Source organism: Dromaius novaehollandiae, chromosome 5 (assembly GCF_036370855.1).
Source record: "Dromaius novaehollandiae isolate bDroNov1 chromosome 5, bDroNov1.hap1, whole genome shotgun sequence".
Lineage (NCBI taxonomy): Eukaryota > Metazoa > Chordata > Aves > Casuariiformes > Dromaiidae > Dromaius > Dromaius novaehollandiae.
In genome coordinates, this window is record NC_088102.1 from 12,473,848 (window position 1) to 12,534,577 (window position 60,730).

The 60,730-nt window shown below is 47.1% G+C and overlaps 1 protein-coding gene across 1 annotated transcript; it reads right to left on the reverse strand.

The window, feature by feature from the left end:
- Positions 1 to 1,941: 1,941 nt before the first annotated feature.
- EXOC3L4 (exocyst complex component 3 like 4) lies at positions 1,942 to 33,993 on the reverse strand. Its single transcript, XM_026111424.2, has 12 exons — positions 33,800 to 33,993; positions 31,292 to 31,691; positions 26,563 to 27,214; positions 23,774 to 23,891; positions 22,096 to 22,221; positions 20,685 to 20,785; positions 18,636 to 18,731; positions 14,470 to 14,584; positions 11,617 to 11,739; positions 10,750 to 10,902; positions 9,382 to 9,503; positions 1,942 to 7,451 (listed from the first exon to the last, which is right to left on the reverse strand). Exons 2-12 carry the CDS (start codon positions 31,644 to 31,646, stop codon positions 7,289 to 7,291), a joined length of 2,124 nt encoding a protein of 707 aa, XP_025967209.1. The 5' UTR covers positions 31,647 to 31,691; positions 33,800 to 33,993; the 3' UTR covers positions 1,942 to 7,288.
- Positions 33,994 to 60,730: the final 26,737 nt, after the last annotated feature.

The following is a 60,730-nucleotide window of genomic DNA, read 5'->3' on the forward strand; positions in this document are numbered from 1 at the left end:
TCCTAACCAGAGCTTGCTGGGATAGCTTTCTATCATGGACAAACCTAGCCTAGTCCTTCAGGGGCTGTTATTTCTTTCCACATGTTTCATTTAATATAGTGCACACGTCATTCCAGGGAATGGTCTTTGTTTCAGAGGATGACTAACCATCTGCTTAGCAAGAGCTCACAACGGGTGGATTCAGCCTTGAGATCGCCAAGGGAAAAACTCATTATGGGCGTTTGCTAGTGCTTTTAAGGGCTCAAGGCCTGTTCCTTTAAAGGGCTCTCAAGATGAAAGCATATGTGATGCATTCTAGCACTATAATCAGGGACGTTAGAAGAAGATGATAGTCCATGTGTGCAAGTGACATGCTTTTTCAGATAAAAGCCATTGAACATCTTGTCCTTGCCACTCCTAATGAATTCCCGATGATTAATTCCATTTTGCCTGTTACCTGCTCAATGAGATTCTGTTCCTACTGCAATTTCTTCAGGAAATATTTTTCCCAAGTTTCACATAAAGTTCTGGAAAGTTGTGAGCTCCCTCATCCAGCATTTTGTCCCTTGCTCAAGATGCCAGACTTTTATGATTACTTTGATTTTCTTTAATTTCCATTCTGGGATTACCTATACCACCCCATTTGAAATGTGCATGAGAAAGGGAGAGAAACTCTCCAGTCTTGGGTTTGCCCCTGGTGCTCTGTGTTGCTGTGGGCACAGCTCCTTGTTATCTGTCATTATCTGCAAGGAAAGCAGTGCCCAGGGGCTGGCTGGTTGTGGCTCCATGGTTCTTAGCATCAGTATGGCACTAGCAAACCACAGCTTTAGCATCACCTCTTGTCAGTGTTAGTAGCCCAGTGGCTCATGTCACGAACTCGCTGCATCTCCAGTGTTTTCAGGGTCCTGCAGAGCTGCTGGAGAGATCCAGCAGGTCCTCTGGGCTGTCCTCTACTGCCAAGCAGGACCAATGATGCCAACAGATCACTAGCAGATGTTTGTTTGGCCTGTTGCTAAAAACCACTAATTCTAGAAATACCACACTGTCCTCAGTGCTTCAGCCTCTTCATCACTAGGAGTGTTTTTGCTATATCTAATCTGAATCTCTCCTGCTGCAGCAGATGCTCATTTCTTCTTTTCTTATCTCTACAGAAAATGGAGGGTATTTTATTCCTTTCCTTTTGCAGCAACTTTTTAATGGATTTGAAGATCATTGTGTCTGTCCTCTGCACCTTTCCTGGAAATATTTTTTTAGTCTATAGACTGAAAAAAGTTGAAGACCACTGTCCTGCACTGACCAGTGTTAAGCAATCCTATTGCTCTTTGTAGATTGTTTGCTAGGTCATTCTTGTTTTCTGGGCTTTCTCTGGGTTATCTGCATGTCTTCTAACTGCAGCACAGCAGCTGAGGCCTTTCCAGCGTTTGAGTGCAGCAGAAGGATTGCTTGGCATGTCTTCTAAACACTAAAAACTCCCCTTTGCACATTCTAGCCTGATTTGCTTCTATAATTGTGCAACACCGTTCACACAAAGGCAGTTTCTTGTCATCTAATGTGAGTCTCTCCCCAGTCCTGGGAACCGAGGCATAATCCTTCATCCTGTAATGAAGCTCATGGCAGCTTGCCCACCCCAAGCTCCTTACAGAAGTCAGGCTAAAGACCCACTTATGCTGCCAGAGACAATTTCATGCTGAAATGTGGCATGTTTATTCCAAACATAAACTGAGCCCAGTCAGACATCTAGGGACTGAGGTGCTCATCGTGGGTCTGTCACTAACCTTCGCTGCACCATTTGGCAAGTAATGTAACGTCTGTATCAGCCTGTGCATCTAAGCAAAATCTCACACAGGTATTTTGAGAATCGACATGTAGCTAGTATCAAGATGGCAAAAATAGTACAACAGCTTTTTCCCGGAGGTTTCTCTACTTTACATGTTACTCCTTTTTTGGGATAATGCATTGGCATGACTTTATATGAATTTATATAAATTTCCAGTATCAGAGCATATGTACAGTGGTCATTTGACAGAGATTAATACAGAAAATCAAAGTTTGTACTTGCTCAGTTTCCTCAGAGAAGTAGTTACAGTTATATGGCAGTGGGACTAGAGGAAGTTATTCTGGTAGTTCTCTAAAAGATGATCTTAAACCACTTTTGCCACAGATGATAGATTACACTGGTTTTTTTTTTCTGTTTTCCCCATACTTTCTTATAATTGCTAAGGTAAATAGCTCAAATCTAATAAATGCTATTGGTAATCTGATTGATTTCTTGCAAAGCTTTTATGGGAGAGGTGGGCCAGTCCTCATGCTGTTTATTGTCATGATCAACAGTCTTATGTCAAAATTTTGATAAGGGATGGACGTGCACAGTGATGCTGAGCAGAGCAGCTCTGTGTTTGCCTTGTACATGTCCTTTAGTTAGACCAATGCACTGGGAACGAAACCGACTGCCTTTGAGGCAGCAAATGTACACCTGACAAGGTTTCCAGGAAAAAATTGCAAAACACAGAAGATAAACGTTCACACCAGTGCTTTGGACCACTGTATTATATAATTACCTAAGTATTTAGGCCTAAAATTAATACATCCTTACTTTTCATCCACCTCTGTGAAAATAATGTCCTCACATCTGTTTTCTTCCTAGCTGTGTTTGCTGGGTGGTGTTAGACACATTTCCCTGCTTCCAAAGTGGATGTAATATTGCAATCCATTTCTCATAGAACATCCTCAATATTTTAAACCAATTTACAGTTCTTTGCTGAAATCTAACCACACTGCAGGGAGGTAAACATAGCTGCTGCTGTGTTAAAAGGCCTTGTCTGGAATATTGCTACTGACTGGTTAGGATTTTCAGTTCAGGGACAGCTTCTTTTATTTTCACTGTGTTGTCTTGGTTTTTATTCCTTTCCTGCTTGGAATAAGTCTACTTTCCTTGTCTTAAAGCAGCAGTTATTTCCTTTCCTTGCAGAATATTTAGCAATTTAGTGTAAGAGTCAAATTCAGTGCCTGAAACCTAAATTCTGCTAAATCAGTATCTGCACACTGGTCAGGGTGTCTCTGCTGGTGACGGGGCATGGACTGAAACAGGGAGTGATGGCCGGGGGTCCCGTGTGTGGGCACCGGCACTGCCCGGGAGAGGAGCTGGGGCTGAGGCTGCCCATTGCAGCCCGCACCTCTGCAGGGGGACGGGTCGCAGAGGGCTGGCGAGCCTGGGGACAGCCCATCTCGTGCTCTTCCAACTCCTCATGGTGAGCAACGGAGCGGCGCTTGGTTTCCGGGAGGAGATGACGTCACTGAACTAAATTGCTTAAATAATGGCACCCAGAGATCTGACCTGGATGGAAAAACCACAGCCTGTGAGCCACCCTGGCTGCAGGCTCTATTTCCTTGGACAGGGAGTACTGCAAGTACTGCTTTTCACCCCAAATCAGAAACAAACCATATTGTGAAACAGCAAAGACCTCTGAAACAAGAATATCTGTCACCACCCACACAGTGTTGTGAACTGTGCAAGATCTCCCACCAAAATGCAGAGTGTTTACCTCTGAGAAGCTAAACCTGGCCAGAATTTTGCTCTTCCTTTTGCTTTGATACTTTTGAGAAAACCTTATTTACTGGAGGATGTACCTGCATCTACAAACCCTCTTATGCAGTAGCTTGGGCTTGTCCAGAATAAGCATGAGCTGTGTCTCCTGAATGGCAGAATAAAAGTGTGTGCTCCAGTAGGCATAGGATTAATGGTGGAAAACACAGAGAAACAATAAACAGAGGAAGTTACTATAACAACTTAGCTCTTTGGCACTTTCCTACAACAGCAACATATTTCACAATAAAAGCCCTAAGAGGCCTTCTTTTTACTCTATTGGAATGTGAAATATGGCCCTAATAAAAACTCCATGTTTCACAAAACGTGGTGGCAGAGTGGTTTGGTGAGTGCAGCCCTCTTGCTCCGATGTCCCCGCAGAGCTGCCCTCGCAGCCCAGGCCAAGCCCCATCTCACCAGGGAGCAACATGATTCCCACTGCCCTGAGTCACCAGCTCTGCTCAGGTAGGCGTCAGTGACAGGACATGGACCGAGCAGTAGTTTTGACCAAATGGGGTGAGCGTTACACTGGTTTGCTCAAGAGCAAATAGTGGGGAGAGCAGAGGCCTCACAGAGGTCAGAAACTCCCCTGAGAAACCAAGTAGGTCTAGGACTGCTCCTGCCAGCTTGCTCCTGAGCAGACCTCAGGGCATTCATAGACTCCGCTGTCATGGAGGTCTCTCAGATCTCCTCCCCAAGCCTCAGGCTGCTGCGATTTGGCAGTGCCCCTGCATGGGCTTGCCCCTGAGCTCAGAGGCAGGCTGTGATCCAGGATGCCAGGACGCAGCATCCAGAGCTCAGATTGGCTCCCAAGAGAGGCTCTGATAAAAATCAACCACTGACAGGTTTCATTTCCGTGCTGTTTCTTGAGCCTGAGCACAAAATGCAAGTCATCGTTTCCAGCTTCCCTCTGCAATTTCAGGATTACACATGATTTTATTAGGAAATGAAAGCTGAACTCCTTATCTAATGACAGGGCCTAGGAGCTGGAGCCTGAAAAAAACCAACAGTTCTGGGGAGAGACCTACATTAAAACTGTAAGGTTGACAACCTAGGATACCTTTAATGCATTTGAGAAAATAATTTCCATGCTGAAGATGCCTTGCATGAGGCGCTTGGATCAGAGATGCATACAGGACAAAGGAAAGACTCTGACACACCAAAACTCCTGCTGACTGGGCTGGCTGCTCTGAATCCTGTGTGTCTTTGAAAATGCATCCTTAGATGTCTCAGATTGAGGATGCCAAAATTGAACTCCCTTTCTTGTCTCCCCCAGCTAGTTGATGCTTTTGATGCTAGATATAAATCTCTCAGCCCTGATGCACTTCCCTCTGTCAGGTTGGGAGATGTAGCTCCCACACAAGGGGGTGCGGTGATTCAGACCAGTAAAGACAACACGAGTTTGGCCTCCCTGCCTGCCTTCAGATCCCCAGGCAAGGAGGGGAAGCTCAAAGTGTTGCTGAGCCTTCATGCACCTCCATGGAAGAAGCCTGGAGCTGGAGCTTTTCTAGCTTGATCTAGACAATCTGGCCAAGATCCCTCTTTGGTGGTGCTATTCCCCAGTAGATACAGGATGCCATTCCCATATAGATATGGGGAGGCTTGGGATTTTCCTTACAGACGTACTGGGGTTAGGAGTATCCTGGATGTCCTTTACAAGGGACTGTCTTTTTCGCAGGCTCTCTCCCTCATGATGCACTGGCAGCAGGAGGAACCCACCCAGGGCTCAGTCAAACCCCTGTCTCTGTAAGGAGATGCTGGCTGAGCCAGAGTTTGTCAGCTGTTTAACAGATAGCTGTTTAGCTGCCCATGAAATCAAGTTTCTCCCCGGAGCTGTGGGCAGGTGACATTCACCCACAGAAGAGCTCTGCATGCCTAATGTGAAACGCAGATGTTACATCACTTCTCCTTCTCTACAGCAGATATAGAGAGTCCCAGAGCTGAGGACATGCAAGGATTGTTGTGATCAACGAGCCTGACTTGATGAAGGATGTAAGGCAGAAAATTCCTCCCAGGATTTCCTGTCTCAGGCTCACAATTTATACTGGATCTTCAGAGTCCTCTTTAGAAAAACACCTCACCTTGATTGTAGAGATAACAAGTCTACCATATCTCTTACAAAGTTTTGTCCTGTGATGAATGTCTGTGAATTAAAGGCAGACTCTGCATTTCTTATCTATCAGAGCACCTCCTTTGGCCTGTCGTTGGTGCCTGCTGCTCACATGGGCTGAAGTATGCTCAGGTGAAAACTGGGGTAAAGGAAGCATAAGAGAATCACTGTTGATACTCTAAACTCCCACTGTCTGCAGCAGACAAATTAATGTTCAGGACTGTGGCACATCCACATTTATCATATTAATTGATAGGCCTTAAACATCTCTGTACAGGATCTTGGATTAATTCCTGCAGAGGCAACCTAAAGGATAAATTGGGTTAAATAAAATCAGCTCTGTACAGCCGTAGGTTGTTGGATGTCTCTTTGCAAAGTCTCCCATGCAGGCACTGGATGCAATGTTTTGGACCCTTCACAGCGTTAAGCCAGTGTTGTTCCGCTGCAGTCAGTGGGGTGATGCTGGCTTACATCAGGTGAGGATTGGATCCAAAGCACTATGCCTGTTTGGCTTAACGCTTACAGTTTCTTATTGCAGACAGATTGCAGCAGCTTCATCAAAGTACATTCAAATGTACAAGAACAAGGACTAAGAGAACATCAAGTAAAACGCCTACTTTCTGCTCTCCAGTTGGAAGCTTGGGGCCAAACCTGAAACCCTGTCCACAGCAGGAAGGTCTGCTCTCCCTGGCCCACTCCGCAGGTCTGCTTGATCACTGTCCACAACTCTAGTTTGTGTCATTAGAGAAGGCCTTTTCTGCTTGGAAATAGCTGCAGAGCCAAAAGATCTGGCAATTGCCACCATCACCCCTTCCACCTGCCCTTTTCCCAAGGGCAGAGAGGACCAGGAGCCTGCCTCCCCACCATGCATGGCATGTCCGATCCTGAGACATCTGTCTGCACAGAAAGGATGTGATGGCATGAGCAGGTCTTGGGTCAAACACAAGTTTTTCAAGGCAGCCTGTGAGTGAGAAAAATCTGCTGAAATGCCAGAAGGTACAAGTGCCATGGGATCCGTCTTGGAGTGGTCCATACGCTGCATATCTCCACTGTGGGGTTTGGTTACCCTCCAAGAGTTTGGTACCCTCTTCAGGCACGTAATAATCTGTGGCATCAGATCAGTGTCACTTACCTTACGTCATGCCAGCTCCACCAGCTGGTTCACAAGGGAGGAAATAAGACTTGGGCTTTACAACATCACAGCCCAAACTCTGCTCCTCTGTTGCTCAAAAATGGTAATTATGAAAAAGGGTCTTGCTCTGTTGCTGTATAATTACACAACACACAGCCTAGGCCATAATATAGCCCTGAGTGAACTTCTTTTGATTCTCTCCTATTTGCTGAGAAGAGACTCTAATTTGGACCGAAGAAGAAAGCAGTCTCCTAGTGATATAAGTGGCATATTCAGCCCAGAGAGGACGTACTGCTAGAGTTGCTGCTTGGAGGCATTTTGAGGATGTTGGTATCTTGGCATCTCTGTTGCCTTTGGTTTTTGAGCTCAGAGGCCCTTCCTCCACACCAGTTAAGCTTTTGAAGAGGAACAAGACGGATTTGGGATTATGATGTAGAGGCAGTGAAGGAAGAGATGGGACTTCGATTTCTGTTTTAGTTGTCTTTTAGAAGCAGCTGATGACTGCTGGAGCATCGATTTCGGCGAAGAGCGTGCTGCTGGTCCCACCACCAGGGCTCTCCTGCGGGCGGTATCCTTTCCGAATGATCGCCCCTCTCCTGGCTCGCCCCAGGCCTCGGAGCACGAGAACTGCCAGGATGTGCTCCTTTCTGTGAAAAGCCAAACAAGATTGTGCTTATTCATGGAGAGCAAAAGCCAAGAGATAAGTGACAACCAATGACAGGATGAGGCAATGGCAAAGCGCCTGGCAGGTCCTCGTCCCTCCCTGGCCTCCATCCTATGAGCAAGCAGAGGGAGCGAGGCATTTTGGGGGTGCCGGTGAACAAGGAGGCAAATGCTGCCTCAGACCTGCTGTTTAATGCTTTATCCAGGAGGAGTCCCTTTGCTGTGGGGGAACAGTGAGTTAGGGTGTGAGCGACGCCAGGGAAGGGGGTCTGCAGCCTCCAGGGCTGCCCAGCTAGCTCAGCTGGGGTCCTGCCTGTCCCCAAAGGGAAAACAGCACCTTCCTGCTGTCTGTGCCTGTGGGAATTTCCTCCTTCATCTGTAAATGCACACAACATCTTTTGCAGGTTTTCCTGAGAAACTGCAGACCTTTTATTTAATGATTATTTTGAGTTAAACAGTGGAAGTGCTAATATTTGGAAAGCTGACAGGCACTAATTAGATTAGAGCGAGGAAAAAGAACGTGAAAACACACCCTTTTCCAGTAATCTCTGTATATATAACTTCAGCAACATCTCTGAGAGCTCAAGGGATGCATTAACAAAGGCATGAAGAGGAAGCAATGCAGGTCTGGCAGGTTCCGCCTTGCTTTCCAAACTTAATTGTTGAAAAATGACGCTGCTCAATAATGGAAAGGCAGGAAATAGATGAAGCAAAAGGATGAACCTTTAAACATGGCTTGAAAATTATGAAAAGTACCACAAATCCCAACTCTGCAAATGGCTTTTCTGCCTGGACAGTTATTTCCAAATGGCTAATTTTGACCAGCCCTCATTTACCCCCATCCCTTCTAGAACAGGCATTGCTTCCTTCATGAGCTCAATCTGGTAATTAGGATCAAGGCATTCTTTTTGTGGAATAAATGTGCTCACCTAGAAAATTACTTAGGAATAATTCTTCTTTTTTAGGACCATGTCTTGAATTTCCCCACACAGATAAACCCAAAGCATATCTTATCCATTCAATTTAAATATACATATGAAGCATTCTGAGCCCCAGTTTTGGGAAAGGGAAATAGATTTAATGTCAATTTTAATTCCACTATCTGAGGGTCCATTTCAGTTTTCTGAGCAACCTGCTTAATTTACGGCTTACACTGATTATATAAATGTTATCCAGCAGTAAATCTGTAACCCAACGCAAATGCATTTCCTTTTTTTTTGAGATCACTCTGATGAAACAGAGTTTCTTGCGAACTGCACTGCTAATATTCCTTCTCAGTGGCCATCAGAAGAGCTGTAGAAGAAGGGGTGACTTCTGGCATGCAGCTGTTCATCCGTGCACAGAACTAGTTAATTAGCTTGTTTATTTTTTCAGTAATCTTAAGTTTTGCAGATGCTGTTTTGGAACAGTGAATGGAAAGTACAAAAGAAAGAATTTGCAATTTATTCCAGCAAAATTTAGTGCTTGTGTTGAGCCCCTTTCAGAAGCTGCAGATGAACTGTTTCAATGTCTACTGTTCTTTGATGTCTGAGCTGGGGAACAGGAGACAAAATATTTGCTCCAAAGCGGAGGCCTGCAAACTGGCAAGCTGTGCAAATACTGGTAATTTACTGAAAAGCAGCCTGGAGCTTTAAAGTGAAACAAGACTTATTTGGAGCAATAAAATGGAAAGGTTTTTGAATTAACTTGCATGTATTATAGGATCTATCAGATAGGTGGAAAAAAAAGAGAAGGAATGCAGCCACTGAGCAAGAAAAATAAGAGTATTTATTTCCCTTATTCCTGGCCCCTTGCACCGAGGAATAGCCTCTAACGTGCCAATATGTCCAGGTCAGAGAAGCTCATGAGCTTGGCCAAGGCACAGGAGTGAACTGGTGTTGTCCAGGACAGAGCTGCTGTGGCAGTTTCACATACCTGATATCTGGATAATCCTGACACAGTTCCATAACATACTCCTTGATTTTGTTTTTTTCCTTCTCCCCAACTATGTCAGCGATGTGATGTATGGCAGGAAGGAGCCAGTCGGAAGTGGACCCCTACAAACAGTTACATATATGGTGATTTCAGTGGAAAGCATGACACCTGGAAATGCCTTTTTGTCTACATTCATGGTAAAGCAGCACAGAGCTTTGTGAAAGGGTGCTGTTGTGCTGCTTACAGTGTTCTATTTATTTTTTATTGTCGTACTGTGTGCAAAGCAGGGGCAGAGTTACCAAAGAAGAGAGGGCAACCAGGAGGAAAGTAACCCCACTGCAGCTAAGTCCAAGTTGGTGGGGAAATTTTCTTCAGCATTTCCAACTTGGGCATGATTTTGCAGAGAAGTTTTCTTATGCATTCCCCCCAAAACAGCGTAACTATTGCACAAACGACCCCACTGGTAGCTGCTGCAGCAGCACTGGGGGCTGTGAGCTGTTGTCTGGGAACTGTTGCTGGAAACCCGATGGGAAAGAGCCCAAGGCATTAGTGGCCCCTAAAAGTGGAGTGCAGGGCTGTGTGCCGCACTCGCTGCTGGGAGGTTACTTGGGCAGCAGCACTCACGGGGAGCCTGGACAGGCTGCCCGCAGGGAGTCAGGAGGCTGTCGAGGAAGGTGTCTCACCCTGGACCACCCGGGCTGGATGCGGCACTCAAAGGCAGCTCATGTGCCAGCTTTGGCGAGGTAACCATCCTGGTGGGATTTCGTGCCTGAAAGCCCTAGGCACCTGGCTTTCTTCAAGGTTGAACGGGAGCTGTGCTGAATTCAACCTTGGCTCCACTGAAAACCCCAGACTGATGTTGCCTAGCCACAAAACACTCACACAGCAGCAATTTTCTCCCCATCACACAGTATGAAGACTGTACCCTGACTGATTTTCTGATTATCTCTATGAGCTGTTCCCGTGGTAGCAACGTTATAGAGGCAAGTTGCATCCAATGGCTTAAGGAAACCGGCCCATGTGCAAGTATACAGGATGGGTGTGATCCTACAGCACGTTAACTATTCCACATAAAGTGCCTGTGGGCCTGAAAGTGCATTAAAACACCAGCCAGTGCAATCAGGGAGCCATGGACTAGATGTATGCACAATGCATACACTCTGCACAGTACTGCAGAGTAGCGGCTGAGTCCACACGGTCACTTACCCTGCAGGAACCCGCTTGTTTGCTCTGTTTTAACCACTTTTCAGTTATGTGAGGCTGCACTCCACGAGAGCCATGCTCTCAGTACCCCTAGAAGCCAAAGGGCCAATGCGCCCACGGGGACATAGTACCTCTGGGAAAGGTGCACGGAGGGAGCTCGCGTACCTGATCCATGAGCATATTATTAAGGATTTTGGCTTCCTGGTTCATCCTTTCTCTCACTTGTTGCCGTGTCTCCCCTTTCATTTTCCGTCTCGGTTTGATGACCTGCGTGATGTACTCCCTCACCACATGCTTATGAATGTCACACAGAAGCTCCTGGTTAAAAAAGCAAAACCTGTAACAAATCTCATGGAAATTTACAGCAGAGAGAGAGGGCAGGGGAAGCCCTTAAGTCTTTAGCATACGGCAGGAGATGCCGAATGCTGTGTGCTGGCCAGCACAGGCTGCGCAAGGCCAGCGCCAAACAGCGCAGCACAGGGGCCATGTCCCTGCTTTCAAGGCAAAGGGCTAAGGCAAAGAGCACAGGGAAACCATGAAAAGACTCTTTTCCCAGAAATGGCCCATGATTATATGTTGGCAATTTGGGCCCCCACTAGTAAAAGCAGGTATTTGGGACTTTTTAATAGTAGGTTTTGATGGTGCTTGAAGATTTTAAATATAGAGCAATTGTTACATACCCATTTATTTCACAACTGCACAGATGTGGAAGGAGCACATAAAGGCATATAAGCATATAAGCCTGCAATTTATGGAACTACAAAGCTCAATGGTAACATTCACAGAAGCTTTTTGTTCCTCTTTAATGAAACCAGTTCCCCTATTTAAACTACAGAAAACAAGGATGTAACTTATTTTCATGTGAAAGTAGCATAATAAGTAAAATCCCCGGAGCCAACAGTCCACACTTCTGTAAATAGTTGCTGCTGCTGCAGAGGAGCGTTTCCAAGCCCGGCAGTGAAAGCACAACTTCCCCTGCGGCAGGACCTTGATTTGCTGCTCTGTGCAAGGAGCATGGGAACAGTCTCCTACCTGCCCAACAGGCTCCTTCATGTGCTGGAGGTGTTTGGAGAACTGCGACACGGCCAACGCTAGCGAGTCTGGCTTCTCAGTAGCTAAAATCCAATCTTTGGTGAGGATTTTCTTAAAGAGTGGCTGAAAAAGACCAATTCACTGATGACGCTGGTAATATTCGGACTATTGCTAATGCTGTTTAATGAGAACCAGAGAAAGCCCTAGTGCCCAGGCAAACACACAAGGTCACATGAGGCATTCCCCAAAACGATTAATGGCTGGATCCTAACAGGCCATTTGACCAGAAGGTGGGACCTAGGTGAAAAACAAGCAGCTAAATCCTAAACTGTGACCATGAAAAACACCTGCCTAACCCAGGAGATGCCCAAATTCCCTGGGAGCCTTTGATCTCTTTGACCAACGAGCTAGAGGCCATGCATCTAACTAACGTACTAGCCAAAAGTACCCATCTGCCTCCTTGCTCTGAGGGGCTTAAGCCAAGACACATGGTCCGAGCAGTAAACGCGCACCCAATCTGCACGCAGTGGTTCATCATGGTTAATGTTTTTCTTCGTAACAGCTTGAGATAGGAGAGCTTTCAAGCAGCAGCTCTCTGTTTCTGATGCCTAACAAGGGTACAGGGAGCCAGGTTTGATTTCTCTCTTTATGCGAGGGAATTCAGACCCACATCTCTGCTTTCTGCATGACTGCCCTGCTTCAGGTATGGGAAGCATCACTCCTACTGGGGCTCTTCCACAGGGCAGGAGACACTTCAGGATTAACTGGACACCCGCCCAAGGAGGAGACGTGCTGTAATCTCAGGCACAAGTGCTGTTTCATTCAAAAGCCTAGATGGTGTTCTGATACTAGCCATCTCCTTGCACATTTTAAAAATATCTCAAATCTAAATATCTTAACAGTCTTGGCCTAAATATCAAAGAGATCTTAAACCTAAATATCTTAACAAACCTGTCTTACTCTTCACTGGGAGTTAGACACAGCTACTTTTCTGCGAGATATGATAGCAGCAGGCTAGCTAACAAGGCCAGCGCTGAGCATCCTGGTTAGCAGGCTTTTACTTAAATTTTGTTGGACTAGAGGCTTACTTGGGACAGCTCTTTTCTTCTAATCTACCAGCTAGATTTCTTTAGGTAAATAAACTTGTATCCATACCATATGGATGAAGAAATAGATGTGAATGCTAACTGGGGGAAACCCAGGCATGGGTAGAGCAAGTTGTGGATTGCAGCCATGTATGAGGTCTGTAGTGTCACACTGGTTTACAACAGCTGTGGACATGAAATGTTATATGGTATTGAACACATCAAAAATTGTCCCAGTAATCCACCACCCATCCAGTCTTCTCCACCAGGAGAACAAGCTCCTATTCTCATGGGACTTGCAGGGGTCTCTCTCTTCTCCCTGCAGCTCTGAGCATCTGAGCAAGGTCTCACGCGGATTTTCTTTCTGCTCATTGCTCTGTGTGGTGGTGGGGAAGTGGCAACTGGGAACATCCCCAACCTGATGCTTCATGGTCAGTGATGAGCTGGGAGTGACTACACCTTTTCACATGTGCCTTGGGTACAAGCTGCTCTGATCGAGTGTGTCCATCAACTGCTGGGCTTCTTTTGCTTCCTGGCTCCCTAGGATTAAACTGTCTCCACGTTGAAACACACTATTATCTGGTAAAGACTTCTGCTGGTACCAGAAGGGATTCTCCTAGGGATTATGTTCAAAATATCCCTTCTCTGGCATATCCCCTTTGTACTTTTCTCAGCTTAGCTCTCAGGATTGCTGTCTATCTTGTCTGTGCTCCTTGCAGTCTTCCCAATTATTTCCCACCCATGCCCTTGCACTGTGCTCCCAGCCTTCTGAAAGACTGTTTATGAATGCTTTGCCTCTCAGTTCTCACAGTGTTGCAGCCCTCTTGCTCAATGCCTTGGCTCGACTCCTTCCATGCCTGCCCTTTAGGCTCCAGTTCAAAACACTGCAGTCAATGGAAAGTCCCCTTGGCCAAGGAGCCTGGCTTAGATCGGAGCAGGGCTCTTGTTGCGTGACTGTCTCTGATTGTGAAAGTCATGCTTGGTGGCTTAGGAAGTGAGTTAGGACTAGTTAAAAGAGGTGGACTAAAACCTTAATTTCCCCCATTTCTCTTACTATACTAGTTAGACCTCGTGGACCCCCAGCTGGCTGAGAGTGGGAAGCCCTGTCTACAGCACTTGGGAAGCACAAACTGCATCATAACACCTTGCCTTTTAGGTCTCTTACCACAAGTTTGCTCAGCCCAGATGATACCAGAGTTTTATCTTCCTCATGGTGAAAGAACCAGTCCTTTTTTTCACCATGAAAATATATTGGAAAAATCTCTCTACCAAAATACACTCTATTCTATCTGAAGAGGCTGTCATATATCTTCTGGGCAGGAGTTAATAACAGACCATGGTGGCAGATCTATGAATAAATAACAGAAATCAGAAGTCCTAAGAAATCCAAGTCTTTTGATGGAAGGAAAAAATGTCTCATCGAAGTTGATTTCCCTGGTGCTTCACTAGAGGTGAAGTTTCCCCCCACTGGTTTGGCCAAAATGCTGGAAGCCACTAAATACACTTTTCTTTTGGTTGCTGTTATACTAAAATAAACAGCTTAACTAATGTATCACTGTTTATAGTGAAAAACTCCCAGGATACTGGAAGTGTGACTTTGGATTAAGGCAGATCTGTACTGAAGTTGGCATGACACATTTTGAAGATACCATAATTTCATGCACTGTAAAATAAGGTCTAGTTGGAGAGACAAGCAAGGGCCAATAGCTCTCTGTTTCTGCAGTGGTGCTGCACATACTGCATAATAAGCTGGGCAATATCCTCTTACCTGTGTTTTTGTTCTTAATTTATTTAAAAAATTGTTTCTGAACTTCTTGGTCAAAGCTGCCAAAACATTTTGCAGTTCCTCAGTGTTGACTTTAAACACTGTTTGTAAGCCTGACCTAGACAGAGAAAGAGAAGACCATTGATTTAATGTTAGAAAATGAACCATTATCCTGCTGTAAGGAATTTAGCCAGATTGGTATCTTGGGTATTTTTTAGTATAAGCTTGCGTATCTCCTGTACTTCCTCTTGCAAGATTTCATAGGTCCACATAATGACTCTTTTTGCATAACCCTATGCGCTGAAAGTGATTCAGAACTGAGTAACTGTGCTCAAGAAAACACCTATTTCCTCATCAGATAGGGCAGGTCAACCTCGAGGAGTAATAACTCAAGCCTGTTACTTTTTTACTTGCAGTAACATTTCTAAATGTTCTCCAAACACCTGAGAAAGGTCCCCACACCAACAATGTAACAGGCAAGTAAATAAAGCCAGTGAAGGAAAAAAACTGTTAAAACCCCCATCCAAGAGGCAGATTGACTCACTCTACTCATTATCTTATCAGCAGTGACGTGAATGGTGAATTCTAGGGGTGGGAATTCACGGAGCTGCCTAGAAAAAGTGCAATTCTGGAAGGTTTCACCCTATACAGTGAGGAAGAAAAGTTCTGCAACAAGTTCTTAATAATCAGCGAAATCCTCAGCAACATGTATAGACCCTCAGGGCGTTTACAGGCTCCTGGCTCTGTTTTCACTTTATATCGTTGCTCTTCTGTAACATGCTGCACTGAGGCAGCAGCATCCAAATGCTAGAGATCCCTAAGGCCACGCTGCAAGCTGCTGTCAGGACTTTTGCCCATGCAAACCTGCGCTTTCAGCCTGGCAGGTGTGGATTTCCCGGGGACTTCAGCCCCTGTGTTATCATGCCAGTAGACTGGTTCGCTCCCCATCACGTCCCTGCCTGTGCCATCCCAGCCTGGGCTTGGCGGTGTATCTCAGTGTGTGCCCTCTCTCTGTGTGAGTGTATCTCCCCGTGGAAGAAGGCTGTGCTCCCTCGGATGTACCATATATACTGGCAGGTATCAGTGAGTCCATAAATAGTTGCTACAGAGCACTGTTACTACAGTTCCCTGCTCAGATGCTAGTTTATATGCTTAACGCTGAGACTGCCCAGATTAACTAAACTGCTCCAAAATTAGAGAGAAATGTGAAGCATAAAAATTTTGCCATAGTCTTGTTGGATTAACACCAATTGGAGCAGATGGATTAACCAAGGGATGAGAAATTAAGGTCTATTAAGTACGATCTCCAATGAACAAGTGGAGAAATCCCCCCAAAATTCTAATTTCTAGTTGAAACAAGCACACAGTTTCCCCATCCTATGCATGTATCCATGACTTCAGTTATTCTTCTATCGTGCACCCGGGAGGACTTCTGACCTTGCGAAGCTTTGTGTGGAAACCAACCCAAACCCAGGTGCCCACCTCAGAGGACACGGCAGCTGGGCCATATGGGAGCTGCTGGTTCCTGGTCCAGCTGTGTGGGGGCTCACAGTTCCAGGGGTCTTTCTCGATTTCAGTTTCACTGGAGCTAAAGTTCCTGCATAAAGGTTTGATTTTGTCAGACAGGTGCTTTCTGATAAAAGGGTTTTGTCAGGAAATTCCTGCCCTCTATTGGGAAAATGGAAAGGTCATGGTGAGAGAGCATTTTGTCAGGAAGAGGCCAGTGCAGACAAGGCTGAGCAGTGGTTTGGGCACTCCTTTCTGTTTCCGCTCTGCAGAGGAAAAGCCTGGCTCTACTCCCAGCTGAATCAGTTGACTTCAAAACACTCAAAACCAAATCTCTTGTCCCAAGCTGGGGGCTCAGATCCATAACTAGAGACATGCTAATGCTGAACACCTGAATTTTGCATCCAGTATCCTAAGATTGTGCTGCGGGGCACCTGCTGCGGGGCACCTGTGTGTGGTCTGGCTTGTCCCATCCCAGTAACTCAGCACCACAGTTGTTATATCTAACTTGATGCAGGAATAAACCCAGTGGAGCTGATCGAGCACAGGAGCACCTGCCAGCTCCATGCTTTGCATTGGCTTCTCCCTTTGCCGCCTTACAACTCCTCAGCAGGGAATTGGAGATCAGCTTCTTAAGGAGGCAGGACTCGGCGGCAGCGGGTGAGAGAACAGCATTTCTGGAGAGACCATGCCATCTAGAGACTTTCTGACGGTAGTGCTTCCTGAGGGCTGCAGCAGCAGTACCCTGCGGGAACAGGAACAGCTGCAACACGAAACCCTCTGCACCAGCCTGACCAATATACGGCATATATCCCCCCTTGTCACCAGGGGTGCCAGGCAGCAACGCAGGGGCCTAAGCTGGAGATAACATTTTCAGTCAGGGCAGAAAGGTGAGGGATGGCTGAGGGTTGCCAGAGTGCGGTCGGCCGGGGAGCGACCCCCTGCTCTCCAGCCTGGTTAGGACCGTGAGGCCGAAGGCTGGTCCATCTGGGGCTCAGTCCTGGGGATAGCTCACCGGCTGCAGATGCCCCCAGGAAGCTGCTGGCTCACCCCCGGGAGCAAGTATCTCCTGAGTGGAGATGACTACCTTTTTCAGAGGCTCAGTGATAAAACCATTTCCTGGGGCCCGGAGCAGTGTGTGTTCCCACGTGTTAGCAGTGTGCTCGCTGGCCAGGTCGGCCACTGAAGCAGCACATCTACATGGCAGGGACCGCCCCAGAAGCTGAAGCACCCCTGGGCTTGAACCTCACCTGTCTTACAGCCCAGCTACCACCTGCAACCCATGGGAAACCTCCTGCCCTGTTGTGGTCTCAGAGACACCACACAGACCTGCTGGGATTTGACAAATCCCCATCTTTTGTCACCTCTGGGATGGAGGGACTGGAGCCTTTTCTGAGGCACAGGGTAAATGGGGATACAACCTTGGCCCTGTTTTTGAAGGCCCTCTGGGGTAGGTTTTGCACAAACCATTTGTAGCTGTAGACAGGGCTGGTGCAAAGCTACCCAGATAGCCTCAGTGGGCTGTGTCCTGGTGTCCCTGCACACTGTCTTCCTAGGGCAGGCGCCATATCAATGTCCCTAGCTCCTCATGGCACTGGCACTGAAGGGCCGTGGCAGCTGTGCCAGCAGACCCTGGGCAGCCGCAGCTGTGGGGTGGGAAGCTGCAGGGTTGCCTTGTGCCACGGTACCAGGCTGACGGGCCACAGCCCTGGACACTCACCGCCTGGTACCTTCCTGCATACGGGGAGAGCTGTGCTCTCCTGGAAGTAGACACTCTAGCTAGACAGAGCTGGTGGGCATACCCATGCATCAGAGGCCTTTTGAAAGCACAGTGTTAAATAGCTAATTCTTAACATATGCAAAGCCCTAGAAATTGCTACTGCCAGCAGTTATGGCAAGGGTTTATTTGCAGGTTGAGTGCTTTCACAGAATTTCCTCCAACCCAGTGCCAAAAGCAGCAGTGAGACTGTGCTGCTGGTTTTATACTGCTCACCTTAAAAACAAGAAATGAAAGAACCCCCTCTGAAGCTGAAAAAGACAGGGTGAAAATGAGTAGAAAGCTTTCATTCAAGCACCTGATTCTTCCCTGCTTCTGTTTCTTCATCCTTATTCCCAAAATGATTTTTTTTTTTTTTTTTTTAACTCTGAATCTCTTAGGGAACATCCCCACCAGGAGGTGAAGGATGGGCTAGAGACAGAGCATGTGCATGCAGCACCCGCCGGTCCCCCCGCTGCCTGTCCCCACTGCAGGCTGCTCAGAGCATCCACACTGCACCTAGGAATACATGAGCTTGGAGTATTGCTGGCAGATGGGGCTGCAGGGCACGTTTTAGACCCAAGCCACTTGGCATGTATGAGAGCTTGGGCCATGTTCAGTCCCATTTGTACACACTTTGCGAGTCTGTGCTGCCTAAATGCCATCAGTGGGAGATGATGGTGGACTAGAAAATGAGCTCTGATCTGCACTTGACCAGCAACACAGACCCATTCCTAAAAAGCCAAATCCATCCTTGTTATAACTCAGTTCTTTCCCTGCAATTGCACTGACGTTCTTCTCTGCTGACTCCAGCATGGCCCTGTTTGGTTTTTCCTTGTGACACACTGAGACCCATCCAAATCCCTCCCAGAAACACAGCAGCTTAACAAGGGAAGAGCAGACTTACACCAGGTCATGGAAGCTGTTGATGTAGGCAGCAAAATAGGGTGCAAATATCGGACTGTCTCGGGAAGCGTTCCACTCCAAAAATTCCTCCCCAAATCTGCAACAGAAATGCAGGTAAGACTAACTGTGGCAGGACCAGAAACAAGCCAGAACAGAATTATTCATATTCTGTGTACATGGGAATGTCAAAAGACATTCACTGCTGGCCCAATCTGTCCTCTGTGTATGCAGATATTTTTTTTTCAGTTGTCTTAACATGCATGTGCATTAGAGGGGAATATATAGTAGATAATTACTGGTTTAGTATGTGCTCACTTGAATGTGTAAGCAGCACAGTTTTGGAGAGATTCCAGTAATCTTTATAGCTGAAAGCTCCTGGGTGAACTTTCTGACTTTCTTCACTCTAAGCGATTAACTGCATTAGTGATACTCAGTCTTGTAAATCTGGCCAGTCATTTCTGTGGCTTTTGGGGCAACATAATACATGGCCTCTTAAAAACACAAGGAAGAGAGGTAACTCAGGCTCTTTTTACAATAGAAGCTGAATATGAATGAGGCAACACACCTACACTTTGCCCCTTTATTCTCAGCACGATATTTGAGGTATCTGTTTTCTGTGTACTGGAGCTTTTACAGTTTTGACAGCCATCGTACAGTCAGGTCCATACAGACTGCAGGAGGGCACATGCTCTGGCAGGGGTTTTTTGAGTCCCTGGTGCTCAGTTTCTCTATTGATCCAAAGCAATCTGCTCAGGCTGGCCTTAGCCATTTGCCCTTGCATTTGTTGTTTAAGAGAAAGCTTAAGTTTCAGTGACCCTTCCACCTGGGTGTTTTTGCTGCCCTTGTAGAAGGCTTGTACTTTACACCAATTTTGTTATACAAGAAGAAAAGACAGGAACATCAGTAAATACCACATTTCATCTGAAAAACCAAGAAGGCTTCAAAGCCCAAGTAGCTAGTTTGAATGGCCCTGTTCACCCAGGATCCTGGAGACAAGCTTAGATAGCTGCAATATTAAAGATGAGCTTTCAAATGGGAAAGCATTGCCTTTCACATATCTTAAATACCTGTCATTCCACAACTTCACGTTCTCAGAAAGCAGCGTTCATGCTCCCCCCACACTCGATTCTGTAAAACGTCTATTAGCAAACTACCCACTCAGCGCCTTCCGGAGGTGTGAAATTTCAAAGGTTAATGCAGAATTATTTTTAGTCTCGCTTTGGAGTTGATTCATGCTGAATGTCCTTTCTTCTCTCCAAAGTGCTGCTCCAGAGAGTGGGTACAACTCCCCTTGAAACACAACCAAGCAGCTGTGGAGGAGGCAGCTTGTAGCTGTCCCAAGATGAGGAAAGGATTATTTCATCTACGAGCCAAAAACCTTTCCTGGTTTTTGCATCTCCAAAGCATGTGACAAGGTTTTAGGTCTGGAGCCATAACTCAGGGACTGCTCCCAAGCAGAAAAAAAATTATTTCAGCAAAGAGGCAGGGTAATGTATCCTTCTGGAACTGAGTAAATTTAAAAAAGATTCAGAAGGCAGCCTTGATATATGATTTGCATTCTGGACCTGGGTGTAACAGAGAGCCTATAGTCATGGGATCCATCAGATGATAACCCTCTCGACAGGACTTGCCTCCTAAACCAGCAGCCTCAAGAAGGGATATTTAGTCAATGCTGTCACCAAAGCAGTGCCTGGCCTGTGTCCCCAACAAGCGCTGCTTGCTCATGGCTGGCACAGTGAGTGACCAGTGTCCTGTGCAACAAGTGTCCTGAACAGATGTGGCAGAAATCCCTCTCCAGCCAGAAATTCCTTCCTGGAGCTCTGGCACCAGACTTTGCGACTCACAAGACCATCTGGGTCTGTTTATGACTCTGTCTGAGTTGTTTTGCAGTTTGCTCATTATTGGGCTTATTGTGATCTCTAATTTTCCTAGGAGCAGACCCATGCCTGCTCAATGACAGCATTTGGCCCAGTACGTGGACCTTTTCCCTGGTTTTCTTACAAACATGGTACTCATTTGGAGGAAATGCGCTGCCCAGAGCAGTGATGACCTTGGTATGAATTCATGCAGTTCTGCCAGGCAGAGCTCAAGCATTTTCATTTCCAGACTTCTGCTGATCATTCTGGATGCCTTCATGTGCTCTGCGATGATCTAGAAAAGGGCAAGGCAAAACTCCAGTGAATGGTATAAGCATGGGAGAAACCTCCTTTGCAATGATCTCATGCAGCTTTGGTTAATAAAAACATTAATGACTCGCCTAACAAAGGAGGAAAAGCAGACCTCTTGCCAGGCATTTTTCATTATTCTCTTGCAGTTTTAAAAAGAATAATCCAGAATGGGCCAAGAGGCACGAAATGATCTGTGGCATAATAATTCATGTGTAATGTACCAGTAGCCTTGTGCTGTTGGAGCATGAGTTATAAGCGTTGTTGACTGGAGCCCTGAGCAGCCCTGATACAGTTGTTCTCTCTCTGGAGATTTGCAGGAGGGCCCAATCCCCCAGATAACACCTAGGGGGTAGCTGGGGCGAATGAGGGGGAGCCGTACCCATCTTTCCCAGGCGCCTGTAACTGCTGTCCCAGCCAGGTCCTGCACAACTACTCGTGGCCATGCTGCCCCTGCTCAGGAGCTCTGCAGCAATCCCACGAGGGATCCTCAAAATCCCCAAAATCTTGCCCAGACCTCTTCCCACCTGCGCTTCTGCAGCTCGTCCCCCCGGCCCTTCCCAACCCCCTTTGTACCACTTCATCTGCCACTGAAGAGCTGGGCCAATTACAGTCTTGCTCTAGTGCTTTCTGTGACATCCTACCCATCTGCTAATCCAATTCGGATCTGCCTTCTTAGTGATCAAAAAACGTATAATATTCATCTATGGAAAATGAGTCATGGCAGCAGGCAAAACTCTGATTTTCTTTCTTTCTTTTTCTCCCTTTTTTTTTTTTTTTGGTATTATTTAATTGAAATGACTCAACCCTTTGAAAAGTGGGGAAAATGAATCCAAATCCCTCCTGGATTTATTACCCCATAGTCCCTAAAGCTAGCAGGAGCTTTTGTTTTTTTGTACTGTATAAATTGGAGTGGCTGTCACTGCCTACGGCCTTTCCGAGGCTGCCACAGCCCTGGGACAAAGTCGCTCTTTCAGTGAAGGGGCTTTTCTAACAAACCTTTTCTTTCTGTCTTTTTTTCTTTCTTTCTTCTTTCTAATCAAAGAGATTTAAAGACTTTAAAATCAGTTGCCTATTATGTTGCTGACACAATTGACAGCAGGTTTAATTTGCAGCTAGAAGGCAAACGGTAGAGCTAAATGTTGTAATAAACGGCATTTTCTCTGCTAATGTATTCTATGAGTGCGTGACTAACATAAATTATCACAGGAGGCAGTACCTACATACCAGAAGATAACGCTTCAGTTTCCTTGGAATCAAAGAGAACCATACACTTTACGCAAGCTACTTAAATACCGTTTGAATATCAAAGGACAGCGATGAGTTGTATAGGTTTTCCTCCACTTCCGGCTGAACTTCCTTCTCCCACTTCTCTGTGATCTCCAGTTTCAGGATGTTTCCAAAATAGCTTTTGATTTTCCCCTAAATGTTAAACATAGGAAGAAAACATGCAGCTCAGGATAAAAAACAGGCATGACTAAGGCTATGACATGTAAAACAGCGCATGGGAAAGCACAAGTGGGTCGGCAGGGGAGTCCTTGGATGGCCGGATCATGCTACTGCAGGAGTGGTAGCGGGCGCCAATGGCCTGGTTGCAGCGTACCCTTGGCTCTGCCAGGCTCTTCGCGGGCCGTGTGCTCTCTAAGGTGAGTTCGGCACACTGTAGCCAAGGACTTTTCCTGTTCTCTGGGCTTCCCCGTGCTGACTGCTCCACGGGAGGCACACGAGGGCCTGCAGCATGCCCAAAGTTACAGGTGCAGAGCTGGCATCCTGCATGTTGCTTAACTGACGCACATGCAAGACTCACGTGTGCAGTGCAAAAAGATAAGCAGAATCAAAGGTCTTGTTCCAGACCCTTTAGGACTACACAGGATCTCAGGTAAAAATCAGGAAAGCTGTACTGTGTGAGGACATGTTGCTCCCAAATCAAGGGAAAATAACTTCCCTGACAGGGAAATGTGTGCCATTCCTTTGCAGGGAAGGTATTTAATCCTCAGAGCAATTTACTTCAGCGGATCTGGACTGCCTGTCTACAGTTACACTCTGGCTCAGTCAGCTGTTTTGTTGCTTGATTGCAAATTAATCCAGCACGCGTTATGCACAAGGTCAGGATAAAGGACTCAGCCGGTCCTTTCCGGCTCTACAGCTACTTGTGTAAGTGGGAGCACTGTTCAGTCCCAGATGATAAATCAGTGCTGTTGCTGGTAAAACAAATGCTCCTTATTAGCCTGATGGAGCAATACTAATTTTATTGGTCTGGATATCTTGAGCTCACCTTGAAAAGTGCCTTGTTTCAGAAACGATTTTCAAAAATATGTCTGAGCCCTTCAAGGACCCAGGAAAGCAGCTAGGCTTTGTAGTGCTGGGAAGCGACTACAGCTGCTGGGCATGGTCCTCAGACAGGCTTACCCAGAGTCCCAGCCAAGGGCAGGCAGAAAGACACCTGCTGATGGGGCTTCTTCGAAGGCCCTGGACCACAGGGACGTTCTCTGGTGGAAAGACACCCAGCTGTACCCAAAATTGCCTGCCCATACCACACCTTACAGTTCAGATGTGCCAAAGAATCTCACACGCTCTAAAACTAGTGGCTAATATTTCTAACCTAACAATATTTTGCTACAGAGATCCTCATTGTGTTTGATCTGATGAAGCACAGCTCTGAACTTTTGGTAGACCTAGGTCGTACTGTATGAGCCTGGCACAGTTACTTTAGGTCTCTGTGCCTGTAACTATCAGGTTCAGGCCCAGCATTTAGATGGCTGCTTTGCTCCAAAACTCAGTGTTCGGGACTTCTCTGCTTTGGATTGAAAGGTCATCCTGCACGGTGCTGGGTGCTCCACACCAGTGGGAGCTGACAGGACTCAACATCTCACAGGACTAGAAATCATAACACAGCGATCAGAAACCTCTGTCTCAGAGGCTGGAGTTCCTGTCTTCTGCATGACAGACGTGATAACAAGGTCAAAAATCTTACCTTTACAGAAGCAATGTAGTTGTTTTTCAGTTTATCCCAATCAGCTGGTGTTAACAACAGGGAGAGGTTTTCTGTTTTAACTTCTGGTTTGAGATCAGGGTGACCCAGAAGGAGTTCACTGGAAAGATTCAAATGAACAAATTATGTTGCCTTGGAGTGTGAGTACACTGATGGAATATTCATGTGGCATGAGCTACATAATTATTAAGCTGTGAGAAATATACTTAAAGCTTAAACTGTGATGCTTGTTTTCAAGCTTTAACAAGAAAATCTTTCCTCGCTATTCAAAATCCTAATTATTCAAAATCAGAATGATCTAAGGTTCCAGCCCACCTTAGAAATCATGAGACTTCTGAGTTGTTTGGACATGAAAAGTGCTATGAGAATTTACTTTTTAAAATAAACAATGTGAAGCTGATTCATTTGACTATGAGCTTGTGAAATGCCTTTCAGGGTAATTCCTCCAACAGTGTGCTGCTTTGGAGTGAGCTGGTCCCCCTTGCTTTGCTCTTGTATCACATCACAGCTTATGTTAGTCTATTATTTTTCCCTGTGTGTTATCCATAACAAGGCGAGATCCTGGAGCAGGTCAGAGTGCGAAGGGCAGCATCTGGTAAGCGCACACGTGCTTGGGACACAGGGATCTGCAGCGCAGCGTTTCCTCCACATATGGAAGTGGTGGGTGGACGCTCAGCTACAGAGTCTGACTCCAAAGTGCGCTCAGCTGACACGCGACTTCACCACTCACTTTCCTCTGGATTACCATAAAATCAGGACAGCTGATTAGTGGGGAGGCAGGGGAAGGGAGGCAATGCTTGTGTTTCTCACTCTATAGCAAGAAACCCACTATTAGCCTGTACAATTGATAGCATGTGCTACCCTGCAATCTGTCTGCGGACTACAGAAGCATTGCATCTTTCAGTATGATAAATATGGAGAGGAGAAAAAGGAAAATATTCATGAATTTGATTAATGTGGGACATAAATTGCAAGCAGTCACCTGGTTAGCAAGGAAGAGAGCTGCAAAGGCAGCATCCTATAAACAGCCTGTTCTTTCACTCAACCACCCACAGGGTTCCCATCTTCAAACCACCACCAAGCACGTGGTTAGGTTCAGATCCAAGGTAAGTGAGGATTGTACTGTACAAGGTCAGGCAGATGAAGAGTGGCAGCTCAGCAGAAAAAAGTTCAGCCTGCTGAAAGTGTCCTGAAGTCAATGTTTCTGTGGTCATGGCTTACATTTCCTGGACAGGTACATCTGTACATAGAAAGCATTATATAGTCCAGCTGCTGCATGAATCTGCTGTTCAGGACACCATAGAATTAAATACCAACTCTCTGCCGTGGCTGAGAGGACCGACTCAAACCTATATTAAAGCAGCCTATTCCTCTTCCTTTCTTTTTTCCATTTGTTTGAACTGCAGCATTGCTAATGAGTTTGGGCCAGGCAATTCCTCATTTTGGGGAAGGATCCCAAGAGGGGATGGAGCTTTTTAGAATGGAAAAAAGAAATCAAAATGTCCCAACCCAGCAAGGTGATTGGATGCTGTACCCCAAATTGCTGTAACCTCTCAATAAACTGATAAGATAGATACATGTGATGGAGCCAAAAGTTACCGGAGGCTAGGAGTGTCCCAAGGAAGTACTGCTACTGGGTGCCCTGTTTCACCACTCTTCCCTCACAGTCCATTTTTGGCCACTGTCTGAGGCAGACCTTTGGTTTGACACGGTACACTTCCTTCTTCCCTTGTCTGAGGAGCATTGGCTGGTTCGTGCTTGTCCCTTCCTTAGGCAACTGGTTTGGGCCGTTGCTGGAGACCAGCTGCGGGGCTAGATGTGATTTTGGCCTGACATGGCCGTTCTCATGTGCTTATGAACAAACCCACCTCCTGTGCATGTTGTCTCTCTTCTTCTTCCCTCCCCACTGTGTATTTCTGCTGGATTTTTTCTCTGTGAGCTCTTTGGGGCTGTGGCTGTGGTGTACGCCTTAGTAACTAAATATAAGTGACCAGGGAACAATTGCGGACGCACAATGTCTGGATCTTCTACAGGTGCCTATCTTAGGTGTTTCCTTTGGCTCTAAAAGGAGGCAACATCCAGCAGCACAAGTTTTTTTGCTATTGTGAAAATTTCCTGCCTTCACACCCACACACTCAGAGCGCCCTGATTTTTGATATGTTTGTCCATGCAGCTGCTAGAGTATTTTGGTCACCACTGAATTACAGGGAGCTTTAAGAGGTCCTAAAATACTTATCTCCCATTCAACTTGTGGGCACGTCTGAGCCAGAACCTTTGTTTTAATGTGGCTAATTCCATATAGTGATGCCTTGGCACCTCCTCAAAAGTTGCCTGTGACCACTGAACACGAGTGGTGGTGGTGGTGAAGTGGCTTGTTTCCAAATGCATCATTGTTTTAATGAAACAGGAAGGAGGGAGCGCTCCCCCGCAGGCCACTTACTGTGCCCGGAAAAGGCACCGAGCAGCTGTTGTACCTCGCAAAACATTTCCACAGAGGGAGCAGGAATTCTTAGAGTTGCAATGCAGCACTTGAAGGGGGAGCTTCCCGGTTTATGAGAAGAGGAAACTGGAGAGGGACGGAGAAACAGGGTAATTGAGATCTGTGAAATGCAGTAAGTGTTTTAATCACAAACCTTTGTCACCATCCATTAGTAGATTAGTTATCAGGCCCTACTGTATAAGCGATTGCATCTCTTTTGCTCACACAGGAAACCGAAAATAGCTACGTGCTTTCAAAGTATCCTGCGGCCCTGTTAATAACAGCAGCTTACCTCAGGTAGGTGTTGGCAATCCAGTCGAGCAAGGCATAGAGCTCATTGAATTCCAAGGGTCTCTGGGAGAGATCTTGCAAGTGGGAAGCAATGGCCTTGTGAAAAGCCTCCACATACATGTCACACACCCTATAATCCTCTGGATAGCACTTTTTTACTGCAAACTTGACTTTCAGTAAATCTTCACTCAGGTGTTTCCTGAGGAAACCTAAGTGGAGATCAAGCCAAGAACTCTCTTCTTCCTTTGATGCCAGGGGTATGCTCAGGACTCTCTTTCTAGCACTCTTGTTGATAGCTTCCCTCCACTCCTCCTTCCACTTTCTGGGTGTGCCAAGCAAGTCTGACTCAGGACCAGTGGTGTCACTTGCATTAGGATGAGCTGCTTCTTCATTGGCTATTAAAGTCACCAAGGATGCCAGCATGGTCTCGTCTACAGTGGGATGCTCCAGTGTTCCTACCACGATGGACTGGATTGTGCTTGTGATAGAATTATAAAGCAAATCCACATCCTTGGATTTCCTGGCAAACTCTTGGGGGTTATCTTTGTATTTGTCTGCATCCCTTTCAGCTATCACCTCATCTTCCAAGTATTTAATGCTTGCGAATGCTTCCAAAAGTTGTCGTTTTTGAATAAGTTCATTTATTTCCATTACTGCAGAAAAAAAGAGGGCAAAATAGGTATTATGTGCTTGACAGGCCTGTAACAACAGAAAATCCCCAACAGGAGGGCTTGCAGGACTGGTCTGAGTAGGCAGATCCCAACAGTGCATACAAGACTGATCCTCTCTGGTATCTCCAAGTCCTCTTGGACACAGAAGAGGAAAGCAGTGGAAATAAAATCACTGCAAAGTCAAAGCCATATGTCTTTAAAAGACTGGTTTTGGAGACAGGAAGTATTAAAAAAAAAATCATAGCCCTGAAGAAAAACCTCAAGCAATGGCTAACAAGGACTGCACAGAGGGCACTGGGGTCTCCGGCTGCATAAAACTGAGCCTGGCTCTGCCCCTCTTTTAGTCTGGGACTGAAGTGCAATTGGCAGCTGAGGCAGATGCTGGTATACCTTTCCAGCAGGGATTTCTGTTAGCTGTGATGCTTTTGTTTCTCAGCATACCAGCCTGCCTTGCACGGTACTGCTCCTGCAGCAGTGACTCCAGCACAGCCAGGCCCCTACTTTCTCTGGCTGCAAGAACATTTCTGCATGTTGCTGGAGAAGGCAGGAAGGGTGGCCAGGGGTCCAGCTGGAGGGAGCACAGCAACACATGTCCACCCTCAGGCCTTCTGAGCTGCCAGTCCACCCACCAGGACATCCTCCACAGAGACCAAGGCCCTGGGAAAGCAGATGCCGCTGTGGGGATGCTTCTGATACATTTTGGGAACATTCACAGTTCAGACGTAACCTTGGGCAAAGCCTGGGCTCCTCTCCTGTCCTGATTTTGTGCCCTCTACCTTATCCATTCTGAGTTCTTCTGAGAGACATCCCCGACTCGAGTCATGACTAACCAGCTCCTGGATTCCTACAGAGATTACCAGTGATTTGTATTACAAGGACTCCTTTAGATGCAGGGGCCAGATTGCTCACGTGCTTCCTGGAGCTGAGGAAACAAACCAGTGACTGGCCCATATGTGGCTGGCTGCCCTTTCCAGCCCGGGGCCTGAATCACTGATTAGATCAGTGATTTTCCAGCAAATGGGCTGGAAAGGGCATTTCCAGCCTGTGCCTAGCACAGCAAATAGCTTCTGAATGATGCTTCTTATCTGCTCCAGACATTTGGGGATGTCTGTAAACGGCTATGGCCCTTAGCCCCCTCTCAACCAAAAAAAGGGATTGGAGGATCAGAAGCCACAGCTTCTCAGCTCTGCAGTTATTGCCATCGGCAATCTCCCCTTGGCTGGGGAGAGAGAAGGGGCTCTGGGATAGGGCCCAAGGCCCAGGCATCTCCGTGCATGAAGAAAAAGGGGAGCATGGCATAAAGAAGCCATGTCCTGGGAAGTGGAAAGAGGGAGAGGTGGGAAGGGAAAAGCATTCTGTGCCCCTGTGTGGGAGGACGCTGAGGTGGCAATGTGGGGGCAGCCACGGTTTGAGGAAGTCCCTGAGGTGGCAGGAATGCAACACCCAGGAAGCCAGTGGAGGAAACGGAGAAATATCAACGTATGCGTGGTATGTGGAGTTCAGTGGCCTAGGGCAGTTCTGGATCTCGTGAACTGATCATTTACAGCCTGAGTATAAACATACAGATAAACGCCAGGCGCTGCCTTTTATCGGTAGCATTTGTTTTCCAAGCAGTGGACATTGCTGTCGCTGCGTGGTCTGGGAAGGTGTGTGCACTCGGAGGGGGGATCCAGATGTGTGCTTTTTCCTGGCACTCATGTCTCGCGCTGGGCCTGGGCACTTCCTTTGTTTGGCTTGCCTTGATAAATCCCCCCCACCAGCCTTCGGAGAGCGACGGGTTGTGCTGGGGCTGGTGCCTTGCCTCCTCAGGCCAGACTGCCAGCAGGGGTTGAACTAAAGGGTATTGGCTGGTTGTTGGCTGAGGCTGGGGGAGAAACACCTCGAACCCCCAAAGTGGCTGAGATCTACTGAGTTTCCCATTTCTTTTCCAAAACCTTGCTGCAGCAAGATCCACAGCCCCTTTGCCACTAATGTCAGAGGTATTTGCTGTGGGCTGAGGGGATCCGAGAGTACTGTTAGCTTCTGAGAGGCCAGACGAAGCCCTCACCATCTCCTGCATGGTAACAGATGCTCTGATCAGGAGATCCCATCGTGATACTCAGCGTAAAACAAATGTTAAAGAGAAGGGAAGGGGTATTATTTAGGTATGTGTGGCCACTGTTTCTGGTGTGCACACATGAAATGATATGGAAAGGTTGGAGAGCACTCAAAGAAGAGATGAATGTATGGTTCAGAGCCCAGAATTTATGCCTTTGGGCTTATCTGCACACAGATTTTATACAATCTGTGCAGTGTGGGGGTATCCTTATGAAGACAGAAAAACACCAAATAACCCAACTATTGACATAGCATATAGTGCATAGAGTTTGTGAGTGCCTATATGAAGCTACAGCTGCACTACACTGAAAGGGAAGGGAGATTGTGCCGATTAACTTAATCTCTTCTAGGTAAATAAATACAAAACCTGTTTTTGCCCAAGTGCTTACAATGTGAGACTAAAGGAATACATTCTGTTCAGCTCATCAGAGTGAAAATGCCATTTAATCACCATCTAGGATAATTATTCAAGGAGGTGATATTGGGTGCTAAATGGATCTTTAATTTAGCAATACGAGATCAGCCAGCTGGTAATTGAAAAAAAACAATTGAAAGGCAATTAACCATTATACGGCTTAATGGGGCATATGGTGGAGTCTTCTTCACTTGCCATATTTATCTCAGGATGGGATGTATTTCTGACAGAGTTGCTCTAGTCTAGGCCAATCACTAGTTACTGGGCACAGGACAGGTCTTATTCGTGCAATTCATCAGCTTGTGTATTGCAGGAGATAAAAAGAGTTTCTCCTAACATTTTGTCTTGCTCCTGATCTATGACCTTTTGAATGGACTAGCAAAACTGAAGAGATGGGCTCAGATTCAGCTTACTGGCCTCACAGGGTATCAGTGTGAAGCTGCAAATAACTTTGCGGTGCAGAAGAGCATGTTATAGCAATGGGACAACATCAGCCCTTCTACCTATTCCCCATGTCATGCTACACAGTAGACCCAGAGCTTTTCTTCTCTAGGAATTTAGGCTGATGAAAGGTCAAGCTATACTGACTCATTTCAGCCTATCTCCTGGATGCAATGTAATACCTCTGCCTTGAAAAAGCAGATGAGACTATGGCTCAAATCAAGCTCAAAGGCATTGCAGTCCACTCACACCCGGGGAAAAGTGATAGCTAAGCTGATGGTAGTTACTATGACTTGACCATGACCCATTATCTAATGCTGACAAAAGGTATGACAGTGAGCCAGCTTGGGGGAAAGGGCAGAAAACAATACTTGCAACACCACTGTTGTGAGAGGAATAGATGGAAAGAAAGTGTAAGAGAGCAAAAGCATCTGTGAAGGTCCCTTGGCAAGTCAGTCTCTCAGATTAGGAAGCAAGGTTCTGAGCTGGCCCACATCGCATCCAAACAACCCAATAATTTCCCATTATGGAGGAGCCCTTCCTCCCAAACCCAACTAGACTAATTGACAACACTTATTTATAAAATAGTCTGTATTCAGCAACAGTGGCCCCCAGCCATTTTGGATCTGTGAATACAGTTGATTCACTGCATTTCTCATGGCCAGCCCCTGTGTGTATCATCCTTATTTTTGATTTAAAAACATGACTTAATGGGACAACTTATCAAGGCCTTGCAGTAACCTATAAAGTACAATCTGGAAACCATCAGTCTGACAGCTGAAGAGCAGAAACTATCCGGAAGTGCAATGCCAACAACAGTATAGGAATAGCCTGCATTGCACTTCTGCATAGTTCCCGTATATGGACTGACTCACTGATATGTTGATTGAAGGTAGGCTGATTGATATAGTTAAACTAACATAGTGGAGGCCACAGAACAGCCTGTTCAATGACAAGTGACCTGCCCTCAGGCTGAGATCAAGTGTCTCTAGTGGGATGCCCATTTCTTTAGCACCTCCGTTGGGCCCAAGACTTGCAAAGAGTAAATTGCTTGGAGGCTGCATTTGTCCTGCCAAGCTAATCACATTGTTGTTCTCTCTTCTTACCTGAAAGAGGTTTTCCTTTGATGGGCTCTAATTCTATCTTCTCCCCAATCTCCTCCATGCCATTACAGATCGTGGTTTTGTCCTGCTCATAGCTCTTGGGGAATTTAAAAGAAAGTCGTATGCTTCTCAGAGTGCCAGTAGATTCCTTTTCTTTATCTTTGTTCAGGTTTTGTTTTGATTTCCGGATGCTTAACATTGTTTTAATTCCTCTTTCAAAGATCCCTATGTCGTGGCTGGGCGAAGTTGAGCTATTCAATTCTGGAGCAACATCCATCTCTTCCTTCCCAGTACTGTTTGTTGGAGAGGCTGGTTCTGATGTTACACTTGTTGGATGTAACTCCATATTTCTATTCATCTTGTCTTTCAACAACAGGTTTTCCAAAAATGTTGATGGTAATGACTAAAATGAACAAAACAGCAGAATTAGATGAGAGAAACCTAATAGACTATTACTGTGTCTCCAAAGTCAGTCCTGGACTGAAAGTCTTTGTCCATCCCACTTAATCCAAGGACAGAGCAAGTCTGTTATAGCCCGTAGCTATTGAAACATTTCTCTACCCACAGAAACTAGGTGCTGGCCTGCTTTTAGCTCTGGAAGGCTCTAGTCTAGCTCTTTAAATCAGGTGAGCGGCCAGCTATTTCTTCAGTGTCAAGGAATCACTGAATGTCAGGGATGCTGAAATCAATTAAAACCATACTATTTCTTTTGGTAACAAGGTATGTTTTTCCCCTCTTCCTTCCAGATGGATTTCAAGCCATGTAACAAGGATAACCCTGCTTGGGATAGGTAACCCACTGGAGTGTTCCCACTTTCTAATGCAGGCACGGCAACTGTGGGCTGTGCTGCTGCTCCTGCCCAAGGCCAGCGCTGACCTGCTGCTGCTGGAACAGGGCTCACGGGGTGGACAGTCTATCACGGCCATTGCACCGCACTGGTGCAGGGGGCTGAGCAAAGCCTCCCTGTTTGCCTTTAGCCCCTTCCACCCCAAATCAAAGCAGTCTCTGCACTCTGAATCGTCAAGATTACAGTGAGGGAGGCTGCATGATGTAGCAAAGGTTCATATCACTCATCCTACCTCAGAGCACGTCAAGGGCAAACACAGGAGACCCTGGCAACAGCCTGAGTCTTTGTTGCAGAGTTTCACAGACCCTTGTCCCCACCAAGGATATTGCAAACAACTTCCCAGCATTGTGTTAACAGGCTCCAGTGTTGCCTCGCGGCTTTCCTTAGATTGCTCCACCACGTAATGCTGTGAAAAGCTATCTCTAAGGCCAAGAAAGCCCCTGCATGAGTGGTGGGGGATGCCACAGGGCCCAGTGCACCTAGGAGCCCAGTGCTTCCCTGGGAAGGTGCATGTATTCACATTTCTACAAATGACTGTGCCCCTGTAAACACCTGGTGGGAGTCGGGTCCCCTACATCTGCTCAGCTCCTCTTCTGCTGTAAACGGACTAGCTCCCTCCCCACTGTGAACTCTGGCCAGGGTGTCTGGGAAGGGGGCAGTGGGAAAGGTTTTGCCTCCCTTCCCTTCCCTTGCACAGAGCTGAAAGCAGGTCAACAGCTAACATAGCTCGGTCTGGGGAACATTGCGCATTGCAGAGCTCTAACGATGGTAAATGCCATGTTTCCCCACAGCAAGCTCAAGGCAGCTCAGCAATCAGTTTGAATCATTAGAAACAGCTATTCGTTGAGGTCACCCAGGAACTGCCTGTTTCAGGTCTGTCCAGCTTGCAGGAGCAGGGAATTAAATATGATTATAGTAAACAGACATGCTGGGGCTCTGGAAATATATCTCAGCCTTCCCTGATCAGAGTTTGGCCAGATTTCTACCCTCCTGTGCATGTTTATTCCCCAGGTTATAAACTGCAAAGATTGTGGCTTCCCATCAGTTTGATGAGCTCCTTGCACAGCGGGGCTCAAATCCTGCATCACAGCTTCTCAGAGGAAATACTGAATTATCCTTATCTCTTGGCTTGCCTTCCTCAGGAGCTCACCTCATCACAGCCCATACAGCAGTGTGAAATGGGGAGAAGGGCACCCCATTTTCCAGAGATTTCAGTAGGAAAGGGACTGATTTATGAGTTTGAATTCTGCATAGTGGGTGTGCGGCCTGAGTGGAACAAGAGCAGCAATTAAGCATGTGAGTTGTTTGAGGGAGGAAGTCAGAGAAGGAGGAATTAACCTATAGGACAAGGGAAGAGGACATACAGACCCAGGTGATGACCAAACCGATCCTCTCTGCAGGAAGCCAGGATAACCCAGACATGAACCACAGAAATTGAGAAACCGAAATTGTGCGAGAAACCCAGGGGCACTGCATAGTCCAGCTCAGCTTTCCCAGACCTCTGCTGGGCACAGAGCCCTCTGAAGTCCTGCGAGAGCTGCCAGGTGGTGGTCACTGGAAAGGGGCTGAGCAGAAGTCCCCCCGAGAGCGCTTGCTGGCAGAAAGGCTGCCCTGGTTTGCAAGGAGCTGGGAAGCCCAGTGGAGTGGCTCCGACACAAACTCACCTGCCTCAGCTCGCAGGAGCCCCTGACTGCAGGCCAGCACCCTCAGAGGATCTCTCTGTGGGCAAGGAGCCTCCCTCCATCTTCCTTGGCCTTCTGCAAAAGGGTTTGTTGGAGATGGAAGAAGGGCCCATCCACTCCTCTTCTCCAGCAGCTTTCCCTCTTTGCTCCCCACAGAGGCTCAGGCACTGTTTCACTTTCGTTATGTCATGGGCATTTAAAAGCAGGGAAGAGGCGGGGGAGAAATACGAGGAGAGCTCCAAGAGTTAATTATTTACCATATAGATGGCAAAGGTAACCTCAGCACCCAAGGTGAAATGGGGGGCTCTGATGGACGAAGTGCACAGGAGCTAGCTGTGCTCCTCCTCAGTTGGGCACTGAGCCCCATTGCTGCAGCGCAGCAGTCTCAGGTCAGCGTCAGGGAGAAGAAATTCGGCACCTGGTTTTGCCCCGCATGGTGTGAAGCCCAACAGGATTTGGATACAAGGGTTCAAAAGCAGCTCAGAGCTGCCGCATGGAAACTGCTGCATTTCAACTCCAATCAACACCGTTCTGCCCCATTTCCAGAGGTCATGGATGGCTCACTCCGTGTAATGATTGACAGACTTAGGTGAGGAACCGGGAGTACTGTGTCCTGCTGTTACATATTCATCTCTCTGCTCTCTACTTGACTGGTGGCACTTATTTCTACAGGGACATTGGCCCTGGATTCCTCTATCCCAGGAGCATTTGGGCACATCAGAGGGAATCAAAGCGGAGGAACAAAAATACGCAGGTGCCTGGAAGGTTTAAACTGCGTTAAACACAGTCACTTGGCTGGCTACTGGGCAGTTTAGGTGATTTAACCCTTGGGAGCCTGCAGTGCCTGTGTGGCTGAGCACCAGGCTGGGGAGTCCGAGCAAGTCCGGGCACTTCCAGTTAGCAGAGGCACCAGCGTAAAGCAAGAGTGGTAAATCAGGAGGTGCCACGTAACCATAGTGCCAAAGGCAATGTGCATTTGTTTGCTTTATGAGCCTGCCAATGCTTCACTTATCAGTGTGAGAGGGGAGGGGGGAAGGTTTAGTAAAGGATTAGTATGACAGCTCAGTAAAATCCTGTGCAGTTTGGACTTCATGCTGCACAAAGAAGAGCGGTTGGCTTAAAAACTTATCTAGGGCTGGGAGAGCTTTATGTCCAGGAGACAGAAATCATGTGGGGTGGGAAGAATTATGATAAGGAGAAACAAGAAGGAACAAAGAACAGACAGGTGGGAAGACCCCCTGATGGTGAATCAGGGACCGGGCAGAGCATCTCCTGGGGCGCTCACACCGCGGTGCAGAGGGGGTCCTGCCCAGCAGCCTCCCTCTGCTGCACGGCCCCCGGCTGCAGGGCCCAGCGCTGAGCTTTCCAAAGCCATGTTTAAGTAGGAGACACCCCTGCTGTGCTAAGGAAGATTGCAATTGGTTATGCTTCAGCTACCTTGGCAAGGTGACAACATGCACAGAGGGCAAGTAGCCTTTTACAAAGGCACATGCTGTTGTGCGCATAACCAGAGGGCATGCCGCGGTGTGGAAAGCCCCTGGTGTGGAAAGCCCCTTGCGACACAAAATCCACATAATTCTCTTTCCAGTCAGGTCTCTAATTTCCTCCCCTGCCAGCCATTTACTGGGCTTTGCTGTGCACTGCCAGGCTCGCCCCAGCCCGGCAGCCATCCACTCGTCTGCAGCAGCAGGTCTGCCTTGCTGGGGTGCCGGTGCCGGCTGACCCGGACCTCCTGGGAGCTGCCAACTACCCTTGAAACACGGCCAGTGGCAGGGCCTGTGGGCCTGCTAAAAAGCAAGCCCTGGGGGAGCTCTGCACCTCATGGCTTAGGTCATCATTCTCCCCCCACACCAGCTCACAAACCCACCCACTCCTGGAAATGCCTTCAGGGGCTGTAGCAATACTGACTCCATGAGTTTGCCCCCAGAAAGTCATAACAGTTTAAAAATTTACTACGGTATGGAGTTGTTTTCAATTTGCCTTCAGCTTTGGTAGAAGGTTATAACCCTCAAGCTAGCTATGAGGGTTAATGTTGTTTAAAAGTGAAACTTGAGCGTCTCCAAAATCTGACTCCAGGAGCTGGGGCTTCAAAGGAAAAGACTGATTGTTGTAAGGGTCAATAAAATGGTGAAGCCTGGTAATGCTGTAACATATTTATCCCTTCCTACTCTCCATAGCACCCAGAGAAAAAGTTGCCTGAGAAGTCTTGCTTCCTTACAAGCCTTCATTAACAGTCCTTTCTTTTTACACACATTTTCTCTCAGCAGCCCCACAGTGGAGCTGGTGAGTGTTCAGAGGACTTTGCACTGAAGAGCTCATCGTCCTTGGTGCCATGGGTACGATGGGTACCACATGGATACCACCCCATCCCCAATGAGCCATGGAGCATTCAAGCTACCCCTGCAATGCTTAGCAGACCCATGAGACTCTTCCTTGCCTCCCAGTCGTGAGGAAGGTGCTGCATGAGGCTCTGCTGCTGAGCTCACAAATATGATCTTAGTTTGAAGTGGATGAGTGAACTGAAAGTAAAAGCAAATCCTTGTAGTAGGTGGCCAGCAGCTGTTCTCCCCAGGTGATGCTTCAGGTTGCCTCCTCTTCAGTCATTGCTAATCCACTTATTGATATAGCAAGAGCAGCGCAACATCCTGGCTGCACCAGACTTCATACCCCAGCCAGCATGTGGCTGTCGGTACTGTCACTCAGCCCTGCAGTCAACAGGAGCACATGTTCCCAAAAATCTCGACCTTGCCATCTGGAAGAAGCATTGTGAAATTACCTTCCACCCAGCAGCACCAGCCTAATTTCCTTTTGGGCCTCTGAGCACAGTTGTGAGAACAGATTAATCATCAGCATGTCTGGAGGTTCAAACACTGATGCTCCCAGTCCAAGGTAGGTGGCCTCTTACAGCAGGTTGGGGTGACCAGGCTTAACTGGGCCCTTCTCACCAAGATAGCTCAAAGAAAAGGAGGAAAAAATAAACAGAACTAATGAATCAGACAGAAGCTAGCAAATCCAGTGAAAGCACCAATGCAGCAAGGCCAGGGATCTTGTGGGAAGCAGCTGCTGCAGTCTAGCAGCCAGTACTTGCAAGCTGCATGCCATGAGAAAACCAGACTTGTTCTCAGCTGCTTGGCTGTATGAACTTTGCTCCTTTGTTCTGACTCTTACTTCATCATGCAGAGGTATCAAAGTATTTTCACTCTAGCTTATTAAAGTTAGCTCAATCACTGATAGCTGCTAATGCTGAGGAATTGCTGATGTTCAGATGCCAGGATGATGGGGATACTGTGGTGGTGGGAGAGGTCCAAGCATCAGGTAGGAAACAGAGGATGGCATACAAATTGCATGTCCCTAAATACCTGGATATTTCTGGAAATGCTGGCAGAGGGTGGGAGCCTGCTCAGGACTGGGGCAGAACAGAGGCTGTTTGTGCACTTTCTGAAGGGCTTTGTAAACACAACCCAAGCTCCCACTTCACAGGCTTTCAAACACTTACAACTTTGCTGTTACAAAGTACGGTGCTGTTGCAAGAAGTGACAATCGAGTGGGCCTCGGGGGTTTCCATGGTGACCCAGCCTGATTCCAGATCTAATTTGCTCAGTTTACAATGAAAGCGATTTTTCTTTTTTCCTTCTCGCAGCAAATTCATCCTTGAGTCAAGCACGTTTCTTCCTGCTTCCCGTAGCATCGCCATGGAAAGGGTTTCCGCAGCGACGGCTCGTGCTCTCCTACCCCCAGGGCTCACTGCGCCTGTGCATCCACTTTGCTGCCCTCTCCTCCAAGTCAGTGAGTGAGCCCAGCACAGGACGAGGTCGGTCCCAGTGGGTGCTCTCTTGTGTCCCAGTTCCTTGGCAGAAGAGGTGCACCTGGAGATGTCCCCAGCTGCCTCTCCTGCATCTCCCTTGGCGGTTTCCAGTCCTGCAGTAGCAATGGCTCACAGCTGCTTCCCTGCCACCCTTTGCAGCTCAATGTGTTAAGGGAATCCAACACTCAGGAGATCCACCCACTGCTGGTCCCACTGTGGTGGTGCAGGACTGCTCTGGAAGAGCATGCCAAGGGCTGTGTGCCTCCCGGGTAACCCGCGCTGGCCACAAGCAGAGTCCTTAACAGCTGTCCTGCTGTGGCAGGGCTCACAGGATCAAAAGCCCTGAAATCTCCCTGCAGTGCAAAGCCAGCTCCTCTTCACATGGTGGATTACCCCTTATTCCAGCAAATCAGGACTCAAGTGTATAGCTGGGGTGAGTTTTCAATGAAAATGTAACTGACCCTCCTTAAAACAAAGTTTTCTTCCTTGAGATTATTAGAAGAGAAGGGTAAGAAGTCTGGTCATCTAAAAAATGATTGCTACTAAGACACACAACAGGTTTCAGTTCCAGAAAGGTCTGCTGAAAGAAGGCAGGGAAAAAATTGTTCTCCATCGGCGATGGGGAGAGGACAGTGATTTTCTGCCTGTCAGACCTGCATTGCTGCAGATCTTTAAAGCAGATTTGGACAAGTATCTGTAAGCTGCGGTTGGGATGGACGGCTCCTGGCTGCTGTGTGTGTGGGGGCAGCGACCCCATGGAGGTCCCTGGGACTGGCTTCCTTCGCCCCGTGGAGGAAGACAAAGCAGCGGGTCTCCAGCTGTGGCCTGGTTTGGAGGTGGTCCAGCCCCTGCTCCACGTCAGCAAACCCTGGGGTTTGGGGACACTGAAAATGACCAAAAGCCACAGAAGTTTCTGGAGGCAGGGTGGGGGGACAAGTGGTCAGGTACATTTGCTCACAAAAGTGCAGCTTACAATCATATGAAAGTTTTCTTTCACTATGAAATGAGGTTGAACGTTGTGGGGAACACTTCCTACATTTCCTTTTCTTCTGTTTTTTACAGCTTGCGGATTCTCACAGGTCACATTACCAAGCTTTCTTTCTGGAACTGTGAAGCTATTCAGGAAACAAAAAGGAAGAAAGCTCACAGTCCCATGTGTTTAGCTGTCTCCCAAAGCTGGAACTTAAAAAAAAATCCATTACACGACTCAATTGCAACTGCCAGGGCTGGCTTGCAGCAGTCCCACTGGCATCGGTGGAAATGCTTCCCTGTGGAAAGCCAAGCACAGGCAAAATTGCAGAGCTCCAATCCCAAAGGAAAATGGACAACATAATTTAAGCCAGTCCTGTGCTAACAACAAAGCAAATCCTGACAAGTGCTAACAAGTGCTCTTGAACTTCAGTGTGCAGCAGCATAGATAACCTGGAAACAAAGCTGTAGACTTTGTCTTCTCGCTGAGGTGCAATTGCGGAGGGGAAAGAACAGCATTGATAAAAGGTTGCAGAAAGCTCGAGAAAGCAGAGGAGGCCGGTGCCAGCGCTAGTGGAGCCCGTGCACCCCATGCATGCAGCCTGCACCCGCCCTGTGCCGGGCAAACCTTCCGGCCGGAGCACGTTTGCTGACTCCTCAGACCTGCTGTGCCCCGTGCCTCAGTTTCCCCATCCATGAAACGGAGGGGTTCAGTTTACTCTCCTTTATAAACTGACCCATCCTGTGGATGACTTTGGCTATGTTGGATGATCTGTGTTGGATGATCTCTAGCTATGAGAATATTTCTAGGAGTTTCTTATTCCCTCGGCCACAGTGTGACGGGCAGCCGCAGTCCAAAATTGCGGTAATGTTGCTGGCCAATACCAGCAACACTAATCTCTGTAAGCCTTCCACATTACTGCTTTATGTCCTTATCCTTCTGAAAATTTGGCTTGGGGCTTATTTACTCCCTCTTCCGCTCTCCACATTTATTACTCATGTTTATTGCCATCTGATTATATTCTGCTTACTTCTTTTCTTGCAGTTGACATATGTTGAACACTTGGAAAAGGCTCTGGAAGTGCAGCAATCGTTGGCCGAGGATAAAGGGCAGGGAGGGTGACATGGGGAGATCAGTGCTGGGCCCGGTACCCTGCACAGCCCCTGCATCCCTCTACTGCCCTGATGCTTCCCTCAGTCCCAAGTGCTGGGAGAAAAGCCCATTGCTGAAGCCACCGAGGAGCACAGCCCGGTGCCGGGACTCGGGGCAGCCTGCTGTCCTGGATGTGCTGCCACCTGCTCCCTTGCTGCACGTATTGTCTACCCCAAGGTGAGGGGCAGGGGCCGAAATTGCAGCTGGCGCAGGCGGAGAAGACCCCGGAGCGGCAGTGATTTATTCCGGCAGAGAAGCCAGCCTGCTATTCATAACAGCGTCACTGGCGATGGATGAGACAGCGGCACGCCTCAGGCTGTGGGTGCCTGTGTAAATATTGCCTCCTGTGCGGGGTGGTTTGCAGTCGAGTGAGATATTTCGGTTCACCTGCAATGCTTTTCTTCCTGTTTTTAGGGGGAGTGTATGTGGGAGGTGGGGGGCAGCTGACTCTTCAACCAAAAAGTCTTTTAGCAGGAAGGAGGCAGTTTTGTGATTTGGAGATTGGCGTTTGAAAAGGGGATTCTGGCTCCGGGCTCAAGAGGAGGTGTTTGAAAGATGCATTTCTGCAAAGCATGAGAACACTGCCAGGGAGGGGAGGGTGCTGACAGCCATCACGGGGGCGGGGGTGCGACAGGGGCTTGCACAGTTTCTCTACAGCCACGGAAGCAGGCCACCATGGCTAATAAACATTACATCTCAACTGCTTTTGAGGAACAAACAAATGTGTACTTGTTTTGTCACAAAAAGGTAGGCCAGGAGGATTTTTCATGGGAGCTCCTAGTGCTGTGGAAACCCTTCTTAGGCGCCTTTAAAGGTTCAACACCAACATTTGCTTTTCCTTCTCCCAGGAATGATCTGAAATAGGCCTGTATGAGCCCGACATGAGAGAAAGCTGAGTGCTGCCATCTCTGGAAATGCCAGGGAATGGATGGGAAAAAGCACAAAAACCTTTCTGGCTGGGATAAGCCCCGAGCATCACCCAGCCTAAACTTCTTCTTATAGCTTTGCCGCTACATGCATGAGGTTTCTGCAGTTGCCCAGTTCTGGCCTTTTCACCTACAAACCCTGCAGCCACCATCCGCTCCAAGACCAGCATCCAGCCTGGAGCAGGCAGGATGAATGAGCACAAGGCCAGTTTCTCAGCAGCAATGCGCTGGCAGGGTGACCCTCCATCCCTGCGGGATGTTGGGAGCCCACGCGAGTTTCTGGCTTTTGTCTGTGTAGGTTGCACAAAAGCCTGAACCCTCCCGAGCAGCGTAAATATTGCATTTCCCACTCTGGTATGGTTACTGAACAGTGGCCAAATGGAGGAGTGCTTCTGCATTTTCCAAATATATCACATTAAAAAAAAGAGCTTGGTTCCACCCTCCCCTCCCAACTCAACGCCTGGAAAACCTCAGAGGGGGATGGCTGCCAGTCGATGGCCCCTCTTAGCCTCACCTGGGTCTGTGGCCATTAAACAGCTCGGCAAGCAAGTTTTACTAGCAGGGCAAGGACTTGCCAAGCCTAGTTTTGTGAAGAATGAACCATCCATTTCCCCCTCTTCAAAAAGCCAGCAAGTGCTGATGCTGCTGAGAAGGGGATTGAGAACAGGCACTGCCCAGGCCTCCTCCGGACAGAGGTGCTGTGCCGCCCGGACATGGGACGGGATGCTGCACTCGGGCAGAGGTGTATCTGCCCCTGCGCGTCCCCTGTGAAGCGGCTCTGCTCATAGTGACACGCAGCTGCTCCATCAGAGACACACTGCGATGCTGTCTGCACAGCATTTTCTTATGTTTGTTTTTTAGTAGCGGCGAGATGATGAGTAAATGGACTGTAATTGCTTGTCATGGCAGCACAAAACCCAGCGATTCCCAACCTGCTACTGCTAGCCATTAACCTGCAGTGCAGGTCAGCAAGGCCGGGGTTGGAGTCTATGGCCCTGCCTGTGGAGCAGCCTCAAGATTTGCATGTCCATTTGTTAACTCCAAAAAGATCCTGCTATCCCACTGAGCAAAGTGCCTTCATCACATTCATCACAGGAGCTGCCAACACAGCTCTAAGAGCGGAAGCACTTTGTGCATTACAGTGACTGCAGATCACCTAAATTATTGTGCTGGCCTGCATAATTTGCCATACATGTTGTAAAAATACTGGCTTGACGCTATGGCTTTCCACTGTGGTGCAACCTCACCGGCTTTGGTGGGATTGAGCCTGACATCCACCAGTGCCAGGGGCGGATAAGCAGTGCCATTGCCTAGAGATGGGGCCTTGTACTTGAGGTGGCTGCAGGCTCGTTGCTCCCCCAAGGCCAGCAGTCTGTGCTTAGCAATTCAGGCAAAATTAGCCCACTCTGTTATTTAAATTAGGTGGCTCAGAGCAAACCACGTTGGGAGCAAAGGCACCGGTCTGCTGCGTATGTCACCACAGCTGGATGGCTGGTTTCTCAAATGTGTCATCAAGGGCCAAAGCCTGAGTGCTGGGAGCTCTGTGCTGCCCCTGCTGCAGAGCTGGGGAAGTCACTGCCTGCAAGAGCTTTTCCTTTCTGATTGTAAAGGTTTGCTTTACTGCACCAAAATTTCCAGCCTATTCTGCTTGAAAATTGGCTACCAATAACAAGTTAATATTTCTTTGTATTCCCAAGGATATAGGGTCATACAGGATTTGCAGCCTGGCTCTGTAGTCTTGTTTTTATGAAAAAAAAGGGAAAAAAATGGATTGGATAAATTGAGGTCCTCGCTGCTTCATGCCTATAATGGCAGCATTCAGCACGTTTTAGAAAGCAGATCTGAAAAACCAGAGCAGCAAAGTCCTTGCCCCAGAGCAAGGCAAAGGGAGGGTAGGCGGCTCCCCGTCCCAGGTCTTGGAGGCGCAAGTCCTCCCCATCCCCAGAGCTCCCCCCAGGAACTTGCCCGGTTGCTTCAGGGTACTCTTAAGCATAAGGACCTTGGGGAAAGAAAAAAAAAAAACAAAAATGCAGAGCTTTAAAGTAGCTTGTAAGAAATCTCGTAGGCCTCTTCTTTTTCTTGACCAAACTTTTTTTCCAGGTTAATATCAAGCTTGGTTTGATGGAGAAGGGAGAAAGGCAGAGGCTGGCTCTTGTCGATGTAACAGCATGAGTCCACAGCTTTCTCCCATCACCGGTGGGGGCAGGGGAAGCCTGAACATCTGCCCCAGGATTGAACCAGTTGAATGCTGAGATTTCCTTACCTTTGGAGGCTGGGAAAAAATGAGAACTAGTACTTTATTTAAATATATACTTTTGTACTTAATTTTTTTTTAAATAAGTGTTTTTGAAGTTTCACTGAAGATGTTGTCACTGAAATCATTATATTTCTATAGAGATTATAATGACTCCTTTTGAAGAGTTAGTCTCAGTCAGTCAGTGCTTAATTCACATATCAATGACTCCATAAACCCTAAATCCATAAATCTTTTGAAACTGTTACAATCTATTGTGTCAATGAATGCCTGCAGGGCCTTGTCGGTGCGGAGATTATTCCCGCAGCAATCTGCGGCGGCCAGGGCTGCTGGCCGGCGACGGCAGAGGAGCCTCGCCAAGGCGGCAGCACGGCAGGGGTGACGACCGAGCCACGTTCAGCCGTCAAAGTCCAGCCAGTCTGTCGGGTTGGATTGCCCTAAACTACTTCAGCTGCAATCCCTCAAACTATTTCTGTCTTTCCCATAATTTGTGGCGAGTCCTGCGTCATTTCTGCCCGGCCAGCAAAGAGTCTCCGTGGTGATCACAGGGAGGCTGGTTGGACCTTGTTGGCTTGTCTGCATCGGGATAATACCGAAACTGTGATATTGTTTTGTTCGGAGTGAGCTGGTTAAGCTCTATTTGATTATTAAAGCCGCTGAAGGCCGTCTGCTCTAACCGGTTATTAGAGCACTTGTAAACCCTTTCTGCTGATGCAAAACACCATACAACTCCTCCGGCTGGCTGGAGTCAGTGTAATTATGCTATTGTAGACCAGTCCTAGGATTCTGTGCTTTTTCTTCAATGCTCCCTATAATCCCTATGGAAAAGTGCAGACCAGTATTAAATGGTGCCAGAATGCCTCCGGAGAGTGACAAAAGTGCAGGCAGCTCCCGAGAAAGCCGGTAGGAACAGCTCTTGCTCACTTCCAGCTGAATTTGACCTTCATATTTGAGTGGCTCAGGTGTATAATTTTAGCACCCCCAAAGCACTCTGCCCCGAGAGGCACCTGTCAGTTGTGTTTATAACCAGCCCTTTCAAAACGGACCGGTTGACTGCCAATTTTTTTTTTTTAAGTCAGCGGGAATTTATACAGCCATGTTTTGAAACCCCTTAATGTGTGGGGCTACAATGGAGCCCTAATTGCAGTAGCATAACAGGTGCTGTTGTAAAAAATGCAGCTTTCTTTTCTGTAGAGTTTAATTTGATTTAAAGTGGTGACAGGGACACAATGCATGGCTCACATGCACTGGCGGATTTTTGCCCCTCCTCTCTCTGTCTCTGGCAGAAAAAAGGGCATAAAAAAAAGCGTAAGAGAGAAATAGTGGCTGCCGGCGATGCTAACAGCGCCTGCCATCCTGCCGGCTGCCGGAGCAGCCCCGGTCCGAGGAGTGGCTTAGCTGGACGTGGCAGGAGCTGAGCTTGCAGGGCAAACATGAAGCCCAGGAGCAGAGATATGGACCCCTCCTTGGGAATGAGCTTTCCGCAGCCTTGGAGGAACGCCCAGGGAAACGCCGCAGCCTCGCGCCTGCGGGAGGATGCAGAGCCCTCGGGCGACCGGCTGCAGCAGCAGGGCCGGCGGCCTGGCAGAGCCTGGCGCTCGCTCTCGGTCTGAATTTTTACATGTGTTAGTGTGAATCTGTGGCTTACCCGAGGTCAAACAAGGAGATATTGTTTGGCTTTGTATTCACCTCAGCAGCGGGTTTGTGCCCCCGGGGTGCCAGAGCTACCGTTGGGTGCGTGGGTGTCGTCGTCTGTCTCCCAAGGCGCTCTTGCAAAAGCCTCGCTACCTCGGAGCCAAACCCAGAAAGCAAACGATCTTCCTAATTGCTTTTGTCTGATCCAGCATCAAAACTCTGGCAGCTTTGGACCAACAGAGACAAAACTTTCTTCCGACTCTGACAACAGAGGCTTCGGCTTTTACTGAGAACTGACTTGTCTCTGTCACACACCTGGCCTCTCCTCACCTCTTGCTGAATGATTTAGTTACCGAAACCAAAACGGCACACGATGAATGAAAAACACACAGCCTCTCCTCTTGCTTGGACTACGCTGGCATCACCAGGAGGGAGCGTTAGCCTGAGGGATCCCACATTGCACCTTCCCTGCCCTGCAAGCTGAGCGATTACCAGCTCGCTGTTCACTAGCCAGATAGGTTAGTGCCCGTATGCTCGTATCTGAGCAAAAGGCCTTCAGAGGAGCCATCGGATGAAAAAAGACCCTGGCCCAGCCTCGCACTAGCTTGTTTGCCATTTGGGCTGGGGTACCACACACCTTGAGGTGCCACTATGTCACCCCAGTGTGTGCTGTGATTTTAACCTCTGTGCGTGCGTATGTGTGCGTGCACATAGACGGGTATGCAAGTCACATACGTGCATGTGCGTGAACAGCAAAGGACCACAGAGTCTCAAATCTCCCTTCATATGAGCCCTTGCAGTGAATGTTTTGCCCTACCACATTTCTCTCCATTTCCCTACTTCTGCAATGCTATAGGGCTGGCAGGGTGAGAAGGACCAAAGTGTGAAAATCATTTTGATTTTCCTCTCTGATTTATATTGGTGAGAAATCTTCTACTTTCCCCTGGATCTGAATCTCAGTCTGTCCCTGCCCAAAAAGTCCTGCAGGAATTAAAAAAAAAAAAAAAAAAAAAAAAAAAAAAAAAAAGTAATGGGAACAGGTTTATGGCCCAGCTTTCCTCTTTGCCCCCTGGAAGGGGAGGAAATCCAGCACTCAGGCAGGAGGGAGCAGCACAGAAGCCTCACAAAGCCACCTACCCAGGGCCCTCACCACCTGCCAGCTGAGAACAGACTGAGCTGTTGTCCTAGTCTTGCCCAGAGCAGAGCTCAGCAGCCTGCCCTGCACCCCTTCATCCCCCCTCTGCAGAGCCAGTGTGGCCAGGATGTCCTATTGCAGCACGCAGGCTCCTCCACACACTGCTGGTGGAGACAGCACAGCCCCTCAACATGTTGCTGCGTGGCCAAGGTTAAGCAAACGGCATCAGTCTGTACCACCTCCTAGAGCTGGGAAAACCTTGCCAGCCTTTTTTCTTTTTTTGCCAGCAGATGTGGTTTAATTTGACCTGACACCATCGACACAGTTTTGAGGATGCACTCCGTACAAGCCACAACGTAGCCTTGGTATGCAGAAAGCTCTGGTTGAAATTCCTCCTATAACTGAGCCAAATTCACCTCCAGGGAGCTAAGGATTTGTTGGAAACTGGGCTACAGATGAAGCTCCCAATGCCACCTCCTTCACTTGTGCCACAGCTGAGCTTGGCTTTGCTATGGGTCACTCTTTGGGGAGCATTGCTCAGCCTGCCTAAAGTGGCTTCATTCACAAAAAATAGCACTAAGAGGGAGTGAGGCCACCCTTCCTCCCGCAGGCTGCTCTCTGGTCAGCCTCCCTGGCATCTCCTGGTGGATGAGCCCAGCCCCACCAGGGCATCAGGTCTCCTGAGTACCTCCCAAACACCATCCAGAAACAGGAACTACCCCTCTAACAACTTCACCAAGCCCAGCCCTAAAACAGTACTGTTTTCTCCCGCCAGCTGAAGCTATTTGGAGAATCTAGCCCAAATCTAGGAGTAGTTTCCAGGTGGCTTAGATCACTTCCACCAGCGGGTTGACTATTCCTGAGAACACCCCACACAGCCCTGGCATGCACATGGAGAGAGATTACATTCCTGCTCAGAGTTTCTTGTTTTACTTTTCCACACAATTTAGGTTTTTGTAGGAATCCACAGGTGCTGAAACTGTGCAATTCTGACCTGAATCAGGTTTCAGCCCTCTCTTCATCAGAAAATTTTGTTTTAGGCCATTTGTAGCAAATCTCCGGAACATAGCTTCAATAAACAAATGTAAACTTGTTTTAACTAACAAACTCCAAGACCAGCCTTCCATTTTCCTGCATTCTTTGTTTTTAATCAGCCATTTGAGAGTTCTTTTATTGGAAGGGGAGAATAAGGATGGAAAAACCTGACACTAAGGGAGAAAGGAGTATAAATCCTCCCTCTGTATTTCTTCAAAATAGCAATTGAATTGGTAAATCCCATTTTAAATCCAAACACAAATGCCTTCCCCAGCCTGATAAAAATCAAAGGATAAACAAATAAGCCAAATTGCTATTACTTCTGAGGCTATTGCACGTTTGTCTCCTGCATTTTAATTTTCTCTCTGGCTTCGTCTGCTAAATTGATGCTGAAAAATATTTGGCCTCACAGTGATTATCTTTGTACCACATCACAGAGGAACATCGCTTTTTCCCTCTTCTTTGACCTATTAAACACTTCTTTCTACTATATTATTGACTGAAAGAATATAACCAAGCCTTTTCAAATTTCCCTAATAAACTTCTCTCATTTTTGTTGTTTTTTTTCAACATCACGTTCTGAAATGCAATTCATCCTCTTGCCAAGCTGTGATTACGAGCTCTGCGTTATTCAGTGCAAGTGCCATTCAGTTTCAGATTTACTACATGCTGCCTCACATTGTCCAGCCCACCATGCTAAGACACTGTGCAGAGATTAAATAAATCCCCCACAAATCACAGTTTGGGTCATTACATGCAAATCAATAATTGCACTTGTGTAATTTCTAGAACTGCAGCTTCCCTCTCTCCACCCCATCAGCAGCATTGAAACATAGGGATGGTCCTTATTCCTGTGAGTAACCTCTCCAAAGTCTAAGGATTGCTCCTGCTTGAGCTTGCTACTTCTAAAATTTCTCTTACATTTTGGGGGGAGCAGATGGTGTGAAGTCAGTGAGGATTCATCTTGAGCCCACCACCCTCAGTGGGAGCAGAGCTGGCTATCACCAGGCACTGCTTGGAAGCCCCATTATGCATCATTAAGCCAGGCTTTCATTTGTGGTTGTTGTAGGGTCCAGATGTAACAGGAAAGGTCAAACAGATCTGTGAAACCTGAGCACAAAAGCCAAGCATCAGTATACACGGAATAATATTAGGACTGCATTTAACTGTTCACTTTTACATGCTACGCCATCTGTGAAAAACTGAGGAACAACTTTGGATGGCTGGTCTTCATTACACTTGATCGTGTTTGAATACAATGGTCAAGAGTCAAGATAGTTATTACGATAAGAGCTGGGACTTGGCCATGGAAACTGCCCAGGAAATATCAATGTATCCCGTTTGGTGCTGGCCGCAGCCAGCTGTTGAGTCATGACCCACATCACATCCTTGAACTTAGTTGACCAGGACTGTGAGTAGATAAGCAGTGTAAAATGCTGCAAGGCAAGTCCTGAAGGAACCTTTACTTGGTGCAAAGGACTGTTACATGTTAACATGGAGATCTTCAGGAAAATGGGATTCAAAACATGTGCAGGTATCTGTTCTTTTCTGTATTATGAGGTGGCGCTAGCTCACAGGCATACGAAGGTACGTGAATATGTGTGTATGTGAAGGTATATGTCAAGGTATATCCTGGATTCAAATGACCTCATACAACAAGGGATGTGAGGTCCGGATGAAGAACTGAATGCAATGGCTGGTGTCCCTCTGGCCATGTTTCTTACTGTGACGGTGAGTGAGCAGACCCCCCCGCAGATCCCCCTGCCATGGCAAGTGCTAGGGGCTCGCCGGCTCTCCCCATCACTCACCTGCAGCTGGAGAGCGCTGTGCCTGCTTCCTTTCCTTGTCACCACTGTGTCTTCCAAATAAACAGCAATGTTGACACAACGAACAGTCGAGTGTATGGGCACAAGTCACTCCTGCACCGTTCCAGCTGAGAGCTATGCCAAAAACTCGAGGGCTGATGCCAAGAGGCAATGCCAGGAGTGACTGCATTTATCTGAATGTACCTTTTTTTCCATAGACTCTTAGAAGCTGTGATCCTCAACTGAGAAGCTCATACGCAGCTTCCCAGAAGAGGTCTGGGAAGATGAAGGTCACACCCTGCCTTGTTCCCAGAGAATCACAAGCGGACCTTCCGTCCCCACAGCCCGGACCATGGTTTAATGTAGCACCGCAGCCTCTGCCCCAGGGTGGGCCAGCCCTCGCAGATGCTGGAGCACGGGGCCGCATGATGGACACGGTGCTGCACAACCACAGCAGTCTACACTGTGTTTCCTGGGGAGACCAGCCTCCCATGGGCCCTGGAAAGGGATGCACAGTGCCCCTCACCACCCGCGTTATCTTGGGAAGAGAATGGCTGGGGGAGCAAGGTGGCTCGACAGCGTGTGGGCATTGGTGCTGCCGGGGCTGGTGAATGTCACAGCCACAGGCTGTGCCACCTCCTGGCCCCACAGGGTCTGGGTGGGGAGCAGGGAGGATGAGCAGAGGCAGGACCAGGGATGTCTGAGCTGCAGAGAGCTGGCTGTTAATAACACTTAAAAAGCCAAGATGTTTTGAGTTGAGATGTTTTTACTCAGGAAGGGGCAAACTGCGCACAGTCAGGCATCCACTTCTAGGGGAACCACCTTGCACCTGCCCCATCCTCTGCCCTTCCACGCGTGTAAGCCTCCAGTGCTCCCCGGTCTTGCAGTAAGTGAATGTTATTTTGGGGCTACCTAAGGACCAAGCAGCTGATAAGCAATGTGGGAGTTGGGGCTCAGATGCGAGCCAGCCCTGTGGTAGGCTGGGTTATGCCACCACACTGGTACGACCACTGGGGGTTCACACCCCCATGCCCACCCTGGGGGACATGAAATTTTGGGTCTCTCCTTTGGCAGTGTGTAGAGCCCGACTCTGTTCCTCAAATCTCTTCCTAGCAACCCTTCTCTTTTCATACTTCCAGCATGACCTGATTTCCCCCAGAAGAGGCTGCAACACCCCCCAGTTCTTGAAGCTGGGTAGCTTATAGTCCCAGAGGAAAAAACAAAGTGCACTAAATTTAGGCAGACTTTCAGCTCTGCCTACAGCAGCCAGCAAGGCTGGGCCCATCAGCGCTCCTGTTTTGGCAGACAAAGGCTTTCTTGTGTTTATGCTGAACTTGTGCTTATCTATCTGAAATGGTTACTGGTATGGACAAGTAACCGCATCCCGGCATCACGCCACAGGCACCTACGTCTGCTCCGCTGTGGTGTCCTTGTGCTGCCAGGGGCCACTCAGAGGTAAGGGAGATCAGAAGGGGGGGAACCAAATAAGGGAAAAGGCAGGAATATAACATGTTTTGGGAAGAAAAAAAGGCAAAGACAAAGGAGAAACAAATTATGGTAGCTAGCAGAAATAAAAAGCTTTCCAGCAGAGGAAAAGAAGATAGATGGGAAGACAGGAAAAAAACAGTGAGCAAAGAAAGAAGTGCAGAGAAGTCAAGGAGAGGTTGGGAGAAGACTATGCAATCATTTAGCACCAGTACCTTGCATTAGTTCCTTGGAAATTGTGCAAAGCGGGGGCAGAGAGCTGTGGATTACTGAAGCATAGCACCACAATATTGTGGGTTGCCCACTAAATTACCATTCAGAGAATCTCTTGGCTTAGGCTCGCTGCTGACATGAGAAGGAGAGGGATGTGCACTGAAAAACAGATCTATGGGGAAGAGGGTTGAGACTAGAAATTCCATTATATTCTTGGCACTTTGACATTTTTCCTCCCCTTTTGTGAAATCTCAAGGGAGTGCTGCCTACTCTTGCAGCAATAATAATAATAAAAAAAAGGTAGCATATGAGTTGGCATGGTAACTTCATCTACTAAGTAACTAACACGTAGGATTTGCTTCTTGATCTAGAATAATAATGTCAACAGCCCCCAGGAAGATGCTTTCTTGTGACTGACTGCATATTGCTGAGTGGTTTTTATCTCTTTGCATGCAGCAGCCTGATCCCAGGACATGCTGAGCGCCCTGAGCCTCACCGCAGCACAGGGACAGACCTGCACAACTCTGGCACTAGAATGTGCATTTTCTGGCTTCCTCTGCTACATGCTGCAGGTCAGCATTACTTGATCATGTCCCCCCACCCAGGCACTGGTTAGCATTTAACTGCCACCATTCTTTGGTTTTGATAAGCTGTCTCTAAAGAGGATCAGTGGTCTGAGACTTGAGCACACCTCTAACCGGTGGGGTTTCTTCCTCCACTGCCTCCTGCTGTTTCTGCCCGGTCTCAGGATGGTTTGGTAGGAGCCAGGGACATGCTGTTTGCCCCTGGGCTGGCTGCTCCGTGTCTCCCATGCCCAGGCAGATGGGGAGCGAAGCGCTTGCTTGGATACCTCTTTCCCCTCCCTGGCTGCTGGGGGTACGCTGGGGTCCCTATAGGGATGCTCCAGGCAGCCTGTTGTGCCAGTGATGCTGCCTCTGGCACAGCAGCCCCAGTAACCCCCACTCCTGGCCCATTCCCTGGCCATGGGGGATGGCTGGGCAGACTCCATCCTCCCTGGGCAGGATAGACCCCTCAAGGGTGCATGGACCAAGTGATGCTCTTTTTAGCACTCTGTATGGTGTAAGTGCCCAGACAGGGAGAGTGTAGCTGTATTTAGTAAGCAAGGGCAAGACAGGAGACAGAAGGTGGAAAATGCTTGCTGTCACCCATTTTCAAAAAATGCAAAAAAGCATCTTGATACTTTATTTTGACAGCGTTTATGGCTAAGGATTAGCTGTACAGTTGGACTCGGTGCATCAGTCCACCCCTCTGCTTCTCTACCCTGGGTTTGATACTCCAAGAGAAACAAGTACAAAATGCACTGTGCAAACAAACAAACCTGCCTGTGCGGAGCGGGGAACGATGGGCCCACAGCCCAAAAGGGAATTATTCCTTTCCTAGCTATATTTTTATGGCCCCACATATGAATCTTCTTCAGGGACTGGTGAGGGGAGAGCTGCTGCCCTCCTCATCAGGGTGCAGGGAATCATCCAGAGGAAGCTTTGCTTTCCATGCTGTGACTGTTCTTGGGAGCTGGCTCTTTGCACTTCTTGTTCTTAATATCTGTACTCTTCAGCCTTTCCTTTACACAGGTCCCACGTAGTTTATTTTGATCCCAGTGAACACGCACTGTCACATAGGTGTAAAGACGATTTAGATCAGCATGGCTTATTTTAAAAGAGTATAAAAGTGGCCATGCAGGATAGGAGCAGATGTCCAACCAGTCCAACATCCTGTCTCTGAGAGCAGTCATTAACAGGTGCCTAGAGAAGAGAGTAAGAAGGCAGCAAACGTGAGATACTGCTCCAACCTTCAACCTTTTTCAATTCATGGGCTTCCTGAGCTAAATGTGGTTTGTAGTGTGCATGCAGAAACCCTCAGGGTGTTTCTTTTCCATTACTTTGTCCCTCTTGAATGTGTGTGGATGTTCAGCATCCAAAACATCATGCAGCAAAATGTTCCACATGTTGGTCACCCAGTGTCTGAAAAAACACTTTTCCTTTCTTTTGAAGCTGCCTGCTACTTGCTTCACTTGGTGCCCCTAGTTCCTCTACTGGACAAGACAGGGAATGCATCCTTCAATGTACAGGAAAAAAGTATATCAAAAGACAGCTTTATATCATAGAGTTACCTGATGAATGGGTTATACTGCTTTAGAGAGACCATTTTAATTCAGCACAGCTGAAGCAGTACCAAATGGCACGTGTGCTCAACAACCTCTGCACGCTCCCTCCCCCGTCGGGTAAATTAACACAGCTGAAAAAGACAAGCTGTAGCATACACAAACTCTTTCTGGGCCATAGTTTGTCCAACAGTCAGTTTGTCAGTTTTTCCAACATATCAGCTGGTATAATAAAAGAAACGATATCTTTCTACGTCTCAACCTCACTCACAGCCTGAGACTGTTATTACCTTAACACAGCTACCTCTTGCTAGTAGTGTGCCTGCGTTGCAATCCCAAAGCTAGCACAGCGAACGCAGAGATTTCCCAGTAACTTTTGAATTAGTAAACTCTGTTCCTATAAGTAGCCTCACTAACAGCTAATGAAACTTGGCTCGGGTAACCTTGCACCTTCGTGTTTCCCCATGCCCCGCGAGGCAGCTACCCCTGGGGCTCCCTGCTCGCCTCCTGCCTCAGCGGCGCTCGGCCCCAGGCCAGGGGCTGGGGATCTCCCGAGGGGCAACTCATCCCAGCCCTCGTGCTGGGGAGCGAGGGCCTCATCCCTGAGACTTTGTGGTGCATTTCCACAGTTTGGCCCCTCTCCTCCCTGCCATTTTCTTTAAATGAGAGGGGAGTCTGGTTTAAGGATTCTCATATCAGACAAGCTGTTTAAAACAGCCGAGTGATAACCTCATCAAAGGAAGATTTACAAGCGTTAGCATCCAGTTCTCAACGGCACAATAAAAAGATATTGTACTTTAGGTAACTGCTTTGCCTAAAGGAGTCCCAGTAAAATCAATGGTCCATTTTTTTTTCTTTAAAGTGAGCAAGAAGCTCTAAGGCCCTCTATTTCCTCCACTGATCAGTGATTCAGAAATACTATTCACTGCAAATCTCTTCCCCATAGAGCTCCCATTATCTTTTCTATCTGTTTTGGAGAAACAGGCTAGCAAAAGGCAATAGCAGTGACTGCGTGAACTCTCCTTCCTGCCTCTGTTTCTTTTTCCAGTCTCCAAAGAAAGTCTGAGGCAAGAAGGGTTTTGTGAGAGTTGCTTCAGTGTTTCTGAATGAGATTTGAAAATGCAGGGCTATCAGCCTCCGTTTGCAGCCTGCACCTATTTCAAAACCTCAAGGGTTTGACTCCTCACCAGTGGCAGCACCTGTGAAGTGCTCCTGCCTCTCACGACCACTGTGCGCTTTGCGGCACCGCATTACTCGTGGATTATCTCTGGTTGCACGTGGAGAGCCTCCAGTCCGGCTGCATCCTTATGGGAAGAGCCTAGCAGAAGGGAGGAGCGGCCTGCGGTACCTCCAGCGCAGGCTCAGTCAGTGCCTGGGAAACGGTTGTCTGTGGGGGCTTGGTCTCCCTGGGAAAAACGTGGGCTTAAAGAGAGAGAGACAAGTAGAATTCTTTATATTTCCTTTGTGAGGATCACATAGTAATGCAAGGAAAAAAAAATCTTAAATTATGACTCATCTGAGTAATGGTGCCTCCTCCCGCCACTTGTGAATGCTTCTCGGTGATCCCGGTTTAGGTTCCCGGCTCGGTGTGTCATTACAGCGCTAAGAGGCACGATGCGCCATCCAGATGGTGATTCAAAGCAGTGATGTGGGAGGCAAACAAAGGAAGTTTGACTCTCTCTGTTCAGTGATTTATTCCATCTCACAGAGCAGGGAACAGGCCGTGTAACACAGATGTGTCCAAAGCTGTCACGCAAGGTGGTGACGTTTCTGGCCTCTGGGAGGGAGGCTACAATGAGCAGAAGGCCTTGATTTGCTGGCAGAGGTCTCTGCTGTGTAGGCAACCTGTGAAATAACCCTGCTGAGGGACTTCACACCTCATTTCTTTCCAAATAGAAATTGTTGTTCTCACTGCAAGAACACCCTTAAAATGCCACAGTATAAACTGATAGGAGGCAACCAAGGGCCCCGCTGAAGAGGGTCCATTAAAGCCATATTATTTTTGGAGAGTGAGGCGTGATACAGAACAGGTGAAATACCTCCAGGATTTTCCCTGTGTCACTGAGAGCTTCTTAGGGTTATTTTTTAATTGACATTAATGATAAGTAAATGTTGCTGATCAGCTGATGATTTCCAGCTGAAGCATGCAATCTAACAAAACTCATTAATTATGGTCAGTGCAAAGCCTGCTATTTTCTCCACAGCTGTGTGTTATATTGCTAAAGCAAACTAGCTAAAGAGGCATCTGTGAAGTCTTGAATGTGTGGTTTGGGAGAGAGCTGAGCCAAGGCCCATTCCCTGGTGAGTGATTTGCTCTGATTTCTGGGGGGAGAAGCTGGGAGCCCTTTAGGATACTCTGGGGCTGCCCCTGGGAAACCCATACAGGCTCCTGGGGCAGAGGATTTTTTACATGTCTCCTGGGGCTGTTGTGCCCCTGGCAGCCATGTGTCCTGCTGGTAGGAGGAGCAGAGGACATGGAGCAGGTGTACTTGGGTCTTGTCTGCTGTAAGCAATGGGTTTATGTGCTCTCACCTTTATGGGATTGCAATACTGGGTTAAAGGATGGCCCCTGCCAAAAGGTCCTTGCCTTGGAGGTCAAGCAAAGGCCCTCTTGAGGAGCAGGGGAAGCTGGAGGGAAGGGGGACAGGAATCAAGTGTGGGTGTGCACAAGTGCATGACAGCTGCTAAAGCCTTCATGTGTGACAGGGCAGCCAGAGTGAAGAGTCACTTGAGAAAGTGACTCTAGGCTGAGCTGTGCCTTGGCCTCCTGGTCTGTGGTTAGCCTAACTGAGGCAGAGGTGTGGCAGGAGTTTCTCCAGCTGGGAAAACATCTTCCCTGTGGTGGTCTGAAGTTATTAGGCAAGATTATGAGAAGCCTATGTTTTTCTTTTATCTGCTGATTCTCTGAGCACTTATGATTTTTGTATTCCTGAGGTTAACAATACTGGAACTGCTGTACTTGATGCACAGAAGTGCTTCAGACCTGGCTGGGTCTGAGCTGTAGTCCCTCACTTGCAGCTTGCTGTGGGCTTGCTTATGTGCTGCAGTGGCTACTATGAGGGTGGCTTTGTTGCTCCCCTTGCAGGTCTGCTTGCTTTCTTTGTGTCAGACCATGTAAGAAGGCCTCAAGTTTTTATAACTGGGCTTTGAGATCTCACTTCAGGCAAGTTGTGTTCTAGAGCCTCGTGCAATTATTTTCTTCTCTCCCAAAGATCTGTAAAACCACCAGTAGAGATGTGGCCATAGTGGGTTTTCAGCACTGTGTTGCTATGAATAAGCAATGCCAAACCGAGTGCGCTATCTACCTATTTTAGAGCCAGGTCACATCATTCAGAGGGGGAAAAAAAATAACAATTTGTTTTTGGTGCTGGAACCATTTTGATTTATGCCCCATTCGGGCTGCTACTATAGACCTGTTGCACTGACTAAGAAACTGTCAGTCCTGGGGCTATTTGCAGACAACCAAGACATTTTGTGTCTGTGTGTGTCAACAGGCACAAGGAGGCTGAAATGTCAAGTCATGGGCACTTTGATGCCTGCCCCTCCCCATGAAAATTGGATTACTCTTGAATTTTTCTTGCTGCTGTCTATATGTTTACTTTTGAATTCATTTCACTCTGAGTAACTTCTTCCTCTGTTGCTCAAGCCAATGTTTTGCCAGAGATTCTTAAAATGTTCTGTGAATGAGCCCAAAGAACAGATTTCCTGGCTGATGTAAACTGGCAAGGCTCCTCCGAAGTCAAAAAATGTTAAGAGACAATAATTTTGGATTGCTATTAAAAAAGCTTACAAGTCTGTAAACTATTACATAAAGTTGTCTAGCAATGTTACCTTATGAAGTTATATAAGCCTCAAATAGAAAATGTCTGAAAACTTGTATCCTGTTGCTATCCTAAGGGTAATGCTATATACCATGTGATGCAAATCAAAGTAATGTCAATGCACGTAATCAAAAGCAAAAAGGTTGCTTTTTAAGATTACATTTAATATATTGCTTTTTTTAATATAAAATGAGGCTTTTTGACTACATGGGTTAAGTAGCTGCATGAACAGCTAAGACTTTTTATTACTGCATCACTAATGGTAGTGAGACAGGATACAGGCCTGAGGCATGGCAAAGCCTGAAAGCTGTAATAAGGTTATAGCAAGCCAGAAAAACAGACAGTGTCTAAGGGCCTTGCTCATACCACAGGGATCATGATATTTGAGATGAGTTTGGTCCTGATGCTCCTGGTAAGCTCCAATCCATCCTGAGGTCATTCTGACACGTCTCACTTGCTAGGTGCAGGAGGCACAGCTTGTCCCTGCCAGCTGGCCCGATAATGGACCAATTCTTTGGATTTTCACGAACTGCTCCCTTGTAAGATCACTGCTTTAATTGTTTCCATGCTTCAGGGATTACATTGAGTTAACTTTCTTTTGGGGTTTGCCTAAAACATAGTTTGTTTAGAGATCCAGGGTACTCTTTATGAAAGTTGGACTACAGGATAAGTTCTCTCCTGTGCTGTTTGTGCAGCTGTGGGTGGACTCTTGCACAGTAAGACTACAACATTTTTCATCATGTCTGGCCATTTTATTCTGAACATCTGGTGCAGGCATTCACAATAAAAGCTTTTTAACTGCTGTCAGCTAAACTTACCTCTCTTCTAAGACTCTGACCTATACTTAGTGCAATATTGCTAAAGAGCTGTAGCCTCATGCTGATGGTGCTAGAATTTCCTTGCTGATCTTTCAAAAAGGTGTTATCCACTATGTTGTGGATGAAGGCACCAAACTTATGAAAGCTGTTGCCTAGGTAAGTAAATCCATCAGAAATTCTCAAGGATCATATTTCTGGGAGACGGTATCATCTGAGGATATACTGGCTTTTATTTCCTCTGATTTTTAAGATCCACTTACTGCTAGCTTCTTCAAAGCAGGCTGTCTGTATGCTGTTGCAACCTGTTTATCAAGGTACTTTGGAGATAATTGTTAGATAAGCCCACATTTCTGGCCATGCTGTCCGCACCTGGAACTGTAGTTCCTGTGCCAAAGGTTGGTTCTCTTAAAGAAGTGAATATTGGTTCCAGCTCTAGGAAGGGGGGACATTTGTTTTGTATATCCAGTGGTAGCACTAAACACTTCTTAATTCATGCGTGGAGATTGCATTTGGTATTTGTATGAGGGCTCTAGAAGATTTAGATAACTAAAGATTTCTAGCAGAACAAAACCTTCATCTTGAAAGAGAGGAATGAGGGGAATGTAAGAGAGGTGTAGGAAGTCATGAGAGGCAACGAAAGAGTTGAATGAGGTGATTGCTCACTTTTTCTTATGGTATAAGAACTAAGGATCATCAAGTGTAATTATCATGTGGCTGGCTCAAAATGCCAGAGAGGGCAGCTTTTTCCACAGCACACAGTTCAGCTGTGAATTGCACTGCTGGGGCTGTTGTAGCTGACAAAAGCTTACCTGGGTTCACAAAATTAGTAGATAAACATGGAAAATGAAAATCCATTGCAGGCAACTAAACACAAAGATGGTCTCCTGGCTCAATAAGCCCTTGAGCCACAGAAATCTGGGTTGGGGAATGTGAGGAAAGTATACTGGGGGAAAAAATAGCTGTATTCATGCTCCATTCCTGCATTCTTATTCTAAATATCTGCTGCTGTCTGTTATTGGAGCCAGGATATAGAGTTAAATGGGCCTTCAGTGGCTGCAGGACCAGTGTGACTGCTATGATGTCTGAGAATATCTGTCTGTCTTGTCAAAGATTTTCTGAAAGCTAACATAATATGGACATGTGATAGCTGCTATTCTTTCACTTGTTTGAATGATGTAAAAATATGGTCAATGCAAGAATAATAGAATAAAACCCTAGCTGTATTGGAAGCCTGTTCTGGACAGCACTGCAGGTTCTGTTTACTGCCATTATGCAAAAAGAATTGCCTTGGAACAAGCAACACCATGTTTCTATCCTGGTTGTTACAGTAGTTTAAATCTCACTGTTTAGGAAATTTTGAACTTCTTTTTCCCCATTCTTAGGGGTAGATTCCTTTCTGCAGGATCATCTGAGGAGATGTAGCAGTGTTTTGAAGCTTTCTTTACAGAACTGCTTGAAAAAATGGTAGTAATTTTATCCTGGTCTGTTGTTCAGTGAGTCTTTAGTTGATAATTGTTTTGAAATCCTCTGAGGTGATATTTGCTCACGATTGATATTAAATTCAATCTTTCTGCTGATAAAGGGGAGTTTTGTTTCAAGCGATACCTGTTTAACATAATAAAATCTGCTTAATATTTTTTTGTCTTTCATAGCTAGAAAGAATACTTCCATGTCAGTTTTGACTGAGTTGCTGTAGTTGCAACTATAAGGTGTTATTGTAAGTTACAAACTATAAGTCTTTTGGTTTGGTAGAGATGTCCTATATGCCTTCTGGCTTGCCACCTCCAGTTCCTGGGCCTGCCTGCTAATAATGTTCAGCTGTCCTTTTCAGCCAGTCTTTTGCAGTTTCCTTTGGTATGCACTTTTTGTTAGGATTTTTCTTCTCTCATCTGTTGGTAGTGAGGACATTCAGAGCAGCCTGTTTATTTTCACGAGGACTTCTCTTACAGTATGCTGACACTTTTTTCCTGTTTTTTCCTTCTGTCCTCAGGAAATCATAATACACTTATGCAGTATTCACATGTGTGTGTTTGGCATACATTATCAAGAACTGGATCCAATGTGAATAAAGTGTTTGGTGGTGGAAGTTCAAGTTCTCTTGTTTGTTTGTTCTAATTTTTTTAATTAAGAATGTACTGGGGGGAGGGGAAACATTTGGGTTCCTGGCAATACTGCCCAGAGCAGCCTTATACCCACACAAACACTCAACAGTTGAAAAAAGTTGACTTGGGAATATACATGTTGTATTTTTAACTCTTCTTGGGAAGTAGTATGAATTATTTTAAACATAACTTGATTTGGTTGGTGAAGTTGTGGTCTCTAGTTCTAACGCATGGACCAATTCCTTACAGCCCAGTAACGCTGCTTATTTCATCCCTGTCTATCCTTAACTTGCACAGTCACCTTGCCTCCTGAAGGATTTTCTATTTTAAACTTTGCTATAACAAAGGACATGATAACACTTGTCTCTATCATCTTCATCGTGCTTTGTCATTCAGGAACGGTGCTGGATGATTTTCAACAGCATAATCTGTCTCAGGAGTCTTGCACATGTTGCAGCTTATTTGTGGAGTGTGGCTCTGACTCAGGGCAGTTCCTTCTCCTGCTCCAGCTGGGCTTCCTGGGATGATCATTGCTTCCTTGATCTTCAGTTTGATGCAATCTGCTTCTGGCCATCTGCACTGTCACGCTGAGCATATCAGAACTCTTTCCATCTCTCCTATGACTTGAGCTGATTTTCCAGCTGGTGTCTCCGTACATACAGTCTGGAAACCTATCTGTAATGAGTCTAATGCTCCAGGCTTGCTCTTCGAGATCCTGACTTTCTGGCCAAGACAAAGTTTGATTAGGACGGGCCAGTAGAGGATGACCAAAGATTGGAAATAAATGTTGGCAAGCTGCTTCCTCTGCCTTGGTAATATTTTCTGACAGGTTGAGTTGGAAGCCTTGTCCCCTGTCCAGGGTCTAGAGCTGAGAAACCAGTTTTGCCTCACCTATGTGCTTTTATCTCCCAGACCATTGCCACTAGCAAGGTTGGAAATCCCCCTGGGTCCTGTGTACTGGGAGTGCGAGGAGAGCAAGGGTTCATGCATCATGCTTAAATAAAGAGGAAGTCCCATGTGCTCCTTTCTCTTACACTTATGGTAAGAGGAAGAAATAGCAAGGAGGCTAAGGAGAAATGAGCACTCGGTCATCTTGGTTGTGTGAGGATGGTATGAAAATTGTTTTGTTTCTTGTTTTTACATTAGCAATTCAGATCTTGTCTACCCTGTTTGTTTTTCCTTCACTGGAGAACTAATAGTATTATGACAGTAGAAGTAAAAACTGACGAATCTCGAGTAGAACTGCTTTTCCTACAAAATGTTTTAAGCAGTCTGTATTTAGCTAACATTTATCTAACTCCCATTCCTAACCAACAGTTGGAAGAGAAAATCTTTGCAGTTCAACACCTCCTCCTCTGCCTTGTTCACTAGAAGCTGCAAAACCTCCCACTCCGCTTCTCTAGATCTTCCGAGGAGACCTCTGCCAAAACACAACTTGATGTTTGATTTTTTTTTATATAAGAAAAAGCAGAAAACAAAACAATTCCAGCCTCTCACAAAGAATCAGAACAGGGCATGAGTCCAATTTTTTTCCCTTTGCATATTTCCTCAATGTGTACTCTCACAGAGGCAATCAAGGCACTCTGCTGCATGTTCTACCCACCAGCTTTGCTGCTGCTCTCTAGGAGGAGTGAT

Excerpts from the sequence above, each read along its gene's own strand:
- EXOC3L4 (XM_026111424.2), bottom strand. The coding sequence starts at position 31,646 with ATGAATAGAAATATGGAGTTACATCCAACAAGTGTAACATCAGAACCA. Across the intron at positions 27,215-31,291 it reads CAAAGGAAAACCTCTTTCAG|TAATGGAAATAAATGAACTT; the intron begins GTAAGAAGAGAG and ends TTTTTTCTGCAG. Across the intron at positions 23,892-26,562 it reads ATTGCCAACACCTACCTGAG|TGAACTCCTTCTGGGTCACC; the intron begins GTAAGCTGCTGT and ends GAATCTTTCCAG.